The sequence below is a fragment of the Phaseolus vulgaris genome, chromosome 9 (assembly GCF_000499845.2).
Source record: "Phaseolus vulgaris cultivar G19833 chromosome 9, P. vulgaris v2.0, whole genome shotgun sequence".
Classification (NCBI taxonomy): Eukaryota; Viridiplantae; Streptophyta; class Magnoliopsida; order Fabales; family Fabaceae; genus Phaseolus; species Phaseolus vulgaris.
This window is the reverse complement of record NC_023751.2, coordinates 23,985,805-24,057,709: the sequence shown is the minus strand read 5'-3', so window position 1 is coordinate 24,057,709 and position 71,905 is coordinate 23,985,805. Positions and strand designations below refer to the sequence as shown.

At 33.5% G+C, this 71,905-nt stretch overlaps 7 protein-coding genes and 2 non-coding genes across 10 annotated transcripts; 6 read left to right on the top strand and 3 right to left on the bottom strand.

Annotated features, from left to right (window-relative positions):
* The first annotated feature begins 4,724 nt into the window (after positions 1–4,724).
* LOC137821043 (transcription factor SCREAM2-like) lies at positions 4,725–7,462 on the top strand. Its single transcript, XM_068625455.1, has 4 exons — positions 4,725–5,994; positions 6,094–6,318; positions 6,415–6,585; positions 7,067–7,462. The coding sequence occupies exons 1-4, from the start codon at positions 4,987–4,989 to the stop codon at positions 7,148–7,150; spliced, it is 1,488 nt and encodes a 495-aa protein (XP_068481556.1). The 5' UTR covers positions 4,725–4,986; the 3' UTR covers positions 7,151–7,462.
* Positions 7,463–8,068: 606 nt separating this feature from the next.
* LOC137821041 (auxin response factor 2A-like) lies at positions 8,069–13,599 on the bottom strand. 2 transcript variants are annotated; one of them, XM_068625454.1, is made up of 15 exons: positions 12,738–13,599; positions 12,542–12,654; positions 12,206–12,301; positions 12,058–12,114; positions 11,804–11,959; positions 11,620–11,704; positions 11,418–11,508; positions 11,177–11,341; positions 10,881–11,000; positions 10,465–10,540; positions 10,209–10,380; positions 9,183–10,117; positions 8,915–9,105; positions 8,590–8,804; positions 8,069–8,427 (listed from the first exon to the last, which is right to left on the bottom strand). In XM_068625454.1, the coding sequence occupies exons 1-14, from the start codon at positions 12,826–12,828 to the stop codon at positions 8,621–8,623; spliced, it is 2,532 nt and encodes an 843-aa protein (XP_068481555.1). In that variant the 5' UTR covers positions 12,829–13,599; the 3' UTR covers positions 8,069–8,427; positions 8,590–8,620. The 2 variants fall into 2 exon arrangements, with proteins under 2 accessions (XP_068481555.1, XP_068481554.1); XM_068625453.1 differs by having other exon boundaries at positions 9,183–10,120; positions 12,738–13,490.
* Positions 13,600–38,231: 24,632 nt separating this feature from the next.
* LOC137822315 (uncharacterized) lies at positions 38,232–38,861 on the bottom strand. Its single transcript, XM_068627201.1, has one exon. It carries the CDS (start codon positions 38,859–38,861, stop codon positions 38,232–38,234), a length of 630 nt encoding a protein of 209 aa, XP_068483302.1.
* Positions 38,862–39,996: 1,135 nt separating this feature from the next.
* LOC137822314 (uncharacterized) lies at positions 39,997–41,895 on the bottom strand. Its single transcript, XM_068627200.1, has one exon. The coding sequence runs from the start codon at positions 41,893–41,895 to the stop codon at positions 39,997–39,999; it is 1,899 nt and encodes a 632-aa protein (XP_068483301.1).
* A 19,428-nt stretch (positions 41,896–61,323) lies between these two features.
* Positions 61,324–64,397, top strand: LOC137821194 (rRNA 2'-O-methyltransferase fibrillarin 2-like). Its single transcript, XM_068625668.1, has 7 exons — positions 61,324–61,502; positions 61,711–62,027; positions 62,103–62,198; positions 62,297–62,374; positions 62,456–62,632; positions 63,661–63,729; positions 63,991–64,397. The coding sequence occupies exons 1-7, from the start codon at positions 61,475–61,477 to the stop codon at positions 64,165–64,167; spliced, it is 942 nt and encodes a 313-aa protein (XP_068481769.1). The 5' UTR covers positions 61,324–61,474; the 3' UTR covers positions 64,168–64,397.
* LOC137823243 (small nucleolar RNA snoR60) lies at positions 63,040–63,110 on the top strand. Its single transcript, XR_011083096.1, has one exon. It is a non-coding gene; the product is annotated as a small nucleolar RNA snoR60 (small nucleolar RNA).
* LOC137823244 (small nucleolar RNA snoR60) lies at positions 63,270–63,340 on the top strand. The gene has a single exon (XR_011083097.1). It is a non-coding gene; the product is annotated as a small nucleolar RNA snoR60 (small nucleolar RNA).
* Positions 64,398–68,525: 4,128 nt separating the features above from the next.
* On the top strand, positions 68,526–69,975 carry LOC137822313 (uncharacterized). The gene is made up of 3 exons (XM_068627199.1): positions 68,526–69,128; positions 69,218–69,443; positions 69,527–69,975. Exons 1-3 carry the CDS (start codon positions 68,526–68,528, stop codon positions 69,973–69,975), a joined length of 1,278 nt encoding a protein of 425 aa, XP_068483300.1.
* A 132-nt stretch (positions 69,976–70,107) lies between these two features.
* Positions 70,108–70,542, top strand: LOC137822312 (uncharacterized). The gene is made up of 2 exons (XM_068627198.1): positions 70,108–70,395; positions 70,480–70,542. Exons 1-2 carry the CDS (start codon positions 70,108–70,110, stop codon positions 70,540–70,542), a joined length of 351 nt encoding a protein of 116 aa, XP_068483299.1.
* Positions 70,543–71,905: the final 1,363 nt, after the last annotated feature.

Sequence of the window (71,905 nt, the reverse complement as noted above, 5' to 3'; positions counted from 1 at the left end):
TATTTTAAACATAATATACCTATATATAGTTATGATTATAATAATTATTAGTTTCTTAAAATTTTTTGTATTCACATCGAATTTTTTTTATTAGATGTTTTCTTTGTATATTTAGATATTTTTGAATATTTATAATATTACATTGATAAACTTAGATGAAATTTTTTTTCACATTCAATATTATTTATTATAATCTTTTATTATTAAAAATTATTTTATTATGATGTTGAATATAAATGTCCATGTTTGTAAAAAGAAAAAATTGAATATACATGATAAATGACAAGGTCGGCAAATAAAAAACAACTTGATAAGCAAGCTTGGAAAAAATTGAAACTAGACATTACATACGAATTTTTCCATATGTAAATACATTAGACTATTACATACAAAAAAATCTATATGTAATTAGATACAAATATATCTACATGTAATTATATACGGATGTATCCATATGTAATTATTATGTAATTACAGTTACCTACGATAGTTTTACATATAATTTTTTTTATGTAATCCGTATGTAACTATGTTTAACATATGAATTTTGTCTATTATACATATTTTTGTTGTATGTAATACCAAATTTTGTTGTAGTGTAATAATTACATACGGATTTTAATTTGTATCTAATAGTTATCTACAACAATTTTATATTTTTCTATATGTAGTTTGTATGTAACTATGTTTTACATACGAATTTTGTTTGTTACATACAAATTTTTGTTGTATGTAATACCAAATTTTCTTGTAGTGAACCCTAAAATTGGTTATTTATTAGATTATGATGAAAAAATTATTTGTCATTGCTTTATCCATTCGCTTACGTGGTCAACTTTTATGTTCAAGGGAATCCAACACATACAATTCCTTACTCCAGTGGTCATTATGAACCATTATGGCAAACACCTACATTAAAAAAAAATATTAATGTAAAGTTTCCTTAACATGCTATTCAACATAAAAGTTAATCCACTCACAAAATCACAATGCACGAGTCTTTCCAATGGAAATAATCCATCTAGATAAAATATTTGGTAGTCTTTGGCAATGTTGGGACTTTCAATTTCACCTTCTTCATGTTTTCAATGACGTGAGTTTACAACAAACACATAAAGTACCTCAGCTTAATAAGTAGTATTCATGTAGAAACCTCAAAAACATAATTAATGACAATAATAACATATTTAACTCATTGCAAAAAAAGGGTTAAATAAGAAATAATTATTCGCTTTTGTTCTCTTAATTTGATCATACATGGCCATGCTTATGTAAGTACCATGACTTAACAACACATTATTTTTAAACAATAAGAAAATATAATTAAAAACAAACATTTGACATAAATTTTACCATATTGTCAATTTTCCCCATAGGTATTAATATATGCAACTCTCCCCCTCAATATTTGTTTTTCGATCTCAACTACAACTTTACAACAACACCAACAAAAAATCGTCAAAGTAAGCGATACGTACAAAATAACAAAAGTAAGACTATGTGATTATATTTATGTACAAGTTGGTGTTGTTTTCATGTAATGGGGTCAACATTTTGTACAAAATTATTCAAAATTACAAGCATCAAAGTATTCTATTATTGTCACAAATAAATGTAAGGATATTGTTCCAAGTTGGAGAACACACAAATGGACAAATTTCGTTAGTACTATAACTTACAATATTTAACTTAACATATAAACAGAAAAACACATTGCTCCTTTTCAATTCCATCAAAATAGGAAACTACATCTTACATATGTACAACTTATGGTAACCATCAAAGGCTATTTAAAGAAATAATGAACAAAGACAAATTCAAATATTTTTTATAACTAAACAGGAAAAAGTGCAAAATAGTAGGTGTTTCTCATATCATACAATAAGGAGGGTTCAAGTAACATGAATATAGAACTTTAAGATACCTAAAGCTAAAAACATTAACAAAATATTAACATACACATTGACATATTTTTTCATTCTTTATCTACTTACAATGTACATGGGGTTTCCTTGACAAGACACACCTCTTATACATGAACCCTCAATCCAATCTGAAATTTTTATGTAATGTAAATATTGCACCCTTCACACTTAGGTAAAGAGAATGACAAAAGAATAAAGAAATGTTTGTGGAATGTAAATCTTATACCCTTCACACTTAGGTAAATAGAATGACAAAAAAAGAAAGAAAAATAACAACATGCATCTTAGACACAACGTGCACGCCACTAGTCTAAAACCTTTAAATTCACCAATTAATTTATGTCTTTCAATGAATCTATATTTTAATTTTGAAGTTCTTAACAATAAATATAGAATCAGTTAAAGCAAAAAATTATTAAAAAAAATTGATAATATAATCAAATGGTATTAATAATAAGCATTACACTTTCTCTCTTGCACGTAGAAGTCACACTGAAAAAATAACCCAATGCACACTTCAAATCAATACTTTTCTTCATTTTCCCTTTATGTAAGATCATAATGTGAAGACAAGAAAGAAAAAATATAATAGAAACAAAATATGAAAATTATAAAATAAACCACTACCAATTTCATCCTAATATAAGACTTACACACTAACAAAATGCAAAACATTTTATATGTCAAATTTTTATTTTGATAACCATAAATGACATCAATATTTTGATTTAAAGGAAGACCTATTATAATTGCAAAGCTACATTCATGAGAATGCTCCAAAGAAAAAGATAAATAGTAAAATGACAAGAGGTAAAGAACATATTATGCAAAAATCAATACCAATGTAACCACTTAATTAAACTAGATTTACAAAATAAAATATCTCACTTTTCTTGTAATAAAATAAAACACAATTGGAGACTACAACCAATGTGTTAGCAAAAACTCAAACTCATATCACATATTCACCTCACCACCATGCCACCAAATCACGACCAAAATGAATCTACCACACCAAACTTTGGCCAACTACACACTGCACCACCACGACAGGAAACACGCAACAAACCCCCTTTGATTGGAGAAATCCACACAAATGATTACCACACCCAAATTCACATCAACTAGATAATGAAACACATTACACACAAAAAAGTGCAAACAACAACAAATAAATAAAGAAGAAAAAGATAAATTGAACTTACTAAATAAGAAGAGAAAAAAAGGGGGAAAAAAGAAGAAAAATAATCCACAAAATTAAAATTGAAAACAATAAAAATTTCACACTTAATTGTAACAATTTATCAAACGGTGGTATCATCACCATTATTTTTTACTTTCATTTAAAAAAAATATTATTATTTTATTTAAAAATCTTATTTATATTTATTTATTTTAGTTAAATATAATATTTATTATTAAAAATGTAAAGTGAAAGTAAGAGAAACATGAGAGTGTGAAAGAATAATTTCTCTTTATTTAAATTACATAAAGACCACAATTAATTAAAGTAATATAGTTTTTGGCACAAAGAGTGTTGTTTACATGAAGTATGAGACATATGATGATAAATAAATGAACTTTTTGTTTTGTTTGGCTCACGGAGTGATTTTGAATGAGTGAACTTGAGATGATTTGAAGGAAAAGTGTGAAGAAAGTTGAATTATTTGGATTTAGGTATAAAAGTGGAAAGTGAAGGAAAAATTTATGAAAATTTGTGAATGATGTAATTAATGTGACTAAAATTGTAATTTTTCTAATTAAGAAAAGAAGTAACATTACAAATTTGCCCTTATATTAAAAAATAATTAATATATATATATAATTAATATATATGTTGATTTTAATTATTTGTAATTAAAATATTATTTCCAATAACACGCAACAACTAACTTCTTTTATGTAAAATTATCGAAAAATAAAAAGTTTGACAAAAAAAAACTTTGTTTTAGTTTAAAATAAGATTTTAATATTCATAATTGTGAAAAATGTCTGAAAATTTTGATATTTTAATAAATTTTAATATATTTTTTTAATTTAAAATAAATTTTAGTATAGAAAAATAATTTTATATAATATTTAAATGATAAAAATATTTATAAATTTATTACGTTTTTATATATTACTACTTTTTAAATTTGTAAATATTATTATTATTATTGTTAAATAAATTTATATTATTCTTATTGTATAAATACGTTTATATTATTAATATATAAATGTGTATTATTATTATTATATAAATACATTTATATTATTATTTCTATATAAATATATTTATTATATTATATTATAATAATCAATCATAAATCGATTATATATAATATATAATCGATTATGTTATAATTTTTATAATGTAATTATTTTACTTTTATTGTATATATATATAATTTTTTTTATTATAGATACATATAATATTTTAAAAATATTATAATATTTAAATATCTTTTAAAATAATTTTTTGTATTTAAATTTTATTTTGAAATTAGTGAAAAGGTTAAATAATTAATTATTCTCGTAAAATTATTTATAATCGATTATGAGGTACGAATAGTGTTGGTAAAAGATACTGATAATCGATTTTATTACGTGGATAATGAATTATTCTTTTGAAAAAGCAAGTATAATCCATTTAATTTTGGAATTTGTAGTGCTGTACAAATGTTAAGCAATTTTGTTTATAAAAAATGAAAGATAAGAAAGTAATTTAAGTACAGGTCCCTTCTTTCCTGGTCTGTGAATAACTACAAATTAGTAAATGAGAAGAAAATAAATCATCCGAAAAACAGTAATGAGAAAGTCTTAGCTTATATGTGTTCCTCTCCCTATCCTACTCATCATTTGTTTTGCAGCAGCGTCGTTGCTTCTTCTGCTGTAACGTTCCTTCTCTTCTCTTCTTTCTCTCTCTCTCACTCTAAACAAAACAAAGAAAAGGCAATGCCCTTTTCCTTCTGCAACCTCTTCCTCCTTTTCTCCACTCTCTTCCTTTAACTCCCTCTTCTTCTTTCTCACCTCATTTCCCTCACAAGCTTCCTCCACAACCAAAACCAGAAAAGCAAGCATGATGTCCAGAATGAACAGCGTTTGTTGGATGGAGGAACGTGAAGACGAGAACAACTCAGGTTCTTGGGCCAGAAACAAGCCCAACACCACCATCATAGCCACCGACACAACAACCACATCAAAACCAACAACCACAGCAGCAGCAGCAGCTTTCGTAGAAAACAACACTACCCGCGACGACTTAGCATCTCTCTGCGCCTTCAAACCCATGCTGGAACTGGACGACGAATGGTACATCAGCAGCCACCACCAGCATAACAACCACCACCACCAAGACATGACCTTCTCCCCCACCTTCCCCGACTCCGACAACCTCCTCCTCCCCGCCGTAGACTCCTCCTCCTCCTCCTCCGTCTTCACAAACCTCGACCCTTCCTCCTCCCACCTCCACTACTTCCTCCCTCCCAAGCCTCCCACTCTCTCTTCCCTCCTCAACCCCTTCGATATCCCCTTTCTTGACCCTCAAGCTTCCTCATCCTTCCCGCTTCTTCCCTCTGCCCATTTCCCCTCCGACACGCCTCCTCAGACCGCCACCGCCACCGCCTTCGCCGGCTTCCACAGCCTTGACGACGGGTCCTCGAAGCCTCTCTTTCAGCAGCGCTCGAAGATTCTGCGGCCCCTGGAGTCCCTGACTCCCTCCGGGGCGCCACCCACGCTCTTTCAGAAGAGGGCGGCGCTGAGGAAGAACATGTCTGGTGGGGAAGGGAGTGAGAAGAAGAGGAAGGAGAGGGAGGAGGTGGTGGAGGATGTGAGTTTTGATGGGTCTGGGTTGAATTATGATTCCGATGATTTTACTGAGATTAATAACAATGGTGGTAAGGTGGATGAGGGTGGTGCTAAGAAGGGTGGGAACAGTTCCAATGCCAACAGCAGCGTGACTGGATTGGATCAGAAAGGGAAGAGGAAGGGAATGCCTGCTAAGAATTTGATGGCAGAACGACGGCGTAGGAAGAAGCTCAATGATCGACTCTACATGCTTAGGTCCGTTGTTCCTAAGATTAGCAAAGTAAGTTTGAGTTCTTGCATCAAATTTTGAATTTTCATTTTTCAATTGTAGTTGGTTTGATTTGGAATGGATCTCTATGACATGGTGTTGCTTTGATAGATGGACAGGGCTTCAATTCTTGGGGATGCAATCGAGTATCTTAAGGAGCTTCTGCAAAGGATCAATGATCTTCATAACGAGTTGGAGTCTACATCGGCTTCTTCTTCCCTCACTCCTTCCTCCAATTTCCATCCCTTGACGCCTACTCCTCCCACCCTGCCTAGTCGTATCAAAGAAGAATTGTGCCCCACCTCATTGCCAAGCCCCAATGCTCAACCTGCTAGGGTAATCTTCTTTCTTCTTTCTTCTCCATGCTTCAACATCCCTTCTGCAAACTCTCTTTTATTCTCTATGTTAATGCAATGCTTCCATTATACACAGGTTGAAGTTCGGCTACGCGAAGGAAGGGCTGTTAACATCCATATGTTTTGTGCCCGCAAGCCTGGTCTGTTGCTCTCAACCATGAGGGCTATGGATAACCTAGGATTAGACATTCAGCAGGCTGTTATCAGCTGCTTCAATGGATTTGCTATGGATATTTTTCGAGCCGAGGTAACAAATTTAATTCATCATTTCAAGCTCCATTCCTTGTTTTAAGACAACATTTGGAAATGCCCTGAACTTGAATTTATTATGAAGTAACCTGGCATGTTAACTGTCAAGATCCATTATAAAATGCCTCTGATATTCTAATGATTTCCACACCCATTAATGGCTTAGGCGCGTTGCAATGATATTGTAATTTCTCCATGTTATGCTAAGAACAGTATTTGCTCTGTAGTTGTCATGGAGGTGGTCAAGTAAATAGAAATTAAAAGAGTTTTGTTATATAATCCTAAAACGTTAGCCAGATATTCTTCTTAATGCTTTAGGAGTAAAGAACTAAAGGAACCATGAAGAACGCACTAAATAGTTTTTTGGCAAGTAATTAACAGGAATCTAGGAGGATGATTTAGAATTATTTATTTAAAAAGTTATGACTTATGTTAGAGTGATGGATGTTGTCTAGAGGCTAACGATCCTTCTCTTTCAGCAATGCAAAGAAGGTCAGGATGTCCATCCGGAGCAGATCAAAGCAGTTCTCTTGGATTCAGCTGGCTACAGTGGCATGATGTAACTAGTTTTGGCATGAAACAAACCTGTGGCTTCCATTTCTCTGTCAATTTGGCAAGTTAATCAGTTTTTACTTTGAATGAATGCCAAGTTTTTACTTTGTAATGTCCAAAATTCAAGTGTACGATACTAGCTCTGTTACCTTCAGTTTAAGTTGAGGTAGAAGAAATTATCACATGAATTTTACCCCCGCAGCGGCAGTTACTGCCTCCTACCTTTTTGCATGTTCGTCTCCAACCGAAAGTAGATGATACTTTGAGTTCAATTAGTTCAGTGACATTTCTGAGGCGCGTTTAGACCATGTGCTTCGTATTTATATTTCGTCCAACCTATTGTGCTCTCTATACAGTTTTCAACAAGGGACAGAACTTTAAAGCAGCTTTTTTTTCGTGTTTATTCCGCCCGATTAAGCATGGTCATCACACACTTATTATATCTTTCCTTATAAAACCAAAAAAGTAGTGGAGAAGCTGAAGGAAAGAGAATCATGCATCAACGTCAAAATTAGCAAAATTAAAGGCTTGGGTTGACTATCCACTGGACCAGAGGAACTTAATCTATAATTACAGACATGAAATGAAATCCATGGGTCTAATATGGTTGCTAATGCACTCACCCTGGAAACAATATGGACTTTTCTAGACACTAATTGACTTATTGTCATGGGAAAAAGCTAATTGACCTTGACGATGGTGCATCCCAGAAGACGGTTTCTTCTCCCAACCTTATCCAACGAAGCATTGACCACCATAACCCAAGGATTAATCAAAGCACAAACAATACATAATTCGTTTCACCAATGGCAAAGCGGCCTCACGCACCAAAACACGATTCTAAAAAGGAATTATTTGTACATGATGCAGAATGGAATATCAAGAATTTCCATCTCACAAATTATGATTGTTAAGAATATGAAATAAAATGGATACCAACCATAAGACAGCCCTTTGTATAAAATTTCATTACATTAACGAGTTGTTCGGAGGGTGGGAGAGAAACAACTATGTACAACTACTACTTGTGGGATTTGTCTAAAAACGCAAGGTGAATATCACCACATATCACCTGGCTCAAAACACAAATGATTACATACTAAGGGACCGTATAACTGGGCAGACAATAAACTACTAATTCCGGGGTTTCAAAAATTGGACGGATACTCTTTCATGCCATGCCATCTATGTATATTTGATTTGAAGCAGCAGCCTCGATTATAATTCGTCTTGTTATGTTCTCCATCTGGATGGCTTCATGAAAATTTCATACTCTCCAGCCCGGAATCTGTGGACCAGAGAATAAAACGTTACACCATGAAATTCCACAAACTAAACTAGATTAAAAGATTCATGTATGTATACGGTAACAATTACGTCGGGCAATTTTGATCTGAACAACTAAAATCATTGAATCTAGTGTTAACTGGGATGGGAGACAGAAATTAACCTGAAAGCTGTGAAACTCAATCCACTAATCATCACGCGTCAAGTCCATTTTCATAATTGAACTTTTGAGGCGGCAGACATTTAACATCTTTTGCATCTGCACCTTCACTACCCGACTGGTTCTCTTCATTTTTTGAGCTCAAGGTACCCGGGCTCATTTTCTGGATCTCCTCTTTAGGGTAGATGTAAATTTTGCGAACCATGGCACAGAATTCCCTGAATTGAAAATATAGAATAATATAAATTCCGAACCACTCTCAAGGAAAAAATGAAACATTTAAATAACAAGTTAACCAAACATGTATGATGAAAATACGGATCCTTACTGCCATGGGTCATCGCCTACAAGCATCATATCACCCTCATTATCAGTATAGACAATAAGCCAATCTTTTTTAGTTGACAATAATTCTCCCTCAAATTCAAACAGCTGATCCAATTCAGCTACTAATTCATCATAGCCAGTGTATTTTGTGAGGTCCACTGACCTACCAAGTGCAATGCCCTTCTTGTGAACCTAAAACAAATAGCACGTGGTTAATTATCGCAGCTTTCTAGCTCTCATTTTTTAGTCAAACTTGTAAAGGATCTTACTTTAGTGCAACTCCTAGCAGAACTACTGAGGGGTTTGGCTTGACCATCTTTCGCATGCAGCTGAGAAGCCTGTAATGGTCTATCATGGTCATCAACAATTAGATCATCTGCAGTTTTTGAGCCCTTTGAGTGGTCTGACTTCTCATCATTTTCGGATGTTCTTTGTTGGTGTGGCGTAAGATGCATCTGACCAGTAGGTTCGTTCATATTTCTTTGCGATACAGGAGGCTCTGGTACAATAGGGCCACTGATAAGTGAGAAGCCAAATAGCTTACAGTCACCATCTTTTAACTTCACAGCCTCAAATGTTTTTGCTGGCACTGGTTTTAACATAAGTTCTCTTGAACAAGGAATCTGATATTGGTTGACAGGTGCAGGTGGGGGTGGCGGCATCAAGTTTCCATGTGAATGCTCAACTTTATGACCATGCAGAGCAGGGTATTCACCAAATGCACTGTACCTCAAATTCCCTCGAGCTTGGTAAGTTGGATCACCACCATGTGCAGGACCTTTTGTATTAGAGTCCAATATATTTAACGAAAGACTAGAGGGCATTACAGGCCACGGCTGAGGCATGTGAAGTTTGCCTTCGTGATCCGACGATTGCTTTCTTGTGGGATAAGCAACAGGGCTCATTTGATCCATGAAGGATGAATGAGAAGAATCCCCACCGGCCCCAAAGCCTGAAAGAAGATCAGAATATGTAGGCTCGTTTCTTCCCATTGACATCCAACTCTCCGACCCATACCTCCTTGACGTAGAAACATCAATCTTTTCATCATCTACTGCAGCAGGCGGCCAAACAACAGATTTCTCAGCGGCATCAGAGTCAATGCTTTCAGTATAATTGCCTCTCAAGGTCGAGAATTCTTGACCTTGCAAGACCCTTGGAAATCCATTTGCCGGTGAAGGGTCTATGCTTACTTTAGATGATGCTGCTAATCACCAGAAACATATCAGGACTCAACCACATTTTCATTTTGCAATTCAAGAGAGCTTTCTTGTAAAAGAGTCAAATAATCATACCTTCTCGAGTAAGGACAGAAGAATCTGGGGATGGAGGAATTGCATTAGACCGAGGCCTTTTAGGCCTGGGCATTGAAAGAGGATTTAGAGCCGGAGGCGCAAGAGCGGGCTCTATTTTCCAAGGGGAAACCCTCTCAGGACGAGGGGTGTTAGATGTTTCATCCCATCTCACCTGAACAAGAGTAACAAGGTTATAGCAAGCCTAGTTTTTAACAAGACAAAAAATGTAGCAAAAGGACTAGAGATACAATACAACCTTGAGGCATCTCCATTTAGATTCCCTCCACCTGTTGGGATCAGAATCTTCTATTCCAACAATTGTACCAGTAAACCTACAATTTTAACAAGCCTTATCAAGTATTACGATAATATAATAGTTAGTGCTATTGTGTCATTGTAATACACAACTACTGATGTTAGTTAATAGCTACAGCTGTTAATTAGTTACAAATCTGATGTATAAATAACATTAATGTATCTATTGGGTCTCATGTATAAACAATATTGGAATATCTCTATGATTAAGATTAATCAATTCATCATTCATTTTCCAGAATCAAGGGATTTCTTCTTCCATTGGAACTGAATATTTGATACTACGAAAGGCAAACAAAAAATCAGCATATTCGATAACGATAAAATCAGAGATCAAGACACATCAATCGCTCGTACCTCTGCTCTGGGGCCTCTTCTCCTTCAAACCTCATTTTGAACCGCATCCCGATGCTATAACTGTTTTTGAGAGACTCCATATATTGATCATACGGAACAATGAATTCAGCTGGACTAGTCCTGCAAAATAATGATGATAGTAAGTGCCATTATTCCTGCTCAGTGGGAAATGAATCAACTACAAAGAAACTGTCAACATGCCCTCGGTCCACAGGCGCGCATATAAAGGATAGGAGGTCCAGACTAAAACCACCATGATATCAGTTTCCACGTAGTTATAGGAATAATTAACAAACCTAGGTTTGTAATAGACAGTGAAGATTGTCCCCGTCAAGATGGCATGCCAAGCAGTTGCAAGGACCCCAAGATGCATGCTGTGACTGGAGATAACTGAGGATGGAACATTACCCTGCTGTCTCATTGCTCGCCTGACACCAACTCGAAGTTCCCCATTCTCACCTCTGCAAATCCAGAAATTAGTCTCATTCCAGAGTAAAATAACCAGCATCTAAAACCCTAATTCAGGGCAGAACAAACCTAAGAAATATAAACGCATCCCCAGCGACAAGCCTTTTGGAACTAACAAAAACACTCCAACCACTCTGAAGCAAGTGTCTACGGGGTTGACCTGAAATTCACTCGACCCATCAGTCACAATTGATAGACACACAATAGAATATGACAACAAAGGTACCACGCAACAGACTAGGAAGGCAGCGAACGGTGAGAGAGTAATTACCCCGAAAGATATGTTTAAATCGCCATTCGTTCCCATGAAGATCCTTTGCTGCCAATTCCTGAGTGGGTGGCTGCTTCGACATATCCTGCCAATAAACACGCGACTCATCCAACGTCAGCCAGCCAGGTAATGATACACTATACCAAGAAGGAGGAGAAGAAGAAAAAAGGGCAAGAATCCAAACCAGAGGGGGAAGGCATTCATCAGCATGCCGTCTCAGCACGGAAAACCCACCATGGGTACTGGTATCGGACGCTGTCAGGGTTTTACAGAAAGAATGAACGTGAAACCGCGGAGGCGGAGGCGGTGGCGGCTCTTTCTCCACGTCATTCTCATTTTGCTTCATCCCCACAACATCAAAAAAAGTTATAAGCATAACGTTTTCACCCAATTACTCACTCTCTATCTCAAACACGCTATTGCGCAAAGGAAACTCACATTTGGCTCCGGAAGCAAGGTGACCTGAGCGAACACCTCATCCGTGTCGGGCTCGGCCTGAAAAACCATTATCTTTTTTAGGATTGCTTTGTTCGAAAGCACGGGAAATTTTAATAGCGAAAAAGTGACACAGATCGAACAACACTACCTTCAGCTGCACGTTGATGACCCGACAAAGGATCTTGGGTGGGAGATCGTAAACGGGCATGTGCTGGTCCGCCACCTGATTCGTCGACGCTTCAACCTATTTCACACCGAAACAAAATATCAACATAACAACCAAAAGAACTAAAACAAAACCAAACCCATCTCACTCCAACCCACCAACACCGCCACAATTTCACTCCCAAAAAGGTAACAAGCGAAGCTCGTTTCATATCTGAACTGTGACTCCAAAAAGGAAACCGTATTCTCCAACATAAATAAACCAAGACGAATTCAAGAAAGGAATGAAATTAATTAACTAATTAGTTAATTAAGTTACCTGCTCGATATGTCCCTGAGGAAAATAAAACACGCGCTCTCCTTCGCGCGGCACGGTCACGAGAGGACCGGCACACGCGTGCCACAGTTCCCTGAAAAGTGCAGCTTCTGCGTCTAACAAAAAGAAAAGAAAACGATTACAATTTTCACTCCACAGAACGAAGCAACCTACGCTACCTTCGGTGCTCGCTCCCTACCTTTGGCCGTGGCCGGCGACTGAGCCTCCGAAGCTCCGCCGTCGATATGGTTCAAGCAATTTCCCTTCATCGTCACCTCGGATGATGCCATTTCCACAGACCTCACCACAGATCTCTCATCCGCAAAACTCCTGACGTAATCGTACAAGGCCTTCGCAAGGAGAAACACAGAGAGAAACTCAAATACACTCAACAAGCTAAGCTCGAAGCCAAGAGGTGAGAGAAGTGCTGGCCAACAAACACTTGAGCCGTGCTTGCAGACGAAATTCCACAATCTGGTTGTTCCGGCGAAGAAGAAGAAGAAGAAGAAGAAGAAGATGAAGAGAAGAAGAAGAAGAAGCGTGTGCTGTGTTGTGTGTGGCTTTTGGGATGTGGGGGTGAGACTTAACCAGAGTGGTCAAAACAGCGTGCAATGATTTCAACCGCGGTCAATCCCTTAACCAATCTGCGAGGAGGAAACCGGCAGTTGTGGGTAAGCGTGGGGTCCCTGACCGAGTAGAGGGGGTAAGGAGGATCCATAAATAAAGGCGGCTGGGGACATCGAAGGGTACAGACGGCGTTAACGCGGTGTCGAGAGGGGATTGGATTGGCATGTAACGGCGTGTGTCGTGACGGTCGCAGGAAAGTTGTTCTGTTTTTATTGGGAAATGGCCCTGTCGTGCTATTAACGGGCAGCGCTTGATGGATGAATGTATTGATGGACGGAGGCGATTGGAATTGAATTGGATGCAAGCAAACAGCATTTGCATTTGCATCCCACACTCACACAGTGCGCATCTTAACTACTTTCCCCCTTTCATTTTTTTATTTATTTCTCCTCTCAATTTCTCCTCACAATTTCTCCTCCCCACGAGATGGAAACACATTTCAAGACAAATTCCACCTTATTTAAATCCTTTTATTAAATGCTCTGTCAGACCACAAAAATGCTTTTTTCTACATCAATTACACACTCCCACCTCCTTCAAACACATTCTTAACAACAAATCAACAACCCAAAACCTACACATGCTTATTTTTAATTATATGCTTCATATTTACTATCTATTTTTTTATCATCATGTCCCACCTCTCCCATTCTTCATTTCTATCTCTTATCTCGAGCTCAACTTTTCATTGTCCCCTTCCATGGATCTCACATTATAATAATAATAATAATAATAAATAATCAGTTTAAATAATAAAGTACTTTATAGAGAGAAAACTATAAATATGTTAATATGCTATTCATTAAACAAAAAAATTAATGTCCCAAATTTAGTTATTTTTTTCATATTTTTTAAATGTGAGAAGTATTTACAAATTTTGATAATCCTTGATTCATATTATTAAGATTGAAAAAATGGGAAACGGGAAGAAAGAATTGTTGCAGAAATAAGAGTGGGAAAAATTGATGATGTGGCACATCCACTGGATTATTGGATCCTTGGACTGCAAAAGGAAATGGGTTTCAGTACATTTGTTCTCACTTTATGGTTGTCACGTTTGCTCCACGCATCGAATAACCCTTTCAGATATATTTAACTATTATACTATCCACCAATCATGTTTGATTATACATTTATTAATTATTATCATATTCAAAAAATAACAACATATATATATAACTAAAGAAATTCACGATAATGTAAAAAATCTCTGGAATTAGACAAAAAAGCATAAATATCTCTACTTACTCACTTCCTCTGTGAAAAAAAATACTTATACACAGGGTGGCCATGCCATAATGCTGCATCTGCTACCAATATGACTTCAATCAAATTCTAACGTCCAATTATTTTACTTATTAATTTTCTAAAGCTGCAAAATTGAATAAATTATGGAGTTGAAGTTGTGATAATAATTTACTTGTTTAACTAAATGCATACAAGTACAATAATGTACATAATAGTAATAAGTATATCATTCTTACATACCATATATTTAATTATAATTATAATAGAATTAAATATTTATCTTAATTGGTAAGAATTTTATCTATCTTTTTTCAATTATTTCTTGTAACTCTTTTCTTGTTATAATTTTTTTATGATTAAAAGTGAGACAACCTCGCATATAGAAATAGAATAATATTTTCTTAATATTTCAAATCTCTATCAGATCCGATTTTTATTATATATAACTTCTTACATCAATCAATGTGTATTTCTATATTATTAAATCACAATTAGGTCCAATATCCTAAATCTATTTCACATAAGTCATATTATAAAATAATTTATGCTTGGTAATATTGTTAACTACTCCAAGTCTTGAGATAAAATTTTACAACCCGAACTATGGCCTCAAAGCATGCCACAAATTGAGCTTCCATGATGGATGCAACAATGATTGACTACTTCGCACTTTTTCATGAAATCACTCTTGCGACTAAAAAATACACATAACCAAATGTAAATTTTCTTGTATCCATATAACCAGCAAAAATCTGAATTTGTATATCCAATCATCTCAAGATGATTAGATATCATATATAAGTAAGCATGAGATTCTTTGTCCCTTATAAGTATCTTAAGACTTTCTTTGCAGCTTTCTAATAATCTAATTTTGATTCTTTTTTAAGCCTCAAAGCTTTCCATCAGCGCATTACTTTGCTTGTAGTGTTTTAATTGGTAAAATTGCAACATATGATAATTTAATGCATAGAGGAATTCAAACTGGAGGGGGGATGTGTGCCATGTGTGGATCTGAGCTTGGAATAGTAAATCATCTTTTTTTCACATGTAAAGTGACTTCTACAATGTGGTATATGTCTGATGTTTGGGCTGGTAGAGCTTTTGTACACTGTGATAAAGTTATTTAACATTTCGAACAAATAGGTTTTATAGGTCTAAACTACTTGGGAAATTGTGTTTGGAAATGTATGTGGATTTCCATTATTTGGGAAATTGTGTTTGGAAATGCAGTGGTGAATCCTGTTTAAATTTTTGCTTTAGCACAAGTAAAGGTGTGGGCATGAGTAAGTTATAAATTTCCAAAGTCAAGTTTCTCTTATTATGATTGGTGTATTAATGTATATGAATGTTTAAAAGCACTACATTGATGATTAATGCCCTTTCTCTACTTTTGGCTGGATTCTCGGTTTGCATGAGAGGAATTTCCTTGGGGTACAACTATTCTAGAATTGGACTAAGTTGCTGGATTTCTTGATAGATAATTTGATTTATGGATTGATATCCTGATATTTTTTTAAAAAGGTTTAAGCTTATCAGAATTATATGTGCAAATTATGACTATGTTTTGGTCATTTTTATCTAGAAACCTCATTTCTCTAGCATGGAGGATTTGTGTACATGGGTTGGAGTACCCCAGTACTCCTATTTATTAAATTTTTATTATTGATTAAAAAAAAGGATTACTTTGATATCTACCAAACATACCAACTGCAAAATTAATATTTGGCTTTGTACATGTTTGAGCATACATCAAACTCCCAACAATAGATGCATAAGAGATATTCTCCATTTGTTTTTGTTCCAAATCATTCTCTTGACACTGCATAAGACTAAATTGTATCCTTTCTATATTACAATAGGAGATGTTGAGCATTTGTCCATTCTGAATCACTATAAAACTTTATTAATATATGTTTTATGAGACAAACCTATTCGTTATTGTGATCTATCACGTAATATTTCTATTCTTATCACATAGTATGCTCCAACCATATCTTTCATTTCAAAGTTGTTAGAGAGAAACTTCTTAGTCTCACTTAATAGACCAAGAACATTAGTTGCAAGCAAGATATCATCTACATACATAATCAGAAAAATAAACTTACTCCCACTGACCTTCAGATATATACATCGATCAATGATATTTTCCTTAAATTCAAAGAACATAGTAGTATCATTGAACTTAAGATATCATTGCCTGAAAGCTTGTTTAAGTCCATATATTGATTTCTTAAGTTTAGACACCATGTGCTTCCTTTTTCAATAAATGCCATTGGTTGGTCCATATAAATATCACCTTCTAAATTCTCATTCATAAATGAGATTTTAACATCCATTTCATGCAACTCAAGACCACAATGAGTTACTAATGTCATGATAATTTTGAAAGAATCTTTCTTAGAAATAGACAAAAATGTTTCCTTATAGTCAATGCCATCTTTTTTAGTAAAATATTTGGCAACAAGTCGAGTTTTGTAATGTTCAATATTGCCATGAAAGTCACGTTTAGTCTTAAAGATCCATTTACACTCAACTCTTGGGCATCCTTTTGGCAATTTCATAAGGTATCATACATCATTTTGTGTCACTGATTTAAGCTCATCTTTCATTGCATCTAACACTACAAGAAAAACATGAAATAGAAACCAATTTTTAGAGACAAAAATAATTAGTTGCAATAGTAACTAAATTCGAGACCATTTTAGAAACTAAACAAAAATTTGGTTTCTAAATAAGTTTATATTATTGTTAAATAGTTTCTAAATTGGTATCTAATTAGCAACCAAGTTTTAACTACCAATTATTTAGTTTCTAAATTTGGTCTCTAAAACCTTGGTTGCTAATTAGATACCAATTTAGAAACTATTTAACAATAATAGAAACTAATTTATAAACCATTTTTTTTAGTTTATAAAATGGTCTCTAATTTAGTTACTATTGCAACTAATTATTTTGGTCTCTAAAAATTGGTTTCTATTTCATGATTTTCTTGTAGTGTAACCATTTATCATAATTATTACCATTGATAGCTTTTACAAATGAAACTGGATCATTATCAATGCCTAAGTCATTTTATGACTCTTGTGACAAAGCACATAATCAGTTTTTAAAGCATACATCTACAATCATATAGGTAAAAATGAATTACTTAACATGCCATATCCATTAAGGTTCACTTACACCTTTCTGACACATTATTTTGTTGTGGTGTACCTGAAATTATGTATTGAGCATAAATACATAGTTTCTTAAGAAACTTAGCAAATGGACTAGGGTGTTGTTCACTTTCATCGTATTTTCCATGATATTTACCACATCTATCTGACCTAACAATTTTCACCTTTTTGCTTAATTGTCTTTCCACTTCATTTATATAAATTTCCAAGGCATTTACTGCTTGAGATTTCTCATGCAGTAGATAAACCAGAACATGGAAAAGCATCAATAAAGGTGATAAAATGTCTTTCTTTATTGAAGAATTTACACCAAAAGGTCCACATATATCCGTGTGTAAAATTTCAAGAAGTTGAGTGCTTCTTGCGGCTTATTTATTTTTGTGTTTTGTTTGTTTGCCTTTAATATAACTCACATATATTCAGATCACTAAATCTAAACTCAGAAGTATTTCGTTATTTACTAATCATTGCATCCTTTCTTTGGAAATGTGTTTAAAGCTTATGTCAAAAGTAAGCAGAACATTTATTCAATAAACTACATTTATTGTCAACATTATGATGAGAGGTCATAAGAATTTCAACATAAAAAACTATCAACATTTAATTTATATAATTCATCATAAAGTGTACCAGATTCAACCATACAAGTACACTTATACAAACTGAAACAGTCATTCGCAAACTATTAATATTCTTTAATAGTAATATTTTATATTATAACAAAAAAATAATTAAAATATTAAATAAATAAAATTAATTAATTAATTTTAATATTATCATTTTATTAAAAAATTGTTTTAATATATTTTTTATTTATTAAAAATTTATAGTAATTTTTAGTTTAATTTAAAATTTATTTTAATTCTAAAAATATATTTTTAAAAATTATTTTACAATTTATTTTTTAAATATATTAATATACAAAAATTTATTCTATCACATCAATCAAATCAACCACAAACTTTTCACTTATTTCTATTCATTTTCACTCTCTTTTTCTACTCTTTTTTCACCTTTCCCACTCTTTTAAGATGCCATGTCGTTTTCCATCTTGTCCTGCATTTGGCTGAAGAGGTTTTCCATTTTTTTTTGCATGTTTTTGTTGTTCCTTTAGAGGAGGGCCTCAAGGCATTCAGGTTGTGTTGTGCGGAGCTCATTTTGTGAGATGTTCAATGCTATGGTGTTCCTGGAATAACGTTTTACCAAGACGCTATGGTGGACGCCAAATGTTCTTACGAGAAATGTGCTCGGAAGATGTCTTGATAAGGACTTTTTTATTTCACAAATCCATTTGGACAAAGGAAGAGGTCCAACTGAAAAAGACCCTCTGATAGATAGACAGATAGATAGACAAATAGAGAGATAGAGAGATAGATAGTATTACTGGGTCGTTGAGATAACATCACTAAGATTAAACACTACATCTGATGTATTGTTTGTTTTAGAGCTCTGAGTTTCGTCACGATTTTGTCCTTAAAAGGTGCTCCAGAGATTTAAAGGAGGTGTACATAAATTGTCCTTGGTCTGGACTCCTAAGCTTTGTGGGACTATATTGGACGTACTCGAACAAGCTCTCCAATTAAGGACTAAGGGAACGAGTGTTCAATCCCTACAAATAGAGTCAATATTCCGACCTCAAGTTTATTTAAATAGTATCACTATGGTCTATCACCACATAAGTAGAAACAATATATATCATGTTTCATTATATTTTTTGTATTAGTAGTATAATTATTTTGTATTTTCACTTTTAATCATATTTTTAAGTTTACCTGTATTAATTGAGTGTTTTTATCATTTTTCTCTTTGTTACAAATTTTGAATTTTCATTTTTTCCTTGGACGTTTTATAAACTAAATTCATTAATTGATTTCAAACACATAGAAATTCACCAACTAAAAGGCTGCCTTTCACAACAAATCAAAATGAAAAAAAAAATAACATTTTAAAACCTCAATCTCATATATGCTACATCTTTTTTATAAAATGTAATTGAATGCTTAACTTCTAAACCTTCCAATTTATTATGTTAAATCCCCAAATTAATCTCTAATTTTCCTAGTAAAAACATTTGAGTGATTTATATGAAGAGAAATGGTAAAACCACTCGATTTAATAATTAAAAATTAAGAAAATGAGTTTTAAAAAAATTAGAAGACTGGTATAGTACATCTGTAATCAGAAATCCCCATCAAGATTAGTTTTAGATTCTTCATTCTTTCAATAAAACTTGTAAACAACATCTTATAGAAGAACTTTTTAATCAGAGAGATATTGTTAAACATTTTAGAAGAAATTTATTTTCTTAAAATCTTTGTATTTCTATCATATTTTCAATGATATTTTTTCATTACAATTTTTTTTCTTCGTTAATTGAACTTTACACTTATATTTGACGTGTTATTATAGCAGACTTCTACAAAATCTTCTTTTATCCAAAAATAGTTGGAGATTTTCAAACTTTCCCTGAGAATGTTTTGATGAATATATGTACTTTTTTTACTAGTAAAAGTTATCACTTTCAAAAAGTTAAGGTAAAATTATTTCTTGAATCAGTTGCCAATGTTGTTTAAATTAAGTTCTTTTTAGAATGAGTAAAACATTATTTGGATATTTACTAATATTTTATTTGAATTACTTCGATAAATTATTAAATACCTGAATTGATTAATTTAATCAAGCGTTAGTTATATTAAAAAAGGAAAAAACATTTTTAGCCTTATTTCTTATTGGATTTCACACTAAAAATGAATAAATTTTAGCTGAAAACACGTTGAAAAAACTAAGACAAAACAAATTTTATATTCACTTATTTTACTGAATAAAAGAAGAAAAAAATCTATGAGGCACACTATACCGAATTTTTAATTGATAAATTTCTGAAGATATTAAATTTAATGAAGTTATAAATATTTTATAAATCTAGACTTTTAGTTATTTTTTTATTAAAATATCTCTTATTTTTAATTATTGAAAATATTTTTATTTTAGTTCAATATTTGATTATTATATTAAAAATAACGTGACTTTTATTTTTACCTTTTACATGAAGTGTAAAGATTGTATTAATTATGAGAAAATGTAAAATGAAATAAAGAGGAACTTGAGTTGAAATGAAGGGTGTGATAGGAGAAAATGAAGAGAAATAGAAAGTGAGTGGGGGCCACTTGTGTTGTCTTGTAGCATATGTGTGTGAGGGTTTGTGTGAGTATGGTCCAACGCAACAAGGAGGAAAGGAATCTTTGTCCCCCCACACAACAAATACCACTAATACTATTATTATTATTATTATTATCATCTTATTTTTAAATATCATAAACACATACTTCTTCTGTTACATCTTCCGTTTTAAAATACTCTTTTATCTATTTTTTAATCCATCTACCATTTATGACACTGTAAAATTTAAGAAAAAACATTTTTTAATTTTTGTTGGGGTTGGTTGGTTAAGGTACACTAAATTTATACGTTTTTATTTTATTTATTTATTTATTGCCTCTCTTCTGTTCTCCCGTGGCTTCCAAATCTTATCTTCTCAACACCCTCACGCTATGCTCATGCTCCTCCACTCATTTTTAACATCATAATCATAATAAAAATAATACCTTTTCTATTCTTATTATTTGCTAAAAATACCAAAATACACCCCTCAAAATAGAATCACAATTTACTTATACTACTTTAATACAATGCAATTAGATTATGTCCAAATTCGAAGTTTTTTATGATATTTTAATTTTAAGATTTTTTATAATTTTATTTTAATATAAAATTTTATAACATTCATATTTTTATTAATGTTTTATTTAATTATTGATAATATATATTTTTAAGATAGAAAAGTAATTTTTTTTTTAAGATTTCGAATATTATATTTTATGATATCTTAATATACTTTTAAAAAAAGAGTTTTATAAGACCATATGATAATTTTAAATTTAAATAATCATTAAATAACACATATCAGATGAAGAAATATAGAATAACACTTGTTTTTATTGTCACGAAATTGTGTTATAGACATTTAATTATTGTGTTATAGAGATTTAATTTTATTATATTAGAGTCAATTAAAGAGGTGTGCCTTTTAAAGTTGAGTAGGAAATTTCTAAAATGAATAATGTTATTTAGCTATTTATTTAATCTGATGTGGAGAAATTTAGATTTATAATCCTCAAATTTATATGTATTAAATTTTTTAATATTAAGTTCATGGAGTTCAGTTCTTAGATTTTTGGTGTCTTGAATAAAATGGTAAATCGATATCTTTTTTATTACTTAAATATTTTTTAAATTTATTTTACAAAATCATCAATAATTTTTTTTATAGTTACTATTTTTTAAATAATTAAAGAAATATTATTTAATCGGTTTTGTGATATAGCAAATCACAAATGAAAGTTTACGAAAATCTTCTAACAAAATGCAACAACAATAATAAAATTAATTAATATTATTTTATAAGTTATATGAATAAGGAAAACAACTAAATATCTTTAAAGAATTCAATATCGTGAAATTTGATTTTGATTCATTTGTTAAAATACTTTCAATAAATTTTAATTCCTCAAATAAGATTTCAGCATTAAAATCATAAGAATGATCATATTTTATGTTTTTAAATGTTTGGAACATAATTTCATGTCTTTATAATTTAAGTATTTCAATATTAAAAAAAATATTCTTTCATAGTTTAAATATTCTTTTAAGTGAGAATTTTGATTGAACCATAATATATATCAATAATTTAAATTTTGTATGTATTAATTAAATATTTATTTTTTACCTTTTTTTTTCTTCATGAACAATTTTAATATGTTTCCTTTCACCATTAAGAATCACATATTTTGTGTATTTCATACAAAAAAAATGATTTTATTCTTTTATTGAAAAAATATTATTATTTTTAAATTATGCAAAAGATATTTTCCTAAAACTATACTAATAAGAGTAAGTAAAACTTACAAATTATTTCTAAATTTTCTATTGAATATTATAAATTTTTTTGAAATTGTAGTAATATAGTAATTTATTTGAATTAAGTTTTATCTTTATCATTATGTATCATTGGTTATTTATTAATGTTTTCGTATTTAATATTACAAGAAGATATAGTACATTGGGTGCTTACACTAATTCACTTAAAACTATAAAGTGATCTTCCCTAAAATAATTATAACAATTGATTATAAGTGTGGTTATTACATTGAACACTGGACGTGAAGCGTAATCATTAGTCACATTTTAGACTCTTAATCACAAATAAGTTCACAATTTTATTTTCATAAATTAATTTTAAGTTTTTTTTCTCATAAATTAACTTTATTTTCAAATATTTGGAGATCTTCCACCACTTTTCCGTTATGTAACACAAACACTAATACAGATACTGATACAACACGGATACGGAGATACGTAAAATCTCTAAAATGTATGACACAAAGACACAAATCTATATATTATATAATTATGAATTATAAAAATTGATAATAAAGATTTATGTGCACAAGTATGTTGCAGATTATTTTTTGAAGCAAAAGATGTTTTTCATGACTGGTTCACAATAATTTGTTTATTATTTCTATAATCATAATAATAATTTATATAATAAAGTTTGAAATTTTTAAAAATTAATGTATTTTTCATTTTTAAAATTGTGTTAGAACCGTACTATAACTGACAGAAATCTAACAAATACTTTTTGAATTGAACACTTCACGGATACGTGCCTACAAGTATCATACGAGTGTCGGTGTCCGATACTCCAACACACCATTTAAGAGGAGTGTCCGAGCTTCATAGCTTTTTCCCAAAATAATTGAAGAAATATGTTATTAGTGGAAATAGTTTTTTTTAAAAGTACAAATTTTATTAGGACATTTATAATTATTTCAAATATTATAATAATATATTATTTTTGTTTTAATGTTATATAATTTTTTATTTATATATGTTATGTGGAATAATAAAAAAGAAATGAGATTTTCAATGTTGATTATTACTTAGCCAATGTAGAAAATTCTGACTTTCAACATCATCTTATTTAACTTTAGTTCTAGACTCCATTTTGAAAAGTTAACAAAATCGGTGTTTAATGACTTTTCTTGTAAAACTATATTGAAGCCGTCCATTAATTACTGCATTTTCTTTAAATATAATTTGTAAGTTTATTAATTCACTCGTGAAAGTCGTGCTTACACCATTTAAATATTTGCTCTTTAAGCTTTCAAAAAAATGTTTTTAATAGGTAAAATCTTTATTTATTAAGTGATTAATTTTATGACTAATCCTAGAAGCTTATAGGAAAAACAAAAATCTTTATGCAAATCTCTAAATTTTCTAGATTTACATCATATTTTTACAAAAATTTCATAACCTTTATAAAAATACCTTTTGAAATTTACAATCATGTTCAGTTGTTTTTCTTCTAATTACGGTTTTTTTTCTTCTTAAAAAATAATGAAACTTAAGTTTAATTTATACTCATAAAACTGTAAGGTAAATTTATAACTATTTATTTATTTATATATATATATATATATATTAATTTGGTTAAATTTTTAGCTGATATAAAATTTTTAACACATTTCATCATATATTGATGACATTGAGTCTGGAATAAAGGAGAACTCAATAATAATAAGACAATAAATGAACATAATAAATTTTTAACGATTTTGATATCATATCAAGAAAAAAATATATTAATTAAATCAAAATATATATTTAAAAAAAAACTAAACTAGAAAAGAAAACAAAATAATTGATAATATAATATCTAATTATATTTTATTATAATATTAAAGTAGTAGAATTTAAATTTAACTCATCCTAAAAAAACAATTCAATAAAATGATATATATTAATTTAACAATATCTCTAGTTAATGTTGATATTATTAAAAATTCAAAAACTATAAAAAAATAGATTATACTCTAGAAATCAAACAAAAAAAAAGCCTTTAATAAATAAATCTGAACGAGAATTATAAGATGAAACAATGGTACCGCATCCAACTTGTCTTAATTTCTTTTGGTCAAGTTTCATAGAACCAAACTTAAATGTGATTCTAAAAGTAACCATAAAAAGTATTAGTCTTAATAGCATAAAACATTATATAATATAGTACAAGGTAGCGAGATAAAAGAAACTAATGTCCCACCATGTCAATTATATCTAGAATTCAAAAACTTTTTATTATTTAAAACAAAACAAAATATCACAGAAAAGTTCATAGGTAGGAGAATGAATTTTTTTCTTCATCTTCTCAAAACTCATCCAAAAGTAGTTGGGAGAATAAACCAAAAAAACAAAAAATAAAAAGTGATATGATTATTTACTCTATGGGTAAGAAAAGATAATGATTTCAAACAAGATGTCTAATTTAAACATACAAGATCACAATTGACGAAAAGTTACGTACAAGAAAGAAACAAAAAAGAATGAATGAAATTACGAATAATTTTTAGAAGTTACATACATGATGGGAATAAGATTAATAACACTGATTAGTAGAGTTTTAGAATTCATTTCGAGATTCCAACAAAATCTAAAAAAAAGTCACAATTTTAAACAAGGGGTGATTAAAAAGAGAGTTACCATTACCACCCATTAGTATTATCTCATTATAATTATTTTATTCTTCTAATTAAAACATACATAATATTAACAATAATCATAAAATTTTAAATTCTAATACGTGCATAATAATCCTTATTGTTTGTTGTTGGCAGGTCTCAAGCTCACTCCCCAAAGTAGTGACATGACATCAATAACAATACAAAAAAAATTACATCTGAATAAGAAAAGTAATAGTAAAGTTTATATATAGTAACTATTTAAAAAAAAAAGTGTAGTTAAAGAAAAAGAAAAAAAATGCACGGATGCATTGATGAGGAGAAACTGGGTAAGAAGATGGTGATAATAATGAGTACTGGAGGAGAAGAAAAGGTTATTGAAATGAATTATTAATGAAGGTGAATTGAAAACAGTAGAAGAAAATTCACCCTCCCTTTTTTCCCTGAACCCAACTTTAATGATTTGGCATGAGTAATTAAACAAGGTTGGAATAAAGGTGGTAAAAGAGATTAGCAAGGAAGGAAACAGAATTGAAGGAGTAAAGTAATGATGATAAAAAAGTGAGACAAGGGTGGGGCATGCAAGTGAAAGGGAAAAAGAATAGAGCCAAATCCTCATTGGTGTGAGGAAAAGAAGGAAAGTGAGTAAGAAACAAAAGTAAGGGATGAGGTCCTAAGGTTTAGGACTTTTTGACCCTTTTGGGGGTAGGCAATACCAATACCAATAGCAATAGTAATAGCTAGGTTTGTGTGTGTGTGTGAGAGAGAGAGAGAGAGAAGAGAGCTAAGTCATTTAATTAATCACAATCAATCAATCATAAGATGTGTAAGTGGCATGAGGAGTAATAAGGTAGGTTTGCACGTTTGGGTATGTGATCATGCAATATACACATATTTGAATGAAGGGGTTTGCTTTGGTTGGTGGGTGATGGGGGATACAGTGACAAAGTGGGGAGAAGACTAAAAATAGACTACTACATCACATAAAGAAAGAAAAGTTACATAATTCTAACTCCATTATCCCTACATCTCCTTTTTCTTCTCCTTCCACTTTCCACAACCCTTTCCCCTTCCCTTCCTCAAATTATAACATAATGCTTTTTCTCCAATTTATAATTCATGTCAAATGTTTTCCCTTGTAACCACTTTACTTTCGAATTCCTCATTCCTTGTATTTTCGTTTTCACTTTTTCTACTTCAACAAATCTAACTAAAAGGAAATCAATTCACTTTTTTAGTTCGGCTTAATGACTTTCAAAATCTTTTATACCAGCAGCAACAACATATTATTACATCGATAATTGTACTGCAAAAAACGTAGTTCACAAAAATATTCCTTCCTCCAATTTAATTGTTACGGATTAGTGGGTTGTAGGTTTCGGAGAAAATGTTTATTTACAAATTCATTTATTTAATGCAAAAAAATATGCAAAAATATTTGTTCGATACCGTTATTTAATTATAAACTATCATATATAATAGCTTTGCCATTTTTATAATAATTACTTTAAAATTTGTATCAAAATTACTTAGTAATGTAATACTTTTGTAAACTACAGTACATTATTAATCCTATATAAATTTGAATCACATTAAATAAAATAAAATAAAATAAAATATAAGAAAAAAAATACTACTTCATGTTAATGATTTTTGTACATGAACAAAGAGAGTCCTACATAATATTTAGGACTGATTGTACAATTGTTGATGTGCCGATAGCCTCCTTGCTCTTTCCTTCCAGTCTTCTTCTTTTGTTATCGGTGCTCGGTCGGGGTGGATCTGGAAAAGGTACTTTAACGCTCAAGTAAGTACTATGTGTAAAAAATGTATATTGTAAAGCTGATTAAAACGTATCTTACACCTTCACAAAGAGTTTTATTTATAGTGTTGGTTATGGGTCCTTGTCTTGATGGGTCAGATATCAGTTATTGACTAATATGCATCATGATCCTGATTAATAGGGAGGTATATTAGTATATATGTATGTTAGAATATTCGGAAAATATTTGTAACATCTTTCAGTTAATCAGTATTTAACTAATTTGTCAGAGATATTTTCCACATATTTTGGGATATGAATGTAACCCATTAAGTGATATTGTAATTTTCGTTACTGTAATTTATTACATAACTTGAGGTATTCTTTGATCTGGTCGGTCGGTCATCAGGTCCAAGACTGCCTCGTCCGGTACCGACGAGTACACTTGCCCCCAGTTTCAAAGAGATGAAATTCTGAAGAGTCGTAAAATAGTCGTTGGGCTTCCCAATGAAAGATGTGACTGTTGGGCGTATTTAATATTTGTCAGAGATGTGACACGTGCTTTTTTGAAAAGTTGTCGTTTGGTGAACACTGTTTGATCGGAGAGATCTAATGGTTGAGAATTAGTAACATTTTAGAAGTCAAGTGGCATGAACCCTTGATGATTGAACACTTAAAACATTTGCAATGTTTTAATCCTTGCCGAATGATAAAATTTTGATATTTGACTATGATTTCTTTGCGATAATGTCTTGAACTTGGTAGACCAAGCCTTTTGCAATGAGCCTTTAATAAGTTGTAGTTAAAACTATAGTAATGCTTTTCAATCACCGAAAAAGATGGTGTGGTATTGACAAAGTATAATAGAATAATTTGGTCAAAGCCGTAATCGAAAATCGATGTAATTGGTAATTACTGACCAAGCCTATAAGTTTCCTCAAATAACTTGTAGTTGTCGTAAAAAATAGTAGATATGACTAACGCTAAGCCAAGTGTTTAGAGTAGAATAACCTGATTGACCAATGTAATAACTTCGTCCGATCGTGAGTTTTAATAAGCTCATCAAAGTAGAAAAAAATCTTCTCTTAAGTAAATGCTACTCGAATGCAGTTGATGTGAGACACGAATGAATTATTTATGGTCACCGATGACGAATTATGTAAGCATGGCTGACCGAGCCTTTGAGTGATCACTTTTGTTAATTTGATAAAAGTTTATTGATGCCATAATTCAGAATACAATTTTAGTCAATGGTGAACGTTTAATTTATTTAATGACCTTGATAAATTCGGTTGAAGTGAAAACTTCTATTTTAATTTGATGGCATGAGACGATAATAGGTAACATATCATAATTTCAACTGGTCGAGGAGTTGACTTGATGAATTCGGTTGGAGTGAAGACTTCTATTTTATTCTGATCGTGAGGTCATAGTAATTTGAGCTGGTTGAGGAGTTATCTTTGATGAATTCAGATGGAGTGAAAACTCCTGTTATTCTGATTGCCTGAGACGATAATTACTTGAGTTGGTCGAAGAGTTATTCTTGATGAATTCAGTTGAAGTGAAACTCTTATTTTATTTTGGTCACGGGGCGATAATAATTCTAGTCGCACGAGGCGATAATAATTCTAATTGCACGGGACGGTAATAATATTTTTCTGGTTGCACAGGGCGATAATATTTTTTTTTGGTCGCGCAAGACGACAATAACTTTTTATGGTCGTGTAGAGCGATAATAATTTTGATCGCACTGGACGATAATATTTTTCTGATCGTGCAAGACGATAATAATTTTGATCTCACGAAGCAATAATATTATTCTGATCGCATGGGACAATAATAACTTTAATTGCACGGGGCGATAATATTTTTTCTCATTGTGCGGGACCACAATAATTCTGATCGATGCGATAATATTAGTTGAAGATGATTTCAAAATGTCTTATATACTTATATATCTAATATAAATACAATATAAAGTGGATATTATATAGTAATCTAAAAAACCAGGTGAAATGTCAATGAAAGTTGCACAAAATGAAATCAGAATATTTTGTTTTTGAAGTGTTGAAAATGATTTATGATCGATAATTGTTTTATAGTTTGATGTAAACTTAGAAACACTAAACATCAGTGGTGTTACCTTTTGAAGGAAGAGCAGACGAGGTAGCACTTCAATCAATGATTTTGTTCAAACAAAGCTTCATGAGAGCGAATGAAGACAAAGTAGATGTTGTCTGACCAAGCTCAACCTACACTTTCTGTGGTGAAGAAGCCATCTTCGTTCAAAATATTGTGGATTTAGATGAGAATTGTATTAACAATTAATGGAATCAATCGTGGCAAATTAGTCAAACCTAATTAAGCAATAATTATATAGAGCCGATTAAACCAACAAATCCAAGGGAAATCCTTCTTTATCAAACAGAATAAGAGGAACTAAACAAGTAGTGTAAAATAGACATTGGATTTAGTAAAGCCAAGCCTTTTAAATATTGGTCATATTGGATTGTTGGAGAAAACATTATTTTAAAAAACATCTTTTCCTATGAGAAAATAAGTGGAAATGACTTGGTATTATTAAGGAAATGAAAGATGAAATAAATAGAAAAGGTTATGTTCCACTTTATGACATCATGCTTATCAAAATTCATCAGGGGTGGTCGGTGAACTATTATTGATAAGATTAGTGAAAAAGTTGAGATTATTATTATAATTTTATTTAGCTTGTTCTGTTTGAGGGGTGACATTAGGTTTATTGTTCTTTCCAAACAAGTAACTTTAATTAAGATAATGATAATGATGATGATGGTATGATTATGGTGATAATTTAGTAGACATAGGACGTCTAATCCTGTTTTTTAGTTGGGCCAACTATATCATTAACAGCTGTCGGTAACATGTAATTGCAGTCTACACAACCTTGTTTACGATCAAACAACTCAGAATTTGGATATTAATCAACTTAGACATATTAATATTAATTTTAGATATTAACAAAGACTAAAATTTTACATATATTAATTTCTATGAATCTGATTAATTAAGTGTGCGGGTTCCATGTTAATGAATTATTTGACGAGATTGATGCTGATTAGAGAAGCATATACTACTTTCTGGCAAGCAATTATGGCCATTGAACTTAAAGAAAAAGACTTACATTTATAAAGTTCGTGAATATTTATGAAAAATGTGAGTTGTGAGTATTTTGTTACATAACATGGGTGGTATTCTTAATAAAGAACATTACGTCTTTTCCCAGACTAAGTAGTTGGAGAAATTTGATGATACCTGAAGTTGATGATGAAAGTCAACTAGAATTAATTACACTTTTTGTTTAATTATGCAGAGAATATTACATGACAGTTTTCCCACCCAGTGATTCAGATTAATATAATGGATAAGAATGGGATATGAGAAAGAAAAAGAGGTAAGAATGGTTTTGGAAAGGAGAACAGGTATTTGAAGGTTTGGTCCAGTCGTTGGTGAAGAAATGAAGCCACTAATGATATGGTACACGTTTTAACCCTACATGCCATGTGCCATATTTTCTCCGTGGGTTTTGAATCCCTCACCATATGTGAACGCCATTAATTAGGCCTCAGAGTGGGGCTTCACAATTTCTACCTCTCATGGCCCAAAGACACACCCTTAATTATATCACATTTTTAAAAGTGGAATGCACTCTCTCCAATTAAAACTATCTAACAAAAACAGAAATAAAGGAACACAACCAAAACACCAACACCATGCCTCTTTCTAATCTTCACAAAACACCAAAATTCAACAGCTCATTCACCCAACCATGGCCTAAGACAGATAATATTCTTATTTTAAGCTAACTTAAATAAACTTCAATAACATACACTACCATATCATCATTCTTTTACCTTTTTTTTCTTAAATACAAGTGTCTAAGATGAAACCAACTTAAACTCCTTCCCACGTGTCTGCCATTTTCTGATCTACCTCACTTGTGAAACCACCATATATACCCTAATCTCTTGCTATATCAAACAATCTTATCAAGTATAGACTCCATGTCTAGTTCAAACCAACCATTTTAAGACTCAATATTTGTAAACCAGCTTATATATAACTAAACAGCTATTGTCTTTTTCTTCTATATCTGTTTTTTGTTAATTAACTTTAATTTTAAGTTCCATTGAGATTATGTCGCTAAGCTCAATATTGAATTTGTGATAAACTAGCCATGCACTAACATAGTAACAAGGAAACAATTAATATATAACTCAAAGTGAGGAAAAACCCAGGAATTTGCAAGCAGAAACCAAGGAGAGTACCATGAATGAGGTTTGGCTGCTGAAACGGGACAACATTTGTTCACATAGTTGCACAGTTTGGTGGTTTCATTTGATGTTAAGAATTTGGCATCTCAATCTCTATCTATCGTAATCAGTTTTGACCAATCATTGGTCCCGAAATATCTTTGTTGGTCTTGTAGTTTTTAGCTTGAAAGAGGTTGAGTAGATGGAGCAAGCATAAATTAGTTTTCCACATTTTCTTTGGAGATGGTGGATAATGTTGAAGCGTAGGGATAAGAGGTCCCTTTCAAATTGGCCCACATCGAACGGAACTCTCAGAAGAGAAACCAAATTATACATGCTTACTAATGCTCCAAATGGGATGGCAAGTTTCACGTGACTCTAACACCTCGTCAATTCTTTGTTTCCCTTTTTCTGTGGGAAAAGTGAAACAAAGTCACACACAACCACAACCTATCTGCTGCTCTCTGCAAACGCACAGTTTTTGGACTCTGTAGGCCATTGCTTTCTTCAAATACATTCGCCTCTTTCTTTCCTTTATCTTTATCTTATCACCTCCATGCCCATTCCTCACTAGTTCACACAAAAATGTTCTTATGTAAATAACTTATGCATAATGTTGATAATGATTTATAGTTTAGGGTTTATAACTGCTGCATAATATGTGTCTATATTTTCAATAACAAAACATATTGGTGTTTGTTGTTCTTGTTTCTATTCCACACACTAATTAACTCATCAACTGAAAAATACTCTGTACACCATTTATTACCTTACCACCACTAGTAAAAACGCTTTTCCTCTAATCTATTGTATATTTTTTTCTGTGTTTCTTCTTACCATATATAATTGTTTGAAAAAAAGGAAGAAACAGTGCAATAAAAGTAAGTAGGTGTATGAAGTGTATGATATGTGCAGAGAGATAGATTGAGAAAGGGAAGTAGTCATGTGCTAGCCCTAATTATTAGATTATACACAGTAAGTGTAACCTAATAAAGCAGCACTCATAAAGATATATTGTACATCTGACAATTCTCGTACTCTTGTTTCCTAGAGATCTATGTTCCGACAAAGTGTGTAGCATCTCCCAAATAAAATCAAAGTAACTGTCAAGGATATTATTTCATGCTTTTAGCTGGTAAATAAAATCATATCACACTTCACACTGTCAAAATGTTGCGCACTTTCTACCAAATTTTTTATTTAATGTATACTGGTATATTTGTTGCTTTTGTGATTAAAAAACTAATTAACCATGTAGTAATATAGTTGTTAATCATTTAATACTATATATCTTTGTATTGATAATAATATTTGCCTCATTTAATATGCATATTAAATTACCGTGTATTAATGACCAAAAGTAACAATATTTGGTCAATTTAAAATTCAATAATATAATTGACCTTCTAGACGAATTATTATATAAGGTTTTGCCAGTTTAATAACGCAAATTGGTTTCTAAAACATTATCCATATATGGTATCATCATGGAGAGTGACGAATTCCCAGATCCCGAGTCACTCAGGATAATTTATTTAAACAATAAAGACTTAATAATAATTATCATTATATATATAAAAATAAAGCATAAAACATGAAAATCAAATGTCAAATGTATAGGAAATGAAATGTCGAATTATTGAAGTATAACAATACATATTATCTACAATCTAAATAACTATGATATATCTATCGCAAAACGAATGAAAAGTTCTAGATAATCAATTTATCTTAATTATTTTTTCATATTTTAACTTATCACTACAAGAAAATCATTAAATAAAAATCATTTTTTTTAAAACAAAAAATAATTAATTGTTATAGTGACTAAATTAGAGACTATTTTAGACACTAAAAAAATTTGGTTTCTAAATTAGTTTATATTATTGTTAAATGGTTTCTAAATTAGTATATAATTTAGTCACAATAGCAACTGTTCCTACAAGATCTAAGCCCTGCAGAACACTTCCTCTGATGATGTCTTGTGTTGTTCTTCTCGTCTTGTCGGTCTTTCGGTTGGTCTTCTTCCAGCTGGGTCTTCGGCTTGGACACGATGGGGGGAGTACCTGCGAAGACACTCCGACGATCAAGTCAGACCGAGAGCTAAGTACCAGAAGAGTGGGGAGTGAATAGTTACCTTGGGTGATGTGCCTCTTCTGCTATTTATACTGCTCTAGGTGGGCTATGGCCGTTGTGGGCCTGCTTTAGGGTCCAAACGAAGGCCCAATTGTGCCTTAACCGTGCTTATCATTTAAGTTGGGTTGTTTATACCTAATTACGCGTTTAGCTTCGCCTGTTGTCGTCTAGTCGGTCTAGTCGGCCTTTCGGCCATCTGGTAGTACATATGCCCCCAGGCTCAAGTGAGTTGGTTTAAACGTAACGTAGAGTCGAATTGCCGTGAGCCTTCAGTTGGTTGAGGTTGAGTACGTTGGCTTGTACTCGAGGCGCGTGTGCGTGGTACTGTGGGATGTGACCGCTGGGTAAGATCTCACGCGTTCATTGCATGTGGATCCAACGGTGGGCATTCGTTTTGACGCTTCGCCTTCTCATTTCTTTCACCTATAAATAGGGGTGGCAGTGGGCTCCGATTTCTTTGCGTGATCCGTGAACTAGCTCCGAGAGTCCGACAGCCGAGTAACTTTCCTGCATTCCTTGTGTATTGGTTGAAGAGTTTCTTGGAGGTAACAATGTCTTTTCTTTCGGCTGCTGCCTCATGTCCTGTGTCTAGGGGGTCTGATAGGGAGAGGCCATTGGCTGATGACATCCCTATCATAGATGTCGAGAATGCCGAAGGCTCTTCTCGAGCTGTCGGTCCTTTAAGTCGGGAAAGTGAGCAACCCGCAGTGTCGTTGTCATTAAGTGGGTATGCAGGGGAGGAAACCCGAGATGCCGAGTATAGATGGGTACATAGTAGCGTTCGTGAGTTCTTCTCCGATTTTGCCAAAGTTTCGTTGCTCCAGGATTTTGTAGATAGCGTAGATATTGCGTTAGATGGTGTGCCTAGTGGTGCCTTCGCTCTTCGTAGGTGTCGAGAGTTCGAGACTGTTTGTTTGGGCAGGGGGGAAGGGCGAAATGATTTTTTCTATTTCTATTCTTGTTTATTTTCGGATATGCATATCCGCTTTCCACTTGATAGTTTTACCATGGAAGTGCTGCGTGTTTTAAATGTAGCCCCCACGCAACAGCATCCGAATAGCTGGGCAGCCATCCAGGCTTTTTGGTTGCTTTGCGATGTGTTGAGTCTTAGGCCGACAGCTAGGTCTTTTCTACATTTCTTTGGCACTAGGCCGGGTGACCGAATATGTTGGTTATCCCTTGTCGGCCAAACCAAAAATAGCCTTTTTGCTCCTTACACGACATCCTATAAGAACTTTAAGACGGGTCTCTTTAAGGTTGTCATTGAGGAGGGAGGACGGCAGTTTTTCTTTGATGGTGAGACACCCAAGTTTCCTTTTTATTGGACGAAGGATCCGGCACGTTTCAATTTATGGCCGAGGTCCCTGATGACCGATGACGACTTGGAAGTGTTATCGGTGTTGGACCACCTTCCTCGCAAGATTCCAACCCGGTCCCTCGTCCGTGCCTACTTGTCCGCTGATAGATGTGTTGATGTTGATGTTGACGGTATGTGTTTTTACTTGTCTTATCGTGCGCTTTACTATGACTAACTTTGCTTTCGGCCTTCAGGTATAATGGCAAGTTTGGTGCCGCCAGGTGGGAAGAAAGACTACTTCCGAGAGCTTCGCTTGAAGCGACAAGCTAAGATGGCCGCGAGGGGGGATACGCCAGGAGGATCGAGTACACCAGATGCCGAGGCCGCTATCCCCATTACCGTGGTGCCGGCTGTCGAGGCCGACCGTCCCACCAACCCAAAGAAGCGAAAAGAAGATCATGGCAAAGATCGTGGCAAGTCTTCTCGACGCCATGGGGAGCGCTCGTCATCCGGAAGGTCTCCCAAGAGAGGCCGACTGCCCGGGGGATCGGGTTCAAGTGGGCCTGACTTTCTTGGGCATGATTTGAATGTGGCTGAGAAGGTGAATATCATGCTGAACCCTTACCAACAAGATGCGTATCTGTCGGCACGCCCCTCTCAAGTACACGATGCCTTCATGGAGTTGTGTTCTAGGACTTTGGTCCTCGACAAGCGGATGGCATCCGACTTGATGAAGAGGGACAAGAACGCAGCCGAAGTGGAGGGGCTTCGGGCCAAGTTGAATGAGTCGTCGACTAGTTTAAAAACAAACCTGGCCGAGAATGCTGCACTTCTGAAACAGAAGGAAACCTTAGAGGCCGAGGTTCAGAAATGGAAGGAGAAGTTCGAGTTGGCCGAGAGGACGGGTAGAGAGATTGCCGAGAAGGCTGACAACGAGGTGAAGGGCTTGAAGGAGAGTCTCTCGGACATGGCCCTCACCAATCACCGTGCTGAAAAGAGGATAGAGAAGCTGCTGAAGGAGTTGGAGGTGGCCGAGGATAGTGTTATAGAAGAACACGAGAATGGCTTCAAGAAGGCTCTCCAGCAAGCGGCCTTCTTCTGTCACGTTCCCTTGGACGAAGGGAAGTTTGATGTGGACAAGGACTTTCACGAGGGTCAGCTCATGCCGATAGACCAGATACCGAGTTCTACTCAAGCGGCGGTTTCGGCTCCCGTGAAGAATAATGTTGAACTTGTTGAGTTCGATAGCTAGGCTTGCCGATGTGCATAGGTCATGTAATTGTTTTGTAGGCCTTTAGCTCTTCTGAGGTCGCGTACATTTTGCTTTATAAGCGTTTGACCTCTTTTTTGTGTAAACATACCGGCCTGCCGGTTCTCATGATCAATTAAATGACAAGTTATCATTATTACTTTTTGCCAATATCATTCGTACTTTGTTCTCTTTGGGTGGTGCGCGTACGCTTGATCGAGAGGTTTTTCCTCCGTGTTCTCGGCAGGGATTCACTTGGGTGAATTCTTCCTTGGTCGAGAGGTTTACTTTGAACTCTCTTGGCCGAGAGGTTTTGTATTGTACTCTCGGCAGGGATTCACTTGGGTGAATTCTTCCTTGGTCGAGAGGTTTACTTTGAACTCTCTAGGCCGAGAGGTTTTTTATTGTACTCTCGGCAGGGATTCACTTGGGTGAATTCTTCCTTGGCCGAGAGGTTTACTTTGAACTCTCTTGGTCGAGAGGGTTTTTTTTTTCTTTATTGTACTCTCGACAGGGATTCACTTGGGTGAATTCTTCCTTGTCCGAGAGGTTTCTTTGAGACTCTCTTGGCCGAGAGGTTTTTTATTGCACTCTCGGTAGGGATTCACGTGGGTGAATTCTTCCTTGGCCGAGAGGTTTCTTCGAGACTCTCTTGGCCGAGAGGTTTTTTATTGCACTCTCGGCAGGGATTCACTTGGGTGAATTCTTCTTTGGTCGAGAGGTTTCTTCGAGACTCTCTTGGCCGAGAGGTTTTTTATTGCACTCTCGGCAGGGATTCACTTGGGTGAATTCTTCCTTGTCCGAGAGGTTTCTTTGAGACTCTCTTGGCCGAGAGGTTTTTTATTGCACTCTCGACAGGGATTCACATGGGTGAATTCTTCCTTGGCCGAGAGGTTTCTTTGAGACTCTCGGGTTTTTTATTGCACTCTCAGCAAGGATTCACGTGGGTGAAATCTTCCTTGGCCGAGAGGTTTCTTTGAGACTCTCTTGGCCGAGAGGTTTTTTATTGCACTCTCAGCAGGGATTCACGTGGGTGAATTCTTCCTTGGCCGAGAGGTTTGGTTAGGTTCTTGTGTTAATGATTTGTCAGAGAATTTTAGCTGATAAACATGATTTCATTGATTGTGGTGCCTCGCTAAAACCTTCTTCAATAAAAAACCCTCGGGAGAGCCCTCTGGGAAAAAAAGATTGAAAGTAGGAAAGAGTACACCTATGATACATGTTAACTGAAATACATTTTCAAATGGCTCGCGTTCCATGTCCTGGGAACTTCTCGGCCATCCAAGTGTTCTAGGCGGTATGCGCCGTTCTGGAGATTTTCTCTGACCTTGAAGGGGCCTTCCCAGTTTGCATTGAACTTTCCTTCTGCTGGGATCCTGCAAGCTTCTCCTTTCATCCTCCAGACCAGGTCTTCTTCTTGGAACGCTCTTGGTTTAGTCTTTGAGTTGTATCTTCTCGCAACCATTTGCTTGCAAGCCTGTTCTCTTATCTTGGCCTTGTCGCGTGCTTCCTGGAGCAAATCCAACTCCACTCTTAGACATTCTTCGTTCACCTTCAGATTGTGGAGTTCTCTTCGGATTGTCGGCTCCCCGACTTCGACCGGCAGCATGGCGTCCGTGCCGTAAGTGAGATTGTACGGGATTTCCCCAGTTGCCGAGTGGGGGGTACACCGGTATGCCCAGAGAACTTCTACGAGCTCCTCTACCCACTTGCCTTTGGCACTGCCAAGTCATTTCTTTAATTCGTTCAGGATGACTTTGTTAGCAGATTCGGCTTGGTCATTGGTTTGCGGGTGCTCCACGGAACTTGTCTTGTGTCGGACGCCCAGACTTTCGTAGAATTCGGCCAACTTGCGATCAGTAAATTGTCTCCCATTGTTCGTGATGATGGTGTGCGGGGTTTCGAACCTGCAAATGATGTCTTTCCATACAAAGTTTTGGACTTGCCTAGCTGTGATGTTTGCGAGGGGTTCCGCCTCAATCCACTTTGTAAAGTAATCAACTGCGACCAGTAGAAACTTCCTTTGCCCGGTTGCCTGGGGGAAGGGACCCATTATGTCCATCCCCCACAGGGCAAAAGGGCAGGGAGAATTGATGCTTTGCAAGTTGTGAGGGTGTGGGTGGATTAGCGGACACTCCTGACAACTTACACATTTTTTCACAAAGTTGGTGCAATCGGTTCTTAGCGTTGGCCAATAGTATCCGGCCCTCAGGACTCTCGTCGCCATTGTTCGGACTCCAGAATGTAACCCACACGCCCCTTGGTGTAATTCTTGCAGAATGTACCCGGCTTCTACTTTCGACACACATTTGAGCAATGGGGTTGAGAATCCTCACTTGTATAAGTCTTCTCCTATTATAACAAACTGTGACGCTTTCTTGGATAGGGGCAAGTCATGGTTGTCCTTCCCTTCTTCACGGTCTTTGACAGCTTTTTTCATGTCGGACACCCAGTCGTCTCCTTCTTTCTCGGTGATCATGCATTCCCCGATGGGGACCGACGGGGCCGATAAGATCTGCTGAATGACAAAGGCATGTCGGCCTTTCGTCTTAGCAGTTGCTAGCTTTGACAGGGTGTCGGCCCTCAGGTTTTCTTGTCGTTTCACATGACTTATCTTGACATTCTGAAATTGGCTGATGATGTTAACCACTCTGTGGTAGTATTTCAGGAGCAGAGGATCTTTGATTTGGTAGTTCCCATTGACATGTTCGACCATGAGTTGTGAGTCCGTATGACATTCCACCTTCTGACCTCCCACATCCTTTGCCAGCAACAGTTCGGCTATGAGCGCTTCATATTCTGCTTGATTGTTCGATGTAGGGAACCCAAAACGTAAATATTGCTCAATCTGTATATTTTCTGGCCCTTCCAGAACAATTCCGGCTCCTTCACCCTTCTTACTTGAGGAGCCATCGACATGCAGGATCCATATGGTTTCAGTGAAGTGAAGTCTGCCAAGCATTGGGACTTGATAGGTCCTTGTGGTTCGTATTTAATGCTGAATTCGGACAACTCGACTGACCAGCCAATCATTCTTCCGGCGAACTCGGGTTTTTGCAAAATCTTATTGATGGGGAAGTCGGTTCGCACTATAACCTCGTGACTTTGGAAATATTGTCGTAGCCTTCTGGAGGGATGGACAAGGGCTAGAGCTACCTTCTTGATCATTTGATACCGGGTTTCGGCGTCCTGTAGTACTCGACTAACGAAGTAGACTGGTTTTTGCTCTGTTTCGCCTTGTACCATGGCGACACTTACGGCTTCCGGCGACACTTACGGCTTCCGGCGACACGGCCAGGTAGACCAGTAGTGGGATCCCATGGACGGGTTTGCTCAGAATGGGCGGTTCGGCCAACGCCTTTTTTACAGTTTGAAAAGCTGCTTCGCAACTTTCATTCCATGTGAACTTCTCTGCTTTCTTCATGAGCCTCAAGATCGGTCTGATCTTGTCCGCTAGTCTAGGCATGAATCTGGACAAGGACGTCAGTCTTCCCACCAGCCGCTGAACTTTTTTCAGGTTTCCCGGGCTTCTCATAGTTTCCAAGGCCCGGCACTTGTCCGGATTTGCCTCGATTCCTCGGCTTGTCAGCATAAAGCCTAGGAACTTGCCTCCTTCAACTCCAAACACGCATTTCTCTGAGTTAAGGCACATGTCATACTTCCTTATCTGCTGGAAGACCTCGACCAAGTCGTTGGCGTGTTGTTCCACGCTATCGGATTTTACGATTATGTCGTCAACATATACTTCCATGGTCCTTCCTATCTGGTCTCGAAACATCTGGTCCATGAGCCTGTGATAGGTGGCTCCAGCATTCTTGAGGCCGAAAGGCATAACCTCATAGCAAAAATTGGCTTTGTCGGTAATGAAGGCTGTCTTCTCTCGGTCTGCCGGATTCATGCGTATTTGGTTGTACCCAGAGTATGCATCGAGAAAACTTAACACTTTGTGGCCGGTTGCGCCATCTACCAACCGGTCAATGCTCGGCAATGGATATGCATCTTTTGGACAAGCCCTGCTAAGATGAGTGTAATCGGTGCACATTCGCCACTTTCCATTGTTCTTCTGCACCAGGACTATGTTTGCCAGCCACGTGGTGTTAATGCACTTCTTGGATAAACCTAGCATCCAGTAGTTTCCTGGTTTCCTCTTCGACTATCCGTCCTTTTTCTCCCACGAACTTTCTCTTCTTCTGGGCTATCGGCCTGGCCTCCTTACAGACTGACAGTTTGTGCGAGATTATGCGAGGATCTATTCCCGGCATGTCGGCTGCCGACCATGCGAACAAGTCCGTATTTTTGTATAGGACAGTCGTGATAATGTTCTTTCCCTCTTCTCCTAAGGTTGATCCCAAACGTGTGTTTTGACCTGCTCGGCCCACCCGGCATAGCACCACCTCTTCCTTGGGTTCCACCTGAGGTTCGTTATTCGGTCTTGGATCCAGGTCATCACTCAGGGATATATGATGAACCTCGGCCCTCCGGGTGGGTGTTCGCGGTGGCAGAATCTTCAAACTTGTCGCGTAACATTCTCTGGCAGTTTTTTGGTCGGCATGGAGAGTGACCACCTCTCGGCCCCTACTCGGGTTGTCGGCTGGGAACTTCATGGCCAGGTGGGGTGTCGAGACTATAGCTCCCAATTTGTTGAGAGAGGATCGTCCGATCAAAATATTGTAAGACGTTTCGGCGTCGACAAGCAGGTATTTGATTTTGATCGTCCGGCAGTCTCGATTTCCTTCTCCAAACTTGGTGTCCAGGTCAATGTACCCTCTGGTGTTGACTCTCTGCCCCGCGAAGCCAATGATTTGTTCATCATACTGGACAATGTCGTCGTCAGATATACCCATCTTTCGGAAGGTCTTCCAATACAAGATATCCACAGAGCTTCCTTGATCTATCAGAGTTTTCATGATGACAAAGTTGGCTACTTCGATGGTGACTACCATAGGGTCATCATGCTTCGGGTTTATGTTTCTGAAGTCCGAATTCGTGAAAAGCATGGGAGGCAGGTTTCTCCTGCTGCTTCTGCTGATGGAGTACACCGAACTGACCGCTCGGAGGTGTCTTTTTCGGGAGGATGATGTAGTTCCTCCTCCCGCGAAACCCCCGACAATCGTGTTTATGACCCCCCGTACCGGCATGGTTCTTCGACGATCTCTTCCTTCTCGGCCTTCCCGGCCTCTTCGGCCTCTTTGTTCGTTTTCCTGTGTGTCCCTACGCCCTTCTCTCTTTTCCATGTCAACCTCGTTTTTCCCGTCTTCTCGGCTTGTCTGGACAAAGCGTCGCAGATGACCAGCTTGGATGAGCTCTTCGATTTTATCCTTCAGTGCCCAACAATCTTCCGTTGTGTGCCCAAAATTGCGGTGGTATCGACAATGCTTGGTTTGGTCGGCACTCTGCGGGGTAGGAGTCCTGCTTGGTGCCTTCAGAAGATCTGCATTGAGAGCTTCCTCTAAGACCCTCGACCTTTCGGCAGTCAAGGGGGTGTAACGGGTGAAACGTGGTCCCTTGGGAAAGTCTCTAGGCTTCCCAAAATGTATTGGTTTGCTTCTGTCTCTCCTCCTCTCAGGTTCGTCGGGCGCCTGAGCCCTACTCCGAAACTCTTTCAATTCCTCCAGCTGCATGTATTTGGTGGCTCTTTGGCGCAACTCATCCAATGTTGTGGCCGGTTGCATGCATAAACTATCCGAGAACGGTCCCGGCTTCAGTGCAGTCACCATGTGGTGCATCGCCACTTCGGGACTTAGGTTTCGTATGTCTAACGTTGTTTTGCTGAATCTGTTCATGAAGGCCCTCAAGGTCTCCGACTTCTCTTGCCGAATATTCACTAAGGCGATCGAAGTGAGGTGGTGTGGTCGGCTAGTAGTGAACTGTGCTCCAAACTTAGCCGCGAGTGTGTCGAAGCAATCTATGGATTGAGCTGGCAGTCGAGTGAACCAGCTCAAGGCTGCCCCCTTAAGTGATGTGGGGAATATTCGGCACCACAACGCGTCTTCCATCGTATGCAACCCGACCTGTGTCAGGTACGCATTTACATGCTCATCAGAATCCGTGGATCCATCATACTTGTCCAACGCGGGGTTGTTCCAGGTTCCCAGCAAGGGGACTTAAAGGATGGTTTCGGTAAAGGGGCTTCTTCGAGGCGCCGTGTTTAGCGCATTATTTGAGGTCGGCTTTATGTTTTCTTGATACGAGCTCCCGACCTCACGTGTATCCGTGTTCGCGTGATCTCCTGAGGGGATATTATCCATGGCTTCCGGTATTTCCGGTTTCTCAGCAAGCTTTTCTTTCATCCGAGCATTCTCCTTCCTCAAAGCTTCCATTTCCTGCTGCATTTTCAAGATTAACGTCATAGGGTATGGACGACTGGTTTCTTCTTGTGCATTCCTATCGTTACCCGTCATGTTCCTCGTAGTCACCATGTGGACAATTCGTGGGGTTTTTCTTCTCGGCCCCACGGTGGGCGCCAAAATGTTCCTACAAGATCTAAGCCCTGCAGAACACTTCCTCTGATGATGTCTTGTGTTGTTCTTCTCGTATTGTCGGTCTTTCGGTTGGTCTTCTTCCAGCTAGGTCTTCGGCTTGGACACGATGGGGGGAGTACCTGCGAAGACACTCCGACGATCAAGTCAGACCGAGAGCTAAGTACCAGAAGAGTGGGGAGTGAATAGTTACCTTGGGTGATGTGCCTCTTCTGCTATTTATACTGCTCTAGATGGGCTATGGCCGTTGTGGGCCTGCTTTAGGGTCCAAACGAAGGCCCAATTGTGCCTTAACCGTGCTTATCATTTAAGTTGGGTTGTTTATACCTAATTACGCGTTTAGCTTCGCCTGTTGTCGTCTAGTCGGTTTTGTCGTCTAGTCGGTCTAGTCGTCCTTTCGGCCATCTGGTAGTACAACAACTAAATATTTTTGGTTTCTAAAAATTGGTTTCTATTTCATGATTTTCTTGTAGTGTAGTAAAAAATCTATAAAAAATAGATTGTTCTTAAAAATACCCATTTAATTTTTTCATTCAATATCATGCTCGTACTCTTAAATTTCTCTCGCCTTTACTGACTTAAGTGATAAAGAATCTTCTAATGGATCTCCACTCTGTATTTCTTAGTAGTTTGGTGACTATTCTTTAGAAGATTCAACATGGTTTTCCCGAAACCCTACTCATTCTACCTTAAATGATTCATGCTCTTTTCTATAAGAACATTTGATGCTCATCGTGAGGCATGAGTAAAACTAATCCTGACCATAAATTTTATGGTGTTTACTAAAAGCAAGACAATTGGATCATCCTTGTCAAACCTTGAAATTTACCCAACATTCGTCAAAACATTAAAGGCACATATGGAGGCTCTTTTTCAAAATAATGAGGAAAACATCCAAAACACTATAGTTGACATGCAAGACCAATTCAACAAAGCTTTGGAGCTCATGCAGAATTAACATCAAGATGAGTTCCTTTAATGTTTACTAAAAGCAAGACAATTGGATCATCCTTGTCAAACCTTGAAATTTACCCAACATTCGTCGAAACATTAAAGGCACATATGGAGGCTCTTTTTCAAAATAATGAGGAAAACATCCAAAACACTATAGTTGACATGCAAGACCAATTCAGCAAAGCTTTGGAGCTCATGCAGAATTAACATCAAGATGAGTTCACCTAGCATCGGGTTGAGTTGCAAACTCTACACGAGCAACTCGCAATACTCAACCAGGATCAAATACTTATTGATCTGAGCAGCACGTGCAACCCAAGACTCAACACACTGAGCAAGTCGTGGGGTCTCAACTAACCACAATAGGAAACCAACCTATCGATGGTGAAGGATGACTTGTACATGTTGCTCAGTCTTATAAGGTAGTGATGGAAGCTCGTACATAGCAGTTGCAATCTGAATCCCGAGCAGCAAACCCAACTATCACCATAACATTACCTCACAAAAGGAATAAGGTGGGTGATCAACAAAAATCATTAAAGGTTGTTCCAACGGCTAGATAAGGCCATGAGAGAAAACCTTGTTAAAAGGTAATGAATGTTTGCATTTGGAAAAGGGGAAGCGACATCCATTGAAATATGATGGATCATCGAACCCAAAGGCACATGTAAAGGTGTATCTAATCCACACCAACCTTTTTTTGAGAACCTGGGGAGACATTGTAGGCTTTTCCAGACTACTCTCAAGGGAATGATACTTCTCCTTGCCTAGAACTTAATATACTTATTTCAACTATGCAATGTTCTCAACTAGGTTTGTCGATTGCAAACCCGTGATCACAACCTCGATGTCTCAACACAATGTTATACAAGTGGACGTTGATTCTCTTTGACAGTACTTGGCTAGATTTTCCAAAGCTTCCCTCAACATCCCTGGCCTTCATATGACGATGGCAATGCACAAGCTTTTAGTTGGACTTTGTCTGAGGAAATTTCTCAATACCTTATACGCCGACCCACTTGCCAACGTGGATAACTTTTTATTCCTCTCTTGCTTTCGCACACATTTCCCCCCTTTATCGAAGTAAAAAACACAAAAGATATACATGGAAGCTAGATAGGAATATAAAGTTTTTGGTTTGAGTGGATTAGGGAAATAGTGTAGTGAAAGGTGAGAGACCAACTCAACTAGGAAGGAGCCTAATGTTAGGTATAATAAGGAAACTAACCTAGAGAGGATTGATGAACAAGTAATTGCCAAAGTTCGGCAACATTTCTTTACTCATTCAAAGTGAATTTTGCAAGAGGTAATCACTCCTATTTATAGCCTTGAATACAACCAAAGGAGAGAAAGAAAAGTAGGAAAATTCAAATTCAAAAAGTGTTGCAAAATGAAGTCACACTCCACACATGACCTCTCATGCATTCAACATGAGTGGAACGAAGGAATTATGCCTTCATAAACCCTAATGACATGCCTCAACAAAGCTAATACTAGGCTAAGGTTTCTCTTATATCCTTCGAAGCCTAATTGAAACTCTAACTAGGTTAAAAACCCAAATCTAACCCTAATATACTATAGGCTTAAATACAAGCCCAAAAGTCCTACTCTACTTGACCCAACTACAAGACACAATTATTTTATACTACCTGGCCCAATATAATGCCTAAATAACCTATTCTACTCTATGTAAATATACAAACTAAAGTCTGACCCACGATGATAAGTGTTTGGGCCTGTTGAGACCAATTAAGTCCAGTCTTCCTATATTCTCCTAACCATAGCTCTAGTTTTTTGGTCTTTAGCCAAGGGTATTTCATCACAATTGCATTAGATTCTACATTTACATGGCTTCAAAATTAACATATGGTTTTCTAAATTTAAATTCTTTTGCTATTTTATTTGATTTTTCTAAATTTAAATTCTTTTGCTATTTTATTTGATTTTTGAATGTTCATGTAGATTTGTTAATATTTTGTATAAAAACTTATACAAATTTTATTTTCGTTGTTTTAGCTTAGACTTTTGTAATTAGACTTATAGATCTAATTAAAGCCACATTTAGGCTTGTGCACACAACTGATAAGAGCTTATACATAGCCTAAATTTGTTCTAATCCAGTATATTTAATTCATTTGTTTAGTTTTTCAATTTTAAAAATTGTATTTTCCTCTTCTTTTCTCTCAATTTTGAATTGACTCTTCATTTTATTCTTTGTTTGTGTTCTTTGTTCTTCATCCATGAAGAACTAATTATTGAAGTTCAATTCATGGAACCAAGTTCATAAAATTCAAATTAAGTTTTTGCACCGATTATTTAACACTTTAAGTTTGTTCTTCTTTTTTTACTTTCGAATTTGCACTTTATGATATCAAGTTGCATTTTGATATTAGAAATTAAATTAAGAATTGATTGAATCGTAATTTGATACAAATTAGATTGAATTGAATGGTATTTTAATTTAATTTCTATTTTTGCTTCAATGACATTTTTGTTTGATTGAACTAATTAATTGAACCAATGAATTATTCAAGCTTGGGTATGAATCTTTATAGAATTATGATAAAAATAATTGTACAAATCTTTAATCTATGCATTGAACTTTCATTTTATTGAAATTTATTTTAAATCTTTATTTGCGTGTTGAGTTTATGTTTGTATTTTATATTTACACCCAAAATTTATTTGTAGAGGAAGAATATTAAACATTAAATACAATAAATGTGTCATTTGATAATTGATTTAGATATTGCTTCATGTTAAACAAATTTTATAGAAAACTTGAATGTTTTGAATTCATGATGACATTGAATTTCTTGTAGGTTTGTGGTTTGATAAGTAAGATTTAATATGGAATAAATATTGAATTATGTAGAAGTTGGTTGTTATTATTGCAATCATATCATTTAGGTTTGGAGGTGGTTTTCCAAATCTTGTAGTATTTGAAAAGTTGTTTAATGTAATACTATGTGAGTAAAGAGTAAATGTAATGACATTACGATCCTATCATTATGTGCTATATGTTGTTAGAGGGTTTTGAGTTTGCAAAGAATCAATGCTCAATCGATGGAAAGTCAAAGTATGACTTGTATTTATTACAAGAACAACATTATAGCAACAATCTCATGGGTAGATCCATATGACAAAATCTAATATGTAGTTTGGATTGTTTGCAATGTGTTAAAGAGGAAATTTTTAATGTGTGAAGACTTACATTTGAGGGGGAGATTGTGAGGAATTCAAGTGTGGAGTCATGACTCCCACATTGAGTGAAGATGAACAATATATAAAGAGAAAGACTTCAAAACTCATTATTTGAAGTTTTTGGTTAATGGTGATGTTAACTCTTTTACATATCAGTTGACTTATAGAGCTCATCAAATTGACGTCTTTCATATTAGGGATCAATTCTTTATGATATGTCTATTTGATATTGTTAGTACTTATGGTAATTTATTGATAAATAGTTCTAGTATATAAAATATATCATTTCACTTCATATAAATTACAATTTATTTATACAATCCAAAATATAAAGATTACGAATAAAACTTTTACTTAAAAAATATATTCAAGATGAAAAAAAAGTAGAGATATATGATTTTTTTTGGACAATTTTATTCTATAAGCATATTAATAAGAAAATAAAAAATTAAAATTAACATAAAAAATACAAAATTATTATATTTTTTAAAGATGATATTTAACTTATATAAAAATTGATTTTAGTTTTTTTTAAAATATTTATTAAAAAAGTTATCCAAACATACAGTGAAAAAAATTGGCATAGTGCAGTGTTGCTTATAGAACATTTATCCTCTACTTCTTTCCACTGATTTAGTACTTATGAAGAAAGAAGAGAGGATTTTGAGTGTCTGTATTTGTTGATTTGTATAGAAATACAAATAAAGAAATGAAACAAATAGAAAAACTGTTCGTGAAATGATTATTATTAGTATTTTTCCCTTACTTTTTCTTCTATATGCAAACGAAAATTTTAATTTAATCAATTAGTTTTACATTTTTTAATGTTAATGACGTGAAATGATCTCAATTTAGCTATAAATTTTTCATAAATTAAAAGTTAATATCTCTAATTTCAAATTGAATTTTGAAGAATTTAATACATACATCTTCAAATGTGAAACTTTAATTAATTAGATGAAGAAAGTATATTTTAGAAGTATATAATCACTTATGTTTTTAAATATAATCAATCATGATATATAATCGAGTATGTTTATTATGCACTTCTAAAAAGAATGTCTTGTTCCTTTTAATCATCTTTACAATGCTCCCAAATTATGTTTAACAAAATCAAATATTAAAATATTAAAATGCATTTTACAATTGAGAGTAAAACAATATTGCATATTGATTTCACATGTTCCCATTTAATAACTTAATTTTTATTATATTCACGTGAATAATGAAATATTTAGATTTGTACATAATATAAAAAATATTAATTATAATAAGAAATTAAATAATATAAATTCATTTAAATTTTTATATTTTCTAAATTAATTATTTTAATATTTAGTAGTTAATTTTACACAAAATTTTAAATTCAATCAATTCACTTGTGAATTATTATTTTTTTAAACTAGTATGTGGAAAAAATTGTATATAATTTTTATTTAATTATTAAATAAATTAAATTTTAATATTTTAAATAATTTTAATATGATTTCTAATTTATAAAATAATTATTAAATAAATTAAATTTAAATTTTAAATAAATTTTAATATTATTTATAATTCTATAAAATAATTACTCTTTTAATTTTTTTTCAATAATTTTTAAAATTGTTTATAATTTTATAAATAATTATTTTTCAATTTTAATTCATACTATTTCTTATTATATTTTAATCAAGATATTTTCATAATTTATTATATTATCCAATTTATTATTTTTATTATTATTTTTTGGCATCAATCAAATCTACTATAAAATTTTCACTCATTTTCATCTACTTTCTACTCTCCTTCTTTTAATCTAAACAATCCTTCTTTTAATCTAAATAATATCATTTTTTTCCTTTTTTTACGTTTTTTTTAACTCACACCTTAGTCCAAATAAAGTATTAGTGCTTCTACATAATCAGTAATCCAAATAAAGAGCCATACTGAAATCCAAAATAAAAAGACAAAAAGTTTATGAATGGTTTAGTAAAAAAAAATTATGATTTGTTTATTCCAAAAATGTGTAGTAATGAAATCTCGTTTTAAACAAGTATGAGTAAATAGTAAATATTCTAAAGGGTTATATTTTGAAAAGGGTTCAGTCAACAATTTAAAATGTAATTAGACTGTGATACTGTGTTTGATTTGGGAACAAATCATAAACAAATCCTTCCTTAACGTCAAATTAATCTAAAATATTAAAGGTTACATGGGTCAAATCGAAAGGGAACACGAAAAAATTATGGTTAAATGAACCTTAACAAATTATGATTTAACCAGCGATTGTTACGTCAAATGTAGGAATTAAGGCGTGTTGAAAATCGTTACATGTTATGTTACGAGCATTGAATCTGACAAATTTACGGAAGAAGGAAAATAACGTGCATTGAATCTAGCTAATGCTATCATAATTACAATGCTGTTAGGTCACCAAAATAGGAAACTAAAGTTTTAAAACTTATTCTTCCCCTCAAAGCCACTGTTAACTTTGAAAGGGGTGAATATTTAAATGGAGCAGAAAGTCAATTATTTGGGCCAGTAAAACCAACACAATGGATTCAGGACTTTCTGCTCAAAAGCATTATTGGGCTAGGCTCGAAAATATCTTGACTTAGCACCAAAGTAAGGCTTTTGCTTTCTGCACTCATGTGATTACTACCTTCATTCCATATTAACAATAAAAACAGATTAAAATATTCTTTCTCGCTGCACCACGCTACCGTTGCTGATGAAATTCTCATGACTCTTTCTTGTTGATGAAGGAGATGAAGTAGTGTTTATCTGGTTTGAAGTGAAATTATGAGAGGTTTCCTAAGAGAAAGGAAAGACTAAATCTCTAAGAAGAGGGCTTAGAATAGTCGAGTTCAGGAAGACTTCCTTAAAGAGACTCTTGAAACTAGTAAGATTTTAAATATGTATCAATTATCTATTTATTCAAAAGTTACTTTTAAAAAAATTGGAACCTTGTTTATAGGGAGAAAATCTGGTCATGGGAGAGGAAAAGGGAGAGAGAAATCAAATTTGAATCTCCTTAAAAAAGATTAAATATCACTTGTCCACTCATATTTTTCACACTTGCTCATCTGCAAAAGGGAATCTACAAGCCTCTTCATGTGTGTGATCGACCTAGAATTCTTGGGCTTAAGGCTTTGTTTGGATTAAAGAGTAGAAATGAGGTAGTGGATTTGAGATGATTTAAGAAGAAAGTGTAAAGAAAGTTAGAGTGTTTGGATTAAGGTAAATAGAGTGGAAAGTGTGAGGAAAGTTTATGAAAGTTTGTGAGTGATGTGATAGGTGTGATTGAAATTGTATTTTTTTTAATTGATAAAATATAACTTTACATATTTGCCCTTACATTTAAAAATTGTTAAAAAATAATTTAATTTATTTATTTATAAATTGTAATTATTTTAAATTAAAATATTATTTAAATATTTATAATTGTAAATATTTAATAAAAACTTAATTTTAAATTAAATAATAAATTATTATTTTTATCTTTATTTTTTCTAATTAATAATTATTATATAAATTTATTTCTTTATTCTTAAAAATATATTTATAATTTATTATATATATAATATAATTAATTATGTTGTTTTATAATAATTATTTTTTATAATTTTAATTGTATTTTTAAATTTAAATTATAATTCTACTTAAATTAAAATTAAAATAATTTAAATTTAAAATAGAAAAGGATAAAAAAGTAATTTACTATTAATTAATTAAATAAATATAGATATATAGAACTTTCTTCGCAAATGTGAGAAGAAAGTTTAAGAGGTGAATTTTTATTTTTTTTATTTTCGTGTTTTAATATATTTTATTACTTTGGTTTTCAGCAATTTCTTCCTGAACAGTACAAGTTCTCCTTTCTACGCTTAAAAACAAACGGAACCTAAGGCTCTGTTTGGATTAGGGAGGGGATGTGTGAGGATTTGAGGGAGTGAATGTGTGAGGATGTGTGAGGAAAGTGTGAAGAAAGTGAGGGTGTTTGGATTGGGGTATGTTAGGGTGAATGTGTGAGGAAAGTTTATGGGAGTTTGTGAGTAATGTGATGGTTATGAGAGAATTTTAATTTTTTTTTAAAGGTGTGAAATGTTACTTTACAGATTAACCCTTGTCTATTAAAAAAATTAATAATAAAATGAGTTGTTTTTGTTTAAAAATGAAAACCTTTCACACATTTCGTAGATTTAAAAATTATAATTAAAAAAATATATGTTAAATGTAAATATGTATAATAAAAAAACTATAATTAGAAAAAAAATATGTATTCAACAAATTAAATAAAAACAGAACTTCAAGTAATAAAATTGAAAAATAAATCAAATCTTATATAAATAAAAAGATATTATTTTTTAATATTAAAAACCCTCTAGAAATGAAAAATAAAAAATAATACAACAACAAAAATATAACGTAATTAACAATAAAAAAAAATTTCATAAAAAATTATAATAAAATAAATTATAACTCATAAACATAATAACTATATATAGAAATATATTAATATAAACATAACAAAAAAAAAGAATTTCAAATAATTTCTTTAAATATTAAACATATACTATAAAATTAAAAAATAAATCACATCTTATATAAATAAAAAATTATTATTTTTTAATATTAAAAAATCTCACAATAAAGCAGTCTAAAAAATACAACAGTAACAAAAATATAATTTAATTAACCTTAGAAAATGATTACATAAAAAATTATAATAAAAAATAAGGATAAAAACGTATTAGTACTATAATCCGATATAGTTCAATAATTAATTATTATTATTTTGTTTTATTAAATATTTGTGTTAGTTAAATTTATTTAATAACTAATATTTATAATAAAGTGTAGTTTTTATTAATAAATTATGTAAAAATAAGTGAAAATATATTAATTATATTTTCAGTTTCTAATGAATAATTTAAGTTAGAATAAAATTATTTTAAGTGATAGATTGTTTTTAGAGATTTTTTGTATTAAATAAATTAAATATTTAGTATAAAATAAAATGAAAAATGTTTAGTTATAACCTTTTGGTGATGACCATGATCCAATCCAGGTAATATTTTCAATTTTAATTAGATATAATATATTCTTTTTTTTAAAAAAAAAACTAAATCCAACCACATTTAATAAAATATCTGATTAGAACTTGAAAAATAGGTATCACCTATCTACTCTAATAACTAATATATAAATGGAAGATTTTATTTAACTATATTTTTTTTACACTGATTTATAATATTTTATAAAATAATAAACAAACTTAAAACTTCCTTAAAATTTATTATGATTTGCTTCTTCATTTTAAATATTATATATATATATATATATATATATATTTTAAACATTGTACAGTAAATTTTTTAAAATACTAATACATTCAAATGAGGGTAAATTTGGAAATAAGGGATGCTGACATGACTTTCCTTCTACATCTCTTCATTTTGAGGGGAGAGGATATTTACTGTTCACAGGTATATCCTCTCTTTCACTTCCCTGCACATCCCTTGATCCAAACCATGAATATTCACTCACATCCTTCCTCTTGAATAGTACATCCATGGAAGCAAACAGGGGATAAGTGAGCCCAATCGAAATCCTAGCTAGACTAGTCTGACCCAATTCTACTAAAGGCCCAAATAAAATCCTAAAATCTAACCCTACTATACTTAAGACCCAAATATTCTACACTATTTGGTCCCAATAGAAGACCCAAAATATCCTACACTACTATGTACAAAATGTTAGAGGTTAGGGTTTGGTTCATGATGATATAAGCTTGGAACTACAAAGGTCCAATCTTCCTAGATTCTCATAGCTATTGCCCTAGGGGTTGGTCCTTTGGGCATGAGTCTTCCAACACCCTTTCATTCTTAAAGAGGATTTGTCCTCCAAAATGTAGGTTTTGCCTCATCATTTGTACCAGCTGCAAAGGGAATAAGATCACTCACATTAAAGGTGACATTCACTTCATACTCATCCGACATATCTAACCTATATGCATTATCATTGACTCTCTTGGGGACTTGGAAGGGACCATCACCCCATTGGTTGAGTTTGGACATACTTTGTTCAGGAAATATATCTTAACACAAGTGAAGTCAAACCCAATCTCCTTCCTAAAATATGACTTCTCTCTTCCCCTTATTGTTTTGTTTATGTATCTCATTGTTTGATGTTGTATTTGACTTTTAACCCTCTTATGAAATTTCTTTACAAATTTTGCATTTGATACCTCAGTTGTTGTTTAGCAGCCAAACTAAAATAGTTTCAATAGAGACTGTCTAATGTAGTGATAAATCATATGACTAAGAGATGATAATATATATAAGGTCAAATGACTCCAAGTCATCTCCTAACGAATCCAATAGTAAAATTAATCAAACAATATTCACAACCTATTTGAAAACAGTAATATTAATAATAATAATAATAATAATTGATAAAAAAATAAAAATAATAATAGCTGATAAAAAAAATAAAAAATAATAATATAGTAAAAATGGGGGTTTAAAATTGTTGTGCAGAAAAGTAAAGTAGACGATAAAAAATAGTAAAGAAAGCAAGTTGGATTCTCAAGCTTTTCCAACAATGAATTCTTCATTAGTTGATAAATATATCATTCATTCAATGAGTTAAACAAATTTGAATTGACTAAACATGCATCAACAAAAACAATCGAATCTCATTAATAAAATATGAGTCCACTAATTTATTCAATACCTTACTCATCTCCATGTGTCAACTCATAAGGTTATTAATCTTTTACCTCTTGAATCATGCGTCCAAGAGATTGTTCAAAAAACTAAACAATGTTAGAATTATAGGCCTTAAACAAGTGGGTGAATTAGATTTTCTCATGTATTGAAGATAGAGTGAAAGACTATAAAGAATCAATCAATTAGAAAACGGTTTAGCCAATTAGAAAATTATTTTTAGTTTGATTCAAGAAAATCAACCAGATATCTTTGCGAAAAAATCGGTTGTTTATACCAGCGGTTTATAAAATCAAAGCTAAAGCAGTTTAAAAAGTGTAAGGATAGAGAGATTCACACAAGATGTTACTGGTTCACTCTTAACCAAGAGCTACATCCAGTCCTCAGCTAACCATTGGAAATTCACTATGTAATAAAACCTAGATTACAACACACACCAAGAGTGATGATCTTTAGCCCCTCAAGAACACACCACTCTTTGGCAAAAGACATTTTCTATAACAACCCTCTAAAACTACACCACACCAAATCACACAAAAATACATTGATTAAGGAAGAAAGGAATAAAATACATTTGGATACAATCAAAGATTAAAGTACAAAGAATCCCATTCCACACTTGAGAATGATCCAAAAGCTCTTTGAGATCTTGAAAACTGGTTTTGATTAAGCTCTCTTTCTTAGTTGATGCCAGGAGCATAAATCAACCTTTATATACTCCAATCAGATGGTCAAAGCATTTAATTCAAGAACCAAAAGCAATTTGAATAATTTAAAATAGATTGGAACAACTTAACATAATTTTGTTATGATTTCCAAAAACAAAAAAAACAGTTGAATTCTCAAAACAATTGGTTGAATTAGCTTGACAGCAAAGTCAAACAAAGTCAAACATTTCAAATCATTTTTAAAACCCACTAAATGTACTTCAAACAAAATCCACTATGTTTTAAAAAACTTATTATGAAAATCTTGTGTTGGAAAACTTATTTAAGAAAATATCTTATATTTTTGGAAATCTTGTCCTAAAATTTCGTTTATAAAAATTATGTTATGAAAACTCTAGAAAACTTTTTTTAAACAAATTATTACAGTAAATGAAAATGAATATTCCTTGTCTGATGTGATGCTTTAATGTAAATTAAGACCTATCTGAAATAGAAAACGAAAGTTAGGCTAAACAAACAAAGCCCAATAATTTAAAATAGAAAATTAAATATATTAACACCCCCCTCAAGCTGGGGAGTAGATATTTGTCAGGCCCAGCTTGGATTTGAGAGTAGAGAATTGTGCGGAAGCAAGGGGATTGGTGAATATGTCAGCAACTTGCATTGCAGAAGTAATGGGCAGTAGTTTGAGGAGACCATAGTTAAGTTTTTCACGAACTAGGTGGCAATCAATTTCGATGTGCTTGGTTCGTTCATGAAAAACTTGATTGGAAGCTATTTGAAGGGCAGATTTGTTGTCACAGTACAGGGTTGCAGGTTGGGAGAGAGGAAGATGTAAATCCTGAAGGAGGTAAGAGAACCATTGCTGGAGATAGTTGGTTGCTTCTTTGATTTCCATGATATTAGGGAGTCTCCTAAGTAGATGGAATATCCAGTGACAGATTTGTGTGTGGTAGGACATGTTGCCCAGTCAGAGTCACTAAAACCACAGAGGTGAAGTGAACTAGTGTGAGAAAAATATAGTCCTTCACCAGGGGTGCCCTTGAGGTAACGCAAAAGACGTGAGACAGCTTGCTGATGATGAGTTGTAGGTGCAGATATGAATTGGCTTAATTTGTGGACAGCAAAGGCGATGTCTGGTCGCGTGTTGGTTAAGTAAATTAGACGCCCAAGGAGTCTTCTGTATTGGGAAGTGGCATCAGCATCGAAAGGTGAGTCTTGGTCGGGAGAGAGACGAGAGGTGTGAGTCATAGGAGTGGCCACAGGTGCAGAGTCAAGCATGTCAATTTCTTGAAGGAGATCAAGAGTATACTTGCGTTGACTTAAATGAAGACCAGTAATGTTGCGAGCAATTTCCAGTCCCAAAAAGTAAGTGAGATTATCTAAATTTTTTATCTTGAATTGATGGTGAAGGGATTCAGTAATTGTATTGATTTCCTCCGTGTCATCACCAGTTAAGACCAAGTCATCAACATAAATAAGAATAACAATGAGTTTATTATTATTATATTTAAGAAAAAGATAGTGATCAGCAACAAAAATAGAGTAATTATTTGATAAAAGAAAAGTAGAAAGTTTGGCGTACCATTGACGACCAGCTTGACGAAGGCCATACAAAGACCGTTGAAGCTTGCAAACATGATGGGGAGAAGGAAGAGAGAGGCCAGGTGGGGGGGTTCATGAATACCTCTTCATGGAGATCACCATGAAGAAATGCATTATTGACATCAAGTTGTTTTAAAATCCAATTTTTGGTTGTGGCAATAATAAGGAGAAGGCGGAGGGTAGTGAGTTTAACAACAGGTGCAAAAGTGTCTAAGAAATCAAGTCCTTCAAGTTGGGTGAACCCTTTGGCAACAACTCTAGCTTTGTGGCACTCAATAGTGCCATCAGAATGGTATTTGATTTTATATACCCATTTACAACCAATAGTTTTCTTTCCTGGAGGGAGATGGGTAAGTTGCCAAGTATTGTTAGCAGCAAGAGCTTGAAGCTCATCTTGCATGGCAGATTCCCAAGAAGCATGTTTGGAGGCTTCGTTATATGTTTGAGGTTCAGGATGAGAATTGATAGAGGAAATAATATTTCTAAAATTGGAAGATAAGGAATTGTAAGACAAGTAATTATGAATAGGATATCTACTACTTACATTGTTGGTTGCAGTGTGGAAATCTGCAAGATAGGCAGGTTGTCGGTGAGGACGAGTTGATCTTCTTGGAAATTGGGGTGAGATGCTTCCTGGAGATGCAGGCGGTGATAATTCTGATGGAGGTGCAATGTTGGATGCAGGAGCAGAGACACTATTTGTTGGAAGATCATAGGATAATGAGGCTGGTGGAGGAACAGTATTGGGTGCAGGAGTAGAGGCACATGACTCGACAGGAGGTGCAGTATTAGAAAAAAAATCAAAAGCAGAATTATATGCATTAGAAATAGGGAGAGATAAAGTGTTAGGGTCCTTAGGCAAGCCACTGTCAAATTTATATGGAAAGTGGTTTTCATGAAAGATAACATGTCTTGATATCTCTATGCTATGAAACTTTAAATTTAAGATAATATAACCTTTTGTATTTTGCGGGAAGCCAAGAAAAATACCTTTGATAGATCTATCATCTAATTTTTTTCTATGTGCAGTAATGATACTAGCATAACAGAGACAACCAAACACTTTTAGAAAGGAAATGTCATATGGTTTTCCAAACAACTTTTCATGAGGAGTGATGTTATTAAGTAATGGAGTAGGAATAACATTTATTAAGAAAACAACATGATTTACAGCAAATTCCCAAAAAATAAGAGGAAGATTTGCTTGAAAAAGTAAAGCCCGGGTTACATTTAGTATGTGTTGATGTACAATGCCATTTTGTTGTGGTGTTTCAACACAAGATTTTTGATGTATAATTCCCTTTGAAGCATAAAAATTTGACATAGCAAACTCAACACCATTGTCAGTACGAATCATTTTGATATTAGTTTTGAAATGATTTTGAACGAAAACAGTGAAGTTAATGATGTGCTGACGCACTTCAGATTTGTTATGTAGCATAATAACCCAAGTATAACGCGAGTAATCATCAACAATAGTCAAGAAATAACGAAAACCTTGCATAGAAATTATGGAACATGGTCCCCAAATATCAAAGTGTACAAGATAAAAAATAGCAGAGGTAACAATATTACTTAAAGTGAAAGGAAGTTTTCTCTGTTTTGCACGACTACAAGTGACACATACATGATGAGTATCAACAGTAATAAAAGAGTATTGTTTGCTTAAGACATGTAATCTTTCATGTGAAGGGTGTCCTAGTCTATAATGCCATAGTGTTTTGTTTGTGATATTACAATTAATAAAAGGAGCAAAACAATGCGGTTTAGAACGACTAGAAGCAGGCAAGGTAGTGACAAGGTACAAGCCAGCGGTGGCTTTAACTGTATCAATCCTTTCTTGGGTGAGATTGTCGTGTATAATGCAGTGGGTTGAAGTGAAAGTTAAAGTGCATTTAAGTTGGTGTGTGAGTTTAGAAACAGATATTAAGTTTAATTGAAAATGAGGCACGTATAACACATCAGACAAATAAAACTTATCAGAAAAACGTACTAAACCAGAATATGTGGCATAAACAGTTTGGCCATTTGGAAGACTAATTAAGACAGGTTTAATTTTAGTATAAGTAGTAAAAACGTTCAAATTGTGACAAACATGATTAGTGGCACCAGAATCAATAATCCAATATTCTTTTATAGAAGATAGTGAAGAGAGAAACTTACCTGTTGAAGAATGCTCAGTATTGGGGATTTCATCCGTAGAGATGGTGCTGACTTGATTAATTTGAGTGTGAGGGGCATGATCCTCAAGGTTTTGCTGACGCAAAATGTTGGTAAGGAATTGACACTGTTGTGATGTAAGTTGAATCCCCTTTACATCCTGTTATTTAAGAAAAAAACTCAGAAAAAGTGTCAGTAGTAATCATATTATTGGCTTGGGATGTCCAATTGGTGAATTTGTAGCCAGAAGGGAACCCATGCTTTTTATAACAGGTGTCGACAGTGTGGTCAAGACGATTACAAAAAGTGCAGACTTTTTTAGTAAAAGAAAACTTTGAGGTTTTAACATTATCAGAAGGAAAACCCACTTTGCGAAAACAAACAGCCTCAGTATGACCATATTTACCACAAAAATTGCATGTAATAGAGTGACTACTATTAAGACTATGAAGACTAGGGTTTTCATTAAACATTGCCTAAAAGATTTTTAAAACCAATCAAGATTTTGAAAGAGAACAGAAAAAAATAACCAAGAACAGCAAAGAGGGAAATAAAAATAAGAGAGAAGCACAGCAGAACTCTTCATTCGAAGAGCTCTGATACCATATTACAGTAAATGAAGATGAATATTCCTTGTCTGATGTGATGCTTTAATGTAGCGTACGTAATTGCACGTAATCGTAATGAAGAAATAGAGGTTTTGATGAACCCTAAGAGAAAAATAAATATAAAAGAAACTTTTATTCACTTGTATATTAGAGAGTAAAATACATGGTGTATATATAAGAAAAAGATTAAGACCTATCTGAAACAGAAAAGGAAAGTTGGGTCAAACAAACAAAACTCAATAATTTAAAATAGAAAATTAAATATATTAACACAAATATCGAAAATCAATGTTATCAAAAGTAGAATGGTAATTTAAAAAAAAAATTGTGGGTGCAGAAAGGAAAAGTACTAAAGTAAATCCTTCAGTGCTACCATGCTTTGAAGATGACAGATTTAGTCTGAATTAGCTTTTAGAGTTGTATTGGAAGAAGGATATTATTGAACATGATGTAATTTAGTGGCTATGGTCAATTTGCACTCTTTGTGTTATTCCTCCTATAGCATAGATTGAATTCGTGTTTGTTAGAGTAATTATTCCTCCTTCTCTATCAATGCTTTTCGTTAATGAGCCATTGGTGAGATCGTGTTGAGGTTCAGATTAGTGTAATGAGGTGTTCAATTTTTAAATAATAAATTTATATAATTTCATTTTGTTTACTTTTTTTTACCTAGAACAATAGCAATTTATTATTTTAAATACAAAAATAACATATTATTGAGATTTAATTCAAATTATGAGTACAAATTAAATTTTTCAATTATTTAATAGCAAGTTAAGAGAAGGGTTTGCTGAAATAATCATAAAGTTCAAATATTAATTGAGAAAAAAAAGTCCGTAAACGCATCTATTTACAAAAGGTAAAAGATGAGATTGTTGAGATATTTCTATCTCTTTAAAATAAGCAAAATTTATAAATAATATAAATATCAATATATTTTTAGTCTATATAAAATGGATTTTTTTAATTTGTTCATTTATATATATATATATATATATATAATCTTTGTAAAATTAAAAAAAAAATCTTTATAAAATTATAATTATAATTTTAATTATTGGAAAGCCTTTTACTCCATCTTTATCATTTTAAAATTTGAAATCATTAATTTTGAACTTTAGTGTCTTTTTAAGAAAGGTAATGGTATATATTTTATGTATTTTATTTATTTTTTAAAGTGTTTATAGTAAATTTTTTTAGTTAAAAATTAACTTGTATAAATTGTAACACTAAGGAAAGTTTCATCTATTATATAATGTTTTATGACCAATTATTCATAAATATTTTAAAAAATATATTTATTAGATAAATATGATTGAAATCATTGGTCATTGGTAAAATTATTGTGCATGTAGCCCATAATTAAATTATTTGATGACATACAAGTTAGTGTGGGATTAATTTAATTACTCAATTGTGATTTTGTGTTCAGAGTTAGGATATGCTTTTAATGATTTTGATAGCATCTTAAAAAGTGAATTTTAAGTCTAATTCAACTTTACAACATCGGCTTGTAAAGTGAGGTTTGCACCCATTTATATACCATAAACTGATATTTTCTCTAATTGACGTGGAACCTCCAATACATTAGAAATTCCTAATTAAGTTTTAAAGTAGTTAAAATTATAATTAACATTGAACTATAAACTTCAATTTATTACTAATTACCATCACATCTTCTTTCACCCAATTGTATACGCATCCAATCCTAAAACTTATACATAACTAACCTCAGGCATAGTCTCTCTTGAGAACAAAACAATAAAAACAAAAGTAAAGAAAAGGAAAATATACATTATGGGATATTTAACACTTATATTCTATTTTGTTTAAACCTCATTCTTTCAACATTCCATTTCTCCAAAATAGATCACACACCTAAAGAAAAAATAAGAAGATCAAGAAGATAACCTAAATAAATTATTGACCTTGTCCTAAACTCCACCCCGGTTGATTATCTTGCTCTATTTTAAACTAAAGAGAGTGTATCTTGATTAACCTAAATAATGGCTGATGGAAAATAGGTTTCTCCTTAGTTGATTTGAAATTTCACGTTTTATATGAAATTAGTATGAATGAATGCAAAAACTAATTGAAGTGAGGTTTAGGTGCAAAATATGAAATGAACCATGGAAAAAGGAGGTCTAAAAGAGGTGAAGCCAACTTCTAAAGATATTTGGGTTAGTTATACTAAGAAGTTCTAACATAGAGAGAATTTTAGAACAAGTGAGACTGCATCATTTGTATAAAATTTTCCTACTCATTCAAAGTTAGTTTCACAAAAGATTAGCACACTAGAAATATATATGTTTAATTTAATTAATTAATATTCATCAAGATATAAAGTACCTGTCATGATGTTATCTAAATTAGTTTATATTTTTCATTGTAACTTTTATAAATTTTTATTTTTAAATTATACATAAATTAATGTTAATTGATGATTTTTTTTATCTCTAATATGGAATTAAAGGAGTATTCATTTAAGGTAAATAATCTCACAATAAATATAATTCAATTAAATTGAGTTGAATTTTGTATTGTGATTGAATTAAATCCATTTTAACCAAAATAATCTAATCTTGTATAAATTGAGTAAGAAATGATGTATAAATTTAATTTTATAAACTATGTCTATATTTAAAACAATCCTAAAAAACTAATAAAAATAATTGAAGTTTACAAATTTCAACAAAAGGAAATTTCACAAGTTAATTTACTCAATCTTAATAAAGGTTGAGTTAAGTTTGAAGCTATACAAATTATATAAACTCCATCACTCAACCATTTTTTTTATTGGGTTGAATAATTATTTTGTACACCTATGCAAATAGTAGTCTAAAGAGTGTAAAGACTAATGAGAAAAGAGATACGTGGTGGAAGTGTAATTTACTGGCAACAAAAACAATGAAATTAGAGTTCCCGACTAAGCCCAGATAAGTAGACAGGACATAAGAAGTGGGCCGGGTCGGGCCGGGTCAGTGGTGCGCAAGTGATGCGCTAGGGTTTAGAGAGCAGTAGAAAACTGAAGGTATTTTATATTCATTTATTTGCACTGTAAAATAAAAACCCTAATTCTTAAACCCTAGTTATCAGGTTTCGGCTATAAAGTCCTCTTCGAAACCATTTTTGTTTGTTGCGTTTCACATTGCTTTGTCGCCGTTTACACTCTCTGCTCTCCAAGATGGCTCCTCCCAGAGGTGGTTTTTCTGGTATGCATGCAAGACTTAAACCGGGGCGCTAGTTTATGCATTTCGCTTTAGCATTTGATAATACGCTGATTAACCCCGGAAATTGTGTTTTGCTCGCCCATTTCCTTGTATTTCATGATTTTTGTCGTGATTGATAGTTTCTTTTATTGGTAGATGAATGTTGTTGTGATATCTTTCTTTTTGTTGACAACTGTTTGAATTTCTGCAGGTCGCGGTGGTTCTGGTGGTGGATTCAGGGGTGGTAGGGGTGACAGAGGTAGAGGAAGAGGTGGTGGAGGAAGAGGTGGAGACAGGGGTACGCCCTTCAAAGCTAGAGGTGGAGGCAGAGGTGGTGGTGGTCGTGGAGGCGGCCGGGGTGGTGGCCGTGGTGGTGGCAGAGGTGGAATGAAGGGTGGTAGCAAAGTCGTGGTTCAGCCACACAGACACGAAGGAATTTTTATTGCTAAGGGTAAAGAAGACGCACTTGTCACCAAGAATCTTGTTCCTGGCGAAGCTGTTTACAATGAGAAAAGAATTACTGTCCAGGTAATTTTCTTTTACGTTTGTTAAGTTGATTAAGGTTACATTGGTTATGTATAAAGTGATAGCTTTATTTTGCAGAATGAAGATGGTTCCAAAGATGAATACAGAATTTGGAATCCTTTCCGTTCAAAGTTGGCCGCGGCAATCCTTGGTGGAGTTGACAACATCTGGATTGTAAGATTGTCTCTGCAACATGTGTGCTTTGTTTAGGTGTACTTCTAATTCACACTTCAAAATATTTATAATTAATTTTGCCTATGTGCTTCCTGAAGAAACCGGGAGCCAGAGTCCTTTACTTAGGAGCTGCTTCTGGGACAACTGTTTCTCACGTGTCTGACGTTGTTGGCCCTGTAAGTATATTATTGAAATGTATAATCTCGGATTTGTGGAGTAGAATAGCTTACATGGATTGTGTTGTTCCTTGTATGCAGACAGGAGTTGTCTATGCAGTAGAGTTTTCTCATAGAAGTGGTCGTGATTTGGTCAACATGGCAAAAAAACGTACTAATGTTATACCCATTATTGAAGATGCTAGACATCCAGCTAAATACAGAATGTTGGTTGGAATGGTTGATGTCATTTTTTCTGATGTTGCACAGCCTGATCAGGTGTGGTTTAATTTCTGTCATCATATCAGGAGAGACTGGTTCTAACCTCATACTTACAGCTTGTATATACTAGTATTCATAACATAGATGTACTAAAATCAGTAGTGACTAAATTGGAATAATCTTTTGTGTACTTTCCATATCTTTTACTTAATTTTGATTTATATGCGCATGTTATGAATTTTTTCCAGCTATTACAGATGCCCACAAAATTCCCCCATGCTATGCCTTTTATTTACTGCGAGAGCGCAGTTTACTGTTTTTAGTTTCAATTTGCTTTTTTGTGAAGTTGAATTGTTGTATTCGTCGTGTTCATAAATTTATGAACAGTTAAATAAATGTTAATTAAAAGGTTCAGTGTGCTACTTGGATAATTTTGTTTGCTTGTTTGTTAGTTGGATCATTTTTTGCATATGATGAGTTACTCGGATTCCCCTTCAAGACATCTTGTATGATGCAGATCCGAGATTCTGATGCAAAACAAAATCTTTTTTTTCTTTTGTGTTCTTTTAATGCATTTCGGGTGCCCGATTCTATCCTCAATTATTTTCGTTTTTTTTGTAGTTTTAATTGCAATGTAACATATTATACACTGCACGGTTTGTTTGTGCCGAGTTAGTAGTCTATGACACAATCTGTGCATGTGATGAGTTACTCGGATTCCCCTTCAAGACATCATGGATGATGCACACCCGAGTTTCTGATGTACACCACTTTGTTTTCTGAAATTTTCCATACATATTTTTAATATGAATAGCCTTGGTTAATTCATTTGTTTGCATTTTTTCCTATTTTATATATCAATTTTTCTTCCTGTTTTTTTTTTTTGAAATTCCAGTTCTTTCATTTTTCCCTTTAAAATTTTATTTTTCATTTGTGTTTAGTCATATGATTTGGTGTTATATTCCCTTTCATATTTGCTGGATATTCTATTTGAAGATAAAGCTCCTGAAGACAGAGTCTCGTAGTTTTGTTTGAAACTTACATTCAAGCTATAATTTTTTATTAATTTTTGTTGAGTATTGCAGGCAAGGATTTTGGGATTGAATGCTTCGTATTATCTAAAAGCAGGAGGACATTTTGTTATTTCAATTAAGGTATGTTCATATATCTTATCATGTTGTATCAGTTGTTTAGTCATTAAGGTAAACACTTTTATAGATGGGTTTAGTCCCATTTCGCAAGGTTCTCGTTTAGTATGGTCTAAGGAGAGTTGATATAATCATAATTTACCCTTTTAGGGTATTTCTAGAATTTAGACATGTGACTTTAAGGCTTTAAACCCTAAACATAAAAAAAATGGAAATTTTTTTCTGTGCATATTAATTGTTCTCACTATGTATCATCTGTATGTTTAGGCTAACTGCATAGACTCCACAGTGCCTGCTGAGGCAGTGTTTGAAAGCGAAGTGAACAAGTTGAAGGCTGATCAATTCAAACCATTCGAGCAAGTTACCCTTGAACCATTTGAGAGGGACCATGCTTGTGTGGTTGGTGGATACAGAATGCCCAAGAAGAAAAAAGATGTTGCTTAGTAGATTGCCTTTGAGTGTCCATTAGGCTTGTACCAATGTTATTAATGAGATTTGTTTTAATTTTGTTTTGAAGTCTTGTTGATCGATGGTATTTGCTCGTCAAATTCCCAAGGAAAATGATGCTCGTCAAAAATGTGTTAGGAAAGTAATTTAAGCGTTTCTATATAGAATGGATACAAATATTAATTTTGGCTGCAAAAATTTGATTAAAATAGAACTTTTTTATTTCAGTCTTAGTTCTTTATTTTTCGATCACCATCATATGTATTTTATTTTTCATTTGTTTAAAGTGACTGAATATTTCTGGATTTTTCTTTTACAATTTTAATTGTTGTGAATTTTATAATTTTTAGAAGAAGAAATATTATGCATCTCCATCTTTGAATGACTAGTTTTTTAATCTTTTGACTTCGGAATTGTCTTCAACGTGAATTTTCTTCTAGAACTGGTTAATAATTTTTCACGGGCTGAACAACGTAGAGTCTCATGCTTCCCTTATAATAAATGCTATAAAAAGTTGCCGTTAAGTTTTGTATAGTTCACTTACTATTACAGCCTATTGAAATTTACTTGTTAATTGTCCCAATGCCACGTGATTTTGTTTAATTTGTTTAAATCAAAGATGAAATCATTTATAATGTTAATTCAAGTTTGGTAAGGGTGGGCGATTTTGATTGTATCATGTGTTAAATGAAAAATAGCTGATTTTGTTCATTTTTTCTCAATAAGGTAATAATTTTTTAAAGGATAAATATGGTTTGTTTCTCACCTGTACTTTGTCTTCATTTGTCATTCAATTAGCTAGGAGTTTGTTATTTTAAATGTTGTCTTCGCAAGAATACAAATGGGCAGTGTTCGTGTTCCCTTAATAACATAGTTCATGCATTCAACTACATTTGTAGTCTTATAATGAACCCCTTGCCCCATCATATGTTTAAGTTTCACTTTTCAAGGGTATTTGTCTAGGACACTACATTTGTAGTAATATAATGAACCTCTTGCCCAATCATATGCCTAAGTTTCACTTTTCAAGGGTATTTTCATAAGCCATGACATTGTAATAAATAAAATTTTTTAAGACAACTTATGTTTTGCATAAGAGAAATTATTAATTTGTTGTTTCTATAAGCAATCTCTTGTTTTTCTTATAATAGTCTATATTAAGGAAATTAAGGAAATTTAAACCAGATATTTCATAAAATAATTTGTTATTTTTTTCTTATAATAGTCTATATTAAGGAAATTTAAACCAGATATTTCATAAAACAATTTGTTATTTTTCTGTTAGGATTAAATATTGTGATATTTCAAAAAATTAGCCTAAGTCCAAATCACCTTCTTTTGAACTTAGACTCCCATAGGGTCAACAAATTATCATTCATACATTTTCAATGCAATGTCATTTCATCCAAAGAAACAATGATCTTAAACCTTAAATATGTCTGCGTTATCGAAAGTCTCAATCTATGACCAAATGTGAAAAAAAATACTTACCACGATTTCAAGAAACATGTTTTCACTAAGAGCAACCAAGGAAAATACACATTGACGAATCACTTTTTTCTTTAGTCACTTCCAGTCGCAACAACAATGACACAATCACAGTTACTCAATACCGAGTTACTCAATACCGAACAACTTCTTCTACATTGTAAAGAATTCAAACATTTGCAGTCAAATGTTGTCACTCTTCAGTTTGGAACTCCAAGTAAAACCCACAAAACACACAGATCCACGTGGACGCTATATTAAAGTCCACGCTGAAACTCTATTTACTACATGGAAAACTCATTAACACCATTTGCTCACGAGAATGTTTTACATAACTTCATAAAATGTAAGAATGCAATACGACTACACTTTCAAGAACAAAATACATTTTTTTTATAAAAATTTAGAGAAAAAAAAAACAGATTTAATTCTTATTTTTAAAACATGAATAATTTTTACTTCTTTAGATGCTACATGTTTAGCTTATTGTGATGAAAGAGAAAATGTAACACCTTATAAGCCTAAAAGGTAATTTACTATATTTTTACATATGTATATTTTTTTTTTCATTTTTGTGTGTGTTTATCTTTAATAAATTGACTACTTCGACACAACACTAATTGTACAAATAAGGAACCATGATCATTAATAAGTGTAAATATATTTAAATTTTAAAAATCAAGGAGGATTTCTTCTAAGGTTTCGAAAACTTATGAGATTTAGTTTTTAGAGTAAAGTTTGAAAATCTTGTTTGAGATGGAAATATGTCTATCAAGCTTGGTCCAGGGGTGGTACTATTGTCGACGACGGAAGTCACAACAACACCCCGTTTGGATCCATGCATTGTTGCGGGTGAGGGTGGAAGGAAGGAGAAAGGTGAGTGAATTCTCCTTCTGCTCAAAGATGAAGAGAAAGTTGCACTGTAGAGTGGGAGTGCCAAGTCATCCACAGGAACTTACAATGTTGCCCTTGCTTTTGCTGGAATCAAGAGGAACAGTGGCCCTGCATGCATGCCACATGAAACCATGAGATTCCTGACTTGGCTCAGGAATCGTTTGACTGTGTGTGAAACTGTGAACGGTGAGTGAATGCAGTGGGTGAGGTAGGTGGGCGTGAAGTTGGCTATATAACAACATGAAGGTGGTTCCTCCATTCACAGAAAAGCAAAGAAAGCGAGCCATCAGAGAGTGTAGTGTAGTGTGGTTGGAGAGATTCGTAAGCCATCATAGTTTGTGTTAGGATAGTTTGTTCATCTCACGTCCTGGGTTCATCTCTGTGATTCATCTGGGTTCATCTGTGGGTTCGTCTGAGGTGAGAGCTTTTTTTCGAATGATGCATAATCGATTATGCCTGAATTAGAACTGGTCAGATAATTGATTATGGTGAAGATAATCGATATTTCAAAGTTAGTAATCGATTATCTGTAAAAATTTCAAGCCATAATCGATTATCTGAAGTGTGGAAAAAGGGCCATAATCGATTATTCATTGCCATAATCGATTATGCTTGATTTTTGCCTACTAACATAATCGATTATCCTATGTATATAACTGAATGCATAATCGATTATGTTCTAAATTTTTTGAAATTCTGTGTTTCTTATTTTTTTTTATGTGGTTTTCAGGCACTGGTGTTCTTCATCCTATCAGTCATCCTATTGTCCTGTTCTTGCTTATCTTTAGGTTTTTTATTTTTTTATGTAAAGTTATTTTTTTTATTTCTGTTTTATATTTATGTTTGGATGATTATGGTTTTGTAATATAATTTGTTTAGAATTTAGTTTAGTTAATTATGTTAAGGAGTTAGTAAATTAATGTTGGTTGTAATATAATTTGTTTAGACTTTAGTTTAGTTAATTATGTTAAGGAGTTAGTAAATTAATGTTATTATTTGATTTATTGTTTTAATTTTTGTAGATAGTTATAATTTTTGTAAGATTAAAAAAAAATATTTATTTGTATGAAATGAATGATTTCCAGAATGGAAACAAAAATTTGTAAAGTTTAGGTTTTTATTATAGAAAACATAAATTATTAATGTTATAATTAAATCAAATAAAAAAATGTTGTAGTGATTAAAGAAAACTGAAAAAGTTTAGTTAAATATTGTTTATAAGAGAATAAATATATTTATTTAAAATGATTGGACAAAAATTATTAATATTATCATTAAAAGTATTAAAAAACTTGTTTTAGTTATTTTTGTTGTAAGATTTAATTGTTTATAAGAAAAAATTAATGTTTTTAAAATGAATATTTTTACAATTTGAAATAGAAATTTGTAATTGGTAGGTTTTTTAAAAAGTAATTGATATTTTAGAAGTTGTATTTTTAATTGATATTTTAATAATAAATGTACAAAGTTATTATTTATTTAAAAATGAATTGTTTATAAAAAAAGATTTACAAAATTTAATTTAGACAGAATGAAATTCAAAATTTTAAAAATATTTTTATAAGGTTTTCATTTTTGTAGATTTAACATAATTTATTAATGTTATAATTAAAAACATTAAAAAAATGTTGTAGTAATTAAAAAAAAAAGAGTCAAAGTGTTGAGTAAAAATATGATTTTGACTTAATTTTTTAATTTTGTATTTCACATTAATTATTGGTGTTAGAATTAAATGTTATAGTAATTTAAAAAGTCAGAAAAACTTTATATAAGATTTGTTGGTTTTTAGTTAATATTTTTTGAGATTGTACATAAATTATTTGGTTTGTTTATATTTATTTGTTGTTTGATTAAATTATGTTATTGAATGATATAGTACTTTTTATGAATTTTTTTATTAAAATTAATTAAAAGTACGTTTAAGGGTAACTGTATTGGTGTACTTTTACACCGATACGGTAATCGCATTCGGTATGAATTCGGAAAGAAATTATCACGAGGCAGAGATGGTACACTTTGAGGAAACAGTTGCAATTTATGACGATCTTGTTGCGGCGAACATGAATTTAATTTCACAAATTGAAGAACAAATAAAAAAAAATAATGAAGGTGCATCAGTCATGATTCTTTGTATGATTGCTTTTGGATTGAAATTGTTACGCACGGTGCCTACTACAAGCAACTGTATCAGTGAGTCTCAACCACAAAAAGAGCGTCGCAGACAAGAATTGATGGAGTACTTGGTTCACACTGAACAATCTCGTCACATTATTCGCATGGGACTGGAAGCTTTCATTAAATTATGTGAACGAATACGGGGAACTGGACTTGTTAAAGATGCATATCGATCAACCGTGGAAGAACAAGTAGCGAAATTTCTGCACATTATTGGGCATAATGTGAAGAATCGAAGTGTGTCATTCTTTTTCCATCGGTCTGGAGAAACAGTTTCCCGTCACTTTCATAATGTTTTGAGTGCAATTTTAAGGTTGGAGGAGGAATTCTTAATTCAACCAAATGGAACGGTTGTAGAACCACACATCCTTAACAACAGTCGATTTTTCCCCTACTTTAAGGTTTGTTGATAAAAACATTACTTGAAATTATGTGTAATGTCTTCTTTAGTTTGTTGTTAATTAAAGTTATGAATTTTTGTTTATATTAGGATTGTTTAGGGGCCATGGATGGGAGTCATGTACGTGCTAAGGTTGCACGTGCTGATGCACCTCGTTTTCGAGTGAGAAAAGATTGGCCAACCCAAAACATATTTGCAGCCTGTGACTTTGACATGAAGTTCACATATGTCTTAGCCGGTTGGGAAGGAACTGCCTCCGATTCAAGGATATTGAAAGATGCTTTGGTACGAGGCGATCCTTTGGTTATTCCAGAAGGTTAGTTATAGGGGATTGGGTGTGCAGAAAAATTAAAAGGTTGTAGTAATATATACTAACCAAGTTTTCCACAATCTTTGTAGGAAAATACTATCTTGGTGATGCAGGTTTTATGTTAAAACGAAATATAATAACACCTTATCGCGGGGTGAGATACCATTTGAAAGAATATTCGCGAAGAGGGCCACAAAATGCAAAAGAGTTGTTTAATCATCGACATTCATCACTTAGGAGCGTAATTGAGAGAACCTTTGCGGTGCTTAAAAAACGTTTTCCAATTATAGCTAGTGGGACTGAGCCACATTATGATGTGGATACTATGACAAAAATTGTTTTAGCTTGTTGTATTCTGCATAACTTTCTACGCGGGATCGACAATGATGAGTCTCTGCTTGAAGAAGTAGATAATGAATTGTTAGAACAAGATATCCAACCAAGCACCACCCATGCTCGTGAACATGATTACAGGATAGGGTGTGATATTAGGGATGCTATAGCAAATGAAATGTGGCAAGATTATGTAAACAATTAATTTCATGAAATAATATATTTTCTACCATTTTTCAATGTTTGTCATCCTAACTTTATTTAAGTTAATTAGATGGATCGCGGAAAAAATGTGGCTTCAAATTCATGAGGTTCTTATCGAGAGTTCACCAAGTGGATGGCGGAGATGGACCTAATTTTGCTCAATGCAATGATTGACGAGGTACGAAAAGGGTGTAGAATTGATGGTAGCTGGACCACTCAAGGATACACTAACATAGTTATGGCTTTAAATGAGGCTGGTTTATCGGGTCTTAAGAAAAATAATGTGAAGAACCGACAGAAAAGCCTGAAGGACAGGTGGAGGGAAATCCATGATTTGTTTGGTGGATTGAGTGGTTTCGCATGGAACCAGACCACCAAACTTTTTGAAGCCGAGCACGAAGTTTGGAGTGAGCTGATTAAGGTACAATGATAAGTACTTTTTTACGTAACAATTACATTTAACTTCACATTTCGAATGATATACTAATATTTGAAATGTATGTAGGCCAAACCATCTGCGACAAAATGGCGTTTCAATCCCATTCGCCATTATGACCTCATGGAGTAGTTGTGGTCTAATGATAGAGCCACGGGAAGTCGGGTGAGGACAACCTGTGACATGAATTCACCTCCTGACATGACCAATTTCAGTGTCAACCTTGGGGAGAATAATATGGATTATATCCCCGAACAACCGAACTTTGAGGAGGCAGATGACTACGTCCCACGATCACCTGCTGCTCAATTCCAATCTAGTGACACTCCTTCAGACACATCATCAAACACTCCTTCTATGCCGTCTGCTGGCTTTGCGGGCACATCCTCATCCCGAGGATCAAAGAGAAAAGGCCCCACTATGTACGACATTGATGAACAATTTGCAATGTTGAATACTAATCTTCAACAATGCATGTCATCAATGAAGGATGAAAATGAAAATGCCTCTCAGTTGGTTAATATTGTTTGTGCACAGGCAACGACAACTCAAGATATAGCTGCCGAAATTAGACGAAGAAACGACCTATATGCTGAGCATGTACACCACCATCGACGCCATGCCTCATACCAGTACTCAGAGTCTGATATTTGGGCAATGCTCGTGGAGCTAAACATTCAAGATGAACAACTCATGGATCAATGCTATGAGTTTTTATGTGACCATCCCGGAAGAGTTAAACAACTATTTGGGATGCCATATGAGTGTCGAATGACAAAATTGTTTGGATTTATGACTAGGCATTGATTTCATATCTCTGCGTGGGGGTTACCTTTAATTATTATTAATCTAATATTCGACTGTCTTTGTTAGTAGCTAGACATGTAATATTTGACTGTCTTTGTTAGTTATTGGACATGTAATATTTGACTGTCTTTGTTAGTTATTAGACATGTAATATTTTGCTTTGTGAACTTCTACTTTCATTAGCAATGTAATATTTTGCTTTTTGAACTTGCATTATTGCTTTATGATATTATGTTAACTTCTGTTTAGTTATTTATTGTAGTAATTGCATTATAGATGACATCATCATCCCACAAACGTAACAGAACCCGTAAGGGTAAATCTCCAGCAGAAGATGTTGACGTTCCTCCTCCACCAACGAGGATTCCAGAAGTTCTTGATTATTCAAGATACTTCAGTACCAGGCATCAAATGGTGGTTTTTGAAAAGAACTTTCACGCAAGAGCAGTATTACCACCAAAAGTGATGCATACTCCATTTGTTGCTGGTCCAGGATTTGAATTCCAAAATCTTCTGAATTGGCAAGGTTTACAACCTTTCCTTGGAATTAATCTTCCGTATTATGAGGATTTGGTAAGAGTATTTTATACAAATGCAAAATTCACACCTGCTGGTCACCTTGCCATTGAGATTTGCGGAAAAATGGTACACATTAAAGAAATAGATTGGATGACCATTGCTCATCTAC

Coding starts and splice junctions, on each gene's coding strand:
- LOC137822312 (XM_068627198.1), top strand. CDS start 70,108: ATGGCGGAGATGGACCTAATTTTGCTCAATGCAATGATTGACGAGGTA. Junction 70,396..70,479: donor TTTGGAGTGAGCTGATTAAG/GTACAATGATAA, acceptor AAATGTATGTAG/GCCAAACCATCTGCGACAAA.
- LOC137822313 (XM_068627199.1), top strand. CDS start 68,526: ATGAATTCGGAAAGAAATTATCACGAGGCAGAGATGGTACACTTTGAG. Junction 69,129..69,217: donor GATTTTTCCCCTACTTTAAG/GTTTGTTGATAA, acceptor TGTTTATATTAG/GATTGTTTAGGGGCCATGGA. Junction 69,444..69,526: donor TCCTTTGGTTATTCCAGAAG/GTTAGTTATAGG, acceptor CAATCTTTGTAG/GAAAATACTATCTTGGTGAT.
- LOC137822315 (XM_068627201.1), bottom strand. CDS start 38,861: ATGCTTGGCAGACTTCACTTCACTGAAACCATATGGATCCTGCATGTC.
- LOC137822314 (XM_068627200.1), bottom strand. CDS start 41,895: ATGGAAGACGCGTTGTGGTGCCGAATATTCCCCACATCACTTAAGGGG.
- LOC137821043 (XM_068625455.1), top strand. CDS start 4,987: ATGATGTCCAGAATGAACAGCGTTTGTTGGATGGAGGAACGTGAAGAC. Junction 5,995..6,093: donor TTGTTCCTAAGATTAGCAAA/GTAAGTTTGAGT, acceptor TTGCTTTGATAG/ATGGACAGGGCTTCAATTCT. Junction 6,319..6,414: donor CCAATGCTCAACCTGCTAGG/GTAATCTTCTTT, acceptor CATTATACACAG/GTTGAAGTTCGGCTACGCGA.
- LOC137821194 (XM_068625668.1), top strand. CDS start 61,475: ATGGCTCCTCCCAGAGGTGGTTTTTCTG. Junction 62,199..62,296: donor GAGTTGACAACATCTGGATT/GTAAGATTGTCT, acceptor TGCTTCCTGAAG/AAACCGGGAGCCAGAGTCCT. Junction 62,375..62,455: donor TGTCTGACGTTGTTGGCCCT/GTAAGTATATTA, acceptor CCTTGTATGCAG/ACAGGAGTTGTCTATGCAGT.
- LOC137821041 (XM_068625453.1), bottom strand. CDS start 12,828: ATGGCATCATCCGAGGTGACGATGAAGGGAAATTGCTTGAACCATATC. Junction 12,115..12,205: donor TCATCAACGTGCAGCTGAAG/GTAGTGTTGTTC, acceptor ATGGTTTTTCAG/GCCGAGCCCGACACGGATGA. Junction 10,381..10,464: donor CTAAATGGAGATGCCTCAAG/GTTGTATTGTAT, acceptor ACTCTTGTTCAG/GTGAGATGGGATGAAACATC.